The sequence below is a fragment of the Maylandia zebra genome, linkage group LG20 (genome assembly GCF_041146795.1).
Source record: "Maylandia zebra isolate NMK-2024a linkage group LG20, Mzebra_GT3a, whole genome shotgun sequence".
NCBI classification, from domain to species: Eukaryota; Metazoa; Chordata; class Actinopteri; order Cichliformes; family Cichlidae; genus Maylandia; species Maylandia zebra.
The window spans coordinates 36,697,133-36,769,221 of record NC_135186.1 but is presented as its reverse complement, the minus strand read 5'-3'; the positions used below and the strand labels follow the sequence as shown (position 1 = coordinate 36,769,221).

General features: G+C 41.8%; 1 protein-coding gene and 4 long non-coding RNA genes across 5 annotated transcripts; 1 reads left to right on the top strand and 4 right to left on the bottom strand.

Moving 5' to 3' along the window:
* Positions 1–4,892: 4,892 nt before the first annotated feature.
* LOC143414254 (uncharacterized) lies at positions 4,893–6,039 on the bottom strand. Its single transcript, XR_013094757.1, has 3 exons — positions 5,861–6,039; positions 5,114–5,309; positions 4,893–4,968 (listed from the first exon to the last, which is right to left on the bottom strand). It is a non-coding gene; the product is annotated as an uncharacterized LOC143414254 (long non-coding RNA).
* Positions 6,040–8,952: 2,913 nt separating this feature from the next.
* On the bottom strand, positions 8,953–15,070 carry LOC143414429 (uncharacterized). Its single transcript, XR_013095053.1, has 3 exons — positions 14,856–15,070; positions 10,000–10,091; positions 8,953–9,423 (listed from the first exon to the last, which is right to left on the bottom strand). It is a non-coding gene; the product is annotated as an uncharacterized LOC143414429 (long non-coding RNA).
* A 26,579-nt stretch (positions 15,071–41,649) lies between these two features.
* On the bottom strand, positions 41,650–45,797 carry LOC143414436 (secretory phospholipase A2 receptor-like). The gene is made up of 6 exons (XM_076878784.1): positions 45,755–45,797; positions 45,437–45,621; positions 44,689–44,884; positions 44,214–44,543; positions 43,584–43,675; positions 41,650–41,769 (listed from the first exon to the last, which is right to left on the bottom strand). The coding sequence occupies exons 1-6, from the start codon at positions 45,795–45,797 to the stop codon at positions 41,650–41,652; spliced, it is 966 nt and encodes a 321-aa protein (XP_076734899.1).
* Positions 45,798–47,020: 1,223 nt separating this feature from the next.
* On the bottom strand, positions 47,021–55,126 carry LOC143414321 (uncharacterized). Its single transcript, XR_013094850.1, has 4 exons — positions 54,630–55,126; positions 54,246–54,484; positions 49,370–49,461; positions 47,021–48,793 (listed from the first exon to the last, which is right to left on the bottom strand). It is a non-coding gene; the product is annotated as an uncharacterized LOC143414321 (long non-coding RNA).
* An 8,047-nt stretch (positions 55,127–63,173) lies between these two features.
* Positions 63,174–64,622, top strand: LOC143414378 (uncharacterized). Its single transcript, XR_013095001.1, has 2 exons — positions 63,174–63,474; positions 64,104–64,622. It is a non-coding gene; the product is annotated as an uncharacterized LOC143414378 (long non-coding RNA).
* The last annotated feature ends 7,467 nt before the right edge of the window (positions 64,623–72,089 follow it).

Genomic DNA, 72,089 nt, shown 5'->3' with positions numbered 1-72,089 from the left:
GTCCTATTAATAAACGGTTAACGAATGTGTATTTATGACGACGATTTGTGAGACTGGTAAACTTATGATACGTACGATGGTCTTTCGTTCTACACGGTGCATTTCAAGGTCCTGCACCCATCCGTCGGTAAACTGTACCTGGGCTTGTTGCAGTGACCTGAAGTTACTAAACTTCATGAGTGTATGCACTCACTCCAAGAACCGTATAATTATAAATATGCATATAAATATGCTACAATGAGATAGCTGACTTCATCTAACTAGCAAATGTTGTCCAGGCTACGTTGGTGATGCAGTTTTTTTTTAATGTGTATGATATTTTTGTCATGCGATTTTAAAGCCGGTCCTACAACCGCATCCAAGAATAACATGCAGCGTATCTCAGAACTGTCGGTGAAAATTATTCTTGGAGCTAAGTTTAATTGAGCTGCATTTTAAAGAGGTGCAATTTCACAATTTGTGTATATTTTCTAAGTTCACTATTTTGTCATGTGTTGAGAAAAACACAGCTTTTAAAATTACATGGTCTAATATTTACATTTAGCATAACTGCAACATTATTTTTTCATTTTTTTTTTAAAGACTCGAAAGGACTTGAAATTCAAAGTTTCAGACTTGTGACTTGACTCGGACTTTTACACCAGTGACTTGAGACTCGACTCTGACTTGCCTGACATTACTTGAGACTTGACTTGAGACTTGAGGATAAAGACTTGAGACTTACTTGAGACTTGCAAAACAATGACTTGGTCCCACCTCTGGCTATAACGTGCAATCCAGAAGTAAATAAGATACTTAGAGAAACTCAGCCAGATGTGAGAATCACAACACAGGAGCTATTACAAGCTCAAAAGCAGGACTCTGCCGTAGCTTATGTTCTCAACTTAAAGAGCACAGGTGCAAGCTTTGACAAAACATCAGCGACCAAATATCCTAAAGTAAAACAGCTACTACATGAGTGGAAAAAGCTGTTTATTTCAGATGATGGGTTGCTGATACGAAAGATTGTGACTTATACTCAGATTGTGATTCCAGAATCGAACAAAGAACTGGTGTACAAACACCTTCACTGCGAAATGGGTCACTTGGAGGTGGACCGTGTGATGAATTTGGCAAGGAGTAGGTTTTATTGGCTGAATATGTACAAAGATATTGAGTTTTTCATCACACGTGTGCAAATGTAATATTCAGAAAAAAAACCTACAGTTCAGCGTAGCGCCTCCATGTGTCACATGCCGGCTACTGCACCCCTTGAAATGGTTTCAATAGACTATGTCCATCTCGAAAAGAGCAGGGGAGGGTATGAGTATATTTTAGTGTTACAGGACAACTTCACCAAGTTTGCTCAAGTCTACTCTACACACAACAAATCTGGCAAAACAGCAGCAGATAAAATTTTTAATGACTTTTCCTTGAAATTTGGTTTTCCTGGTAAATTACATCATGATCAAGGCAGAGAATTTGAAAACCATTTATTCAAACAGCTGCAGAAGTACACAGGAGCTAATTCAAAGACTACACCCTACCACCCACAGGGAAACCCAGTGGAAAGGTTTAATCGCACCGTGCTGTGAATGCTGCGGACCCTGGATGAGGAAAAGAAAGAAAACTGGAGTGACTATGTAAACAAGGTTGTGCATGCCGATAATTGCACAACTAGTGACAGGATACTCGCCCTTTTATTTACTCTTTGGTAGACATCCACGTCTCCCTATTGATGTAATTTTTGGACTGAGTGAGACAAACAAATGCAAATCAGGATAATGATGAGCCGGCCCATCTCATAATATTCGTGCTGTCAGCTTTAATCTAGTTAAAATGACGCTAACGCCATAACCGCACCAATGTGCAAATCTCCGTTAGCAAGTTCGCCCCGTGCGTGGGGCTGACCTGCTTTTGTGAAGAATGCGCCATCTTTACAGCCTCAATCAGCTTCTAATTCTGCTTCTACTGCATCAAACACTCAGTGGCTGTCTGTAAAGTGTGTTACGATTTCAAAATTGGGGATGGAGACAAGAGAAAAAAACCACAATAACAACACTGGTCCGGCCGGGTTAAGTCAAACGATGATTTTAATAGTCACACGCGTGGGAGATGGACACTGTATGCAGACAGCCTCAGATCTCAAAATGGTGGAGCATTGATCAAACTCTTATAGCCTCTGGTGCCTCCACCTTATCATAAAAGCCTAAACATTCACATGCTTTCTCTCACACGGCGCCTAAGCTACGACCTTGGCTCCCCGTTTATCTGCTCCTGCTGAGATGGGGCAGAAAACTCCAGCATATTCTGTTCTCTTCTAATCAGACAAATAAGGCGATGACTTTCTGCAAACAGTATTTCTTATAACTCAGCAGTATAATGCATCATAAAACAATATCATTCATCCACAATAAATCAGCAGTCTAATGTAATGCAAATCAGTTTAACAGATGCAATAGTTATCAGCTTCTTCTAATTCAGGAGAATAATGCAAACTAAAACTACATAATAATTCACAATCTTTAATTAGGGGTATAACATGGCATAAAATAATATTATAGTCTAACAAGTGCAACAGCGAAAAACCGCATGTATTAAAATTACAGTGAACTGTCACCAAATACCCAGCAAACGTCTTGTGTTTTAAATGTTAACAGGTAAGAATAAAACTATGTAAAACTATGCAAAGACATCATAATTAGATTTTTGTTTTGTTTGGATGATGATATTCACACAAAGCATAGAATAATATGATAATATGGCACAATAGCACTTGAAAGGTCAAAGGCGAAAGCAACATTTCTTGAACTATTTTCACACGATGCTCTTCTTCTTCGTTTCCTCGTCCTTGTGGAAGACCGATCCATCTGACTGCTTCCTCCAGCTCAGTTTGACGTCTCCCTGTACTCCCTGCTCCTTCAGCTTCTGTTGGATCTGACACACACAAATACTTAACATTACTCAGACAATAATATACACTAAATTCTTCAGAATCTATTTTTAAGAGAAGATATTTAAATTTGCAGTAATATTTCACAAGAGAGTTGATGACTAATAATAATGTCTAATAAAACTACAAAAGCACATGAGATTGGTCCAAATATTGGAAATGAAATATATAAAAAGTTATTATAATGTGTGATAAAAATAAAACAATCCCAGGTGTAAATGTGGCGCAGCTACTCTTAAAGGAGGACTATTTGAACACCTTGTGCTTTTCAGACTCTGGTTACTATTTTTTGATCGCTCTTTGCAAGCGTCGTACTGACCACGTGTACTTTTATATCTTCAGTGGATCTTAAACTTGTGCACAGAGCAAGCACTCGTGGATTAAATCGAACCTCATTTTCATAACCAGGACTACAACAAGCTACAAACCAGAGGCCAAACGGGATCATGGTCCTAAGCTGAGGCATTTGGCTTGAACACTGTGGGCTGATGATTTTCACAGTACTCGAAGGATTGCTCCCCACAGCTTCATCTGCCAGGATGAAACAGACTGACACTCATGGCTCTTACATATAACTGAGAACTCAAAACCTGACTCAGCCTAAGGTACATGAGCTGAAGGAGGTGTCTGTGCAAACAAGCATGACAAAACATTTTGTGTAGACAACTTTAATACACAGATGAAATCATCTCTAATAGTCAGTGTTTTGAATATTGAAGAAAAATGTATTTATATGCTGTAATAAAGCACTTGTTTAGTGATCAAGTAGAAGTAATACTCTGCTTTAAGTTTGATTTGAGAAAAATTCTTGTTTCTATATTGTTGTGAAGCAGATACAGTCGACTGGCAGTTTCAGTGACACATCACGAGGACAGACCCAGAAGTAGTGAGAGTCTTAAGTTGTTCACACAGTCGTGCAACTGAATCCAGCCAGATTGTTAGGTCCACATTCAGTGTTGTGATAAAGCTGCAATTCAGTGAGAGCTTCAATTTTTAAATACATGCACACATACACAGATGTATGTGTGCATGTATAATCTCTCTCTCATGTATATTAATAAATAAACATGACTTGCCTGGTTCAGCGTGGCTTCCATCACATCAGGGTGGGTCAGATCCAGACCGGAGTTTATCAGGTTCACTTTCACCGCTTCCTTGTAAACAGGTGCTTTTAAAATAAGAACAAATTGTTACATCCTTCATCAGCTCTATCTTTCACTTGCATTTTCATATTCTGCTTTTAAATACATAATTTACTTGCAATTAAACACTTATGAGTGCCAAAATCTCAGATTAACCTTCCTGGTGTGTTGTTTGCTGTTTTAATTTTATATATAAGCGACAACCAGAAAACAGAAATGGCCCATTTGTTATGACCCATCCTGTCATACTAATATTCACAATAATTTTACAGTGTTCACTTCAAACCTCTGAACTGAACACAACGATTGATGCAGCTTCCATCACAACAGTGAATGTGGGTCTGGCAGAATAAACTGTGTGACCACTTGAGGTTTCTGGGTGACAAAATGTGAAGCCAGCAGCTAGGAGCTCACTGTACAGGACTGTTTTCTCACATACAGTTACTTTCACATATTGAGCAGCTGCCACCACAACAGCGGATGTACAGCAAGAACCTTTTACATTAGGGTGTAGTTTGTAAATTGTGACCAATAGCAGCCAATGATTCAGGTAGTAATGCTTACCAACATTGCAAACAAACTCCTTCTGTGAGCCACAGGCCCAGTCCTCCCATTTTGCATTTAGTAAAAAGTTTGCTGCCACGCAAGGCTCTGGTCCATTGGGTTCATTTGTTTTCCAATATGTAAATGAGGAGTTACTTCCATCCATCCACTTCCAGGACTCTGTGAAAAGGCCGATCCACACCCTTATCCCTGGAGGTACCAGGTTATCTATCTTCTGGTTCTCTGTCATGTTCCTCACACTGGCCAGGTCTGTGTAATGAAGTCTGCAGTAGCTCTGGGCGTTCGCCCATGACGCTATAATGTCAATGAAGACAAATGTCCTAGTCGACCCTGAAAACAGACCATACTCAAGTGCTGTGTACAACTGTAAATGCATTTGTAAGTCTAAACAATTAGGCCGTTGTTGAAACATCAATAAAAGCACAGAACAGGACCTGTTTTGTTCTAAGCTTCTAGTTAAGTTGAAAATCCTCACCTGTGTTATTAGAGCAGACGAATCTGAACACATTCGTACAAGGGTCATAAAACCACGGTCCATCAAGCATAAATACGCAGTATTCTATAACCCATTGGTTATCTGGTTGTTCAGGTGACCAGTTTCTGAACTCACTGGTTTCTGACGTTGACCACTGCCAGCCAACGATGTCATCATACAGCCCGATCCAGGCTCTCTGAAAGCACCAGCGGGTTTGTTTCATTAGACATAAAATATATGAGTTAGGCTGTCAGATTATCAGTAAGCACTGATATATACAGTATAAAACATTTCATATCTTGTGATATTTTGTAATTTAGTTCTTTAATTTTTTCCATTTTTATTTATAAAGATTAATACAAATTAAGAAAATCTCAATTAATTTGTAGATTTTTGCATCACAATTTTTCTGTCAAAAAGATTTTCCACTTGACAAAAATTATATTCAAATATTTGTAAGTTCACAAGATCCTAACGCTAACCTTATTCAATTCAATTCAAAATGGTTCATAATAATTCAGTTTTATTTTTATAAAAGCAAATCACAACAACTGTTGCCTCAATCTGCTTTATTATACTGTAAAGTCAACGATCAGATGACCCCATGTGAGCACTTGGCAACAGTGAGAAAAGAAAAGTGATCTTTCAAGAAAATATAGTTTAAATATAGTTCAGTACCATAAAATTTAAATAATGTACAAAAACTAAAGTCCTACTGTCACAAAAAAAGCCAGAAAAATAATTTACATTGCCGTTTGTCATGGTGGTCATTTTGCTTAAATCTACTGTGCTGGTCAGCATCTGCACATCCTGCATGTCGTCTATAGTAGCCAGGTCTATGTATTTGTCTCTGCAGTAACTCAGCGCTTCAGTCCAGTTCTTCTGTTCATAAACAAACTGGTAGTGATGTTTGGAGGCGACGGCACACAGGCCTGCAAACACAGTAAATAAATGAGTTTAGCTTCAATGCATTTCTGTGTAATCTATTCTGTTGGCAGAAAATTTGTGTCAAGAGTAAATATAACGCACTAATGCATCATCTTTTTCATTTCTGTGAAGAAAAACAATGAAAGTTGAAGTCCCTTAGAGTTACAGTAATAATCTTCATCACAAGGATCACACTTAAATATGATGATGGAAACGTAATAATTCAGACTTGCCTGATGCCGCTATGATGAACAGAGCTTTTTCCATTCTTGTATGTTCCCTGCTTTCTCCTTTGGTCCGACTGTTGTGACATGACTTCTCATCTTCATCCTCATGCAAAAGGATTATGCAAGTTACTTCCAAGGAGGCGATGGATGCATGTGTGTGTGCAGAAGTCAATTCAAAACAAGTCAAATCAGTTTTCCTTAAAGTCAATCATTTGCATGAGGGCGTCCTAGCTAATTAGGACATAAAGGGGGCGATCGTGGCTCAAGAGTTGGGAGTTCACCTTGTAATCGGAAGGTTGCCGGTTCGAGCCCCGGCTCGGACAGTCTTGGTCGTTGTGTCCTTGGGCAAGACACTTCACCCGTTGCCTACTGGTGGTGGTCAGAGGGCCCGGTGGCGCCAGTGTCCGGCAGCCTTGCCTCTGTCAGTGCGCCCCAGGGTGGCTGTGGCTACAATGTAGCTGCCATCACCAGTGTGTGAATGTGTGCGTGAATGGGTGGATGACTGGATATGTAAAGCGCTTTGGGGTCCTTAGGGACTAGTAAAGTGCTATACAAATACAGGCCATTTACCATTTTTTACCATTTTAAAGGAAACCTACTTACACCCCATCTAGAAAAACATGGATGGAACAGAAGTAATAAGATTCACAGATATTTTATATACACTTTTATACCACTTCATGAAAAAGGTAAAGCCTTCAAATCACACAAGCACGAATATCATGAGATGGGCCGGCTCAAAACTGTGTTAAGGGTTCAAATATCGAGGAGGGATACAGGAGGGATTCAAAATCACGTGTGGGGAGATGAACGGTCACACACTCAGCGTCGATCTCCACCCAATAATACACAAGCAGTTGTTTTTATAGCATCAGGGTATTATTGATGGCGCCCCCTCATGCGTCAAAGCAGACACAATACATGCATAACTTCCAAAACCACAAATGTTCTGGTAACGACTTTTGACACAGTTTGAGAAGAACATTTTCTTCACCTCCAAGCCAGGTGCTTCCAGCTCATCTCGCTCTTGCTTCTCCAAAACCTCAGATGCATGCTCTGCAACAAAACTGTCAATTCTGCAGGCACTTTGTTTCACCTCTCACCTCGCCTACTAAAGCTCCCAACCAGACAGAGGCCACTCTCATATGTGTAACCATCTAACTAAAACTATACATGTATATATTGAATAAATGCTTTAATTAAATTCCACTACTCAAAGCTTAATAAAAAGAATATAAAAGAATAAAAGATAATAATGAATAACCTGGTTATTCAAATAGCCTCATCCAGACAGCTCCTCAAAATAACCAGAAAAAATGCATACTTTACAGAGGAAACAAAGACATTTCAGAAGTACACTTCCTGACTTATTCTGAGTCATCTGTTACCAAGCAAACTCAAACGCAGCAGGTTGCTGAATACCCTCAGGCCTTTATTCAGGCCTGTTTCTAGATTATATGTGATATATGTATTGTAAGCATGTATGCAATCCTTCCATAGCTCTAGGCCACTTTGCTCAATAGATCGGCCGGACATCGCGCCGGATGAAGCTTCTGACCATCAATTAACTGACCGAGCTTCAACTCTTTAACCCTTTAAGACCTACCATAGAACCAAGTCCATCAGAGCTTATATTATATTTTTACCTGCTGTGGAGCCATTTTTGGGAGCATTTCAAGTTGCTATAAATCAATACAACCATTATAGCCTAAATTTTAATAATATGTCTGCATTAAGTGCATAGATAAATAAATAAATAAATAAATCGTTTTTTTTTAACATATATTTCTAGTTAGAGAAATTTAAGAGGCTTATCCCTCAAAACTGTAAATACAAAAAAGTTGCACAAAATAGTTTCCCACCACTTCATAGTTTTACTTTTGAAATACACCAATTATTATACACTGCAGGAAAAACGAAAATTAGAGTACCACTTCCCCTGCCGGTGACAGACGCCCTCAGACGTCGGTGCGTTGGTGGTTCTTTGTGTCCGGGGATGGGCGTCCAGGTACACACCGGCTCACTCCTTGGCGGCCGCTTATCGGGGCCTGGAGCCTGGGGCTCGCTCGGGCCACTTCGGGGGTGGGGTGCCCCCGGCCTCTCGGCCTGGGGCTCGGTCACTCAGGCACGGCTGGCTGCCGGCAGAGCTCACGGGCGCGTCACTGCAACCCCCCCTGGCTTCTGCTCTGCAGCTGCTGAGTGAGCCCTCATCTGGGACTCTCCTCAGCTCTTTCTGGGACAGTGGCGCGGCTGCCCCTCTGTTGGTCTTCCTTGGTCTCTTGTGTTCTGGGGGCCTCTGGATGTCTGGAGTTTTGATCTCCTGCATACCTGCTTCATGCCCTGGAGGACGGGGCTGTGGCCCCCCCACACCCTCTAGCAGATCATTACATGAAGGAACCTTTTAAAAAAACAAGCGCGTCCATGCTCACAGGTGTACGCACCTTCCCCCAGTCAAGTCTGTCCCGTATTCAGCAAGTGAAAATAAAATAAACAATAAAGGGTGAATCAAATGGACCATTACGGCAAGGCTGGGATGGTCAATTTGGTAAAGTAAATCCGTTGGGCATCTTTCTTCACCTTTAGACAATAATTCTGATGCGAAAGAGCCAAACGGGACAGGCAAAAAAAAAGGGGAAAAAAAGGGGGAAAAAAAAGATATTGAGTTCTTCATCACACGTGTGCAAATGTAATATTCAGAAAAGACCTACATTTCAGCGTAGGGCCCCCATGTGTCACATGCCAGCTACTGCACCCTTTGAAATGGTTTCAATAGACTAAAATACATCATGATCAAGGCAAGCAAAAAACCGCATGTATTAAAATTACAGTGAACTGTCACCAAATACCCAGCAAACGTCTTGTGTTTTAAATGTTAACAGGTAAGAATAAAACTATGTAAAACTATGCAAAGACATCATAATTAGATTTTTGTTTTGTTTGGATGATGATATTCACACAAAGCATAGAATAATATGATAATATGGCACAATAGCACTTGAAAGGTCAAAGGCGAAAGCAACATTTCTTGAATTATTTTCACACGATGCTCTTCTTCTTCGTTTCCTCGTCCTTGTGGAAGACCGATCCATCTGACTGCTTCCTCCAGCTCAGTTTGACGTCTCCCTGTACTCCCTGCTCCTTCAGCTTCTGTTGGATCTGACACACACAAATACTTAACATTACTCAGACAATAATATACACTAAATTCTTCAGAATCTATTTTTAAGAGAAGATATTTAAATTTATCTGACTCAGCCTAAGGTACATGAGCTGAAGGAGGTGTCTGTGCAAACAAGCATGACAAAACATTTTGTGTAGACAACTTTAATACACAGATGAAATCATCTCTAATAGTCAGTGTTTTGAATATTGAAGAAAAATGTATTTATATGCTGTAATAAAGCACTTGTTTAGTGATCAAGTAGAAGTAATACTCTGCTTTAAGTTTGATTTGAGAAAAATTCTTGTTTCTATATTGTTGTGAAGCAGATACAGTCGACTGGCAGTTTCAGTGACACATCACGAGGACAGACCCAGAAGTAGTGAGAGTCTTGAGATGTTCACACAGTCGTGCAACTGAATCCAGCCAGATTGTTAGGTCCACATTCAGTGTTGTGATAAAGCTGCAATTCAGTGAGAGCTTCAATTTTTAAATACATGCACACATACACAGATGTATGTGTGCATGTATAATCTCTCTCTCATGTATATTAATAAATAAACATGACTTGCCTGGTTCAGCGTGGCTTCCATCACATCAGGGTGGGTCAGATCCAGACCGGAGTTTATCAGGTTCACTTTCACCACTTCCTTGTAAACAGGTGCTTTTAAAATAAGAACAAATTGTTACATCCTTCATCAGCTGGTATACAATGTACTCACAATTCGAAGTTTTTAACTCCAGATCCGAGCTGGCCGAGTGAGATCTTGAGGGAGAACAAAGGGAAGCGGCGGCCTAGAGGGAAGCGAGCCGGCGTCAGGAACAGGCTGAGAGCTCGTGCACACCGCACACCTGTGCCTAGCATCCTGCTCGCCAATGTCCAGTCACTGGAGAACAAGCTTGACGACCTCAGGGCCAGCATAAAGTTCCAGAGAGACATTCGGGACTGCAATCTCCTCTGCTTCACCGAGACATGGCTGAACCCAGCGGTGCCGGACCACGCCATCCAGCCGGCCGAGTTCTTCTCGGTTCACCGCATGGACAGGACACGGGACTCGGGGAAGTCAAGGGGAGGCGGCGTGTTTTTAATGGTGAACAACAACTGGTGCAACAGTGCGAACGTTGTTCCTCTCACACGCTCCTGCACACCAAATCTGGAACTACTGTCCATCATGTGTCGTCCTTTTTATCTACCTCGGGAATTTACATCGGTCATTATAAGTGCCGTTTATATTCCACCACAAGCGGACACGGTCACCGCCTTATGCGAGCTGCATGAGGCACTCACACAGCACCAGACACAACACCGGGACGCTGCGCTTATTGTGACGGGGGACTGTAATAGCGCCAACCTCAAACGCGCAGCGCCGAACTTTTATCAACACATCACCTGCCCCACCAGAGGTGAAAGGACACTGGACCACTGCTACACTACGGTCAAGGACGGCTACAAGGCACAATCCCGCCCTCCGTTTGGCAAATCTGATCACGCCGCCATCTTCCTCATGCCAAAATACAAACAAAGGCTGAAACAGGAAGTTCCGGTTCAGAGGAAGGTCGCGCGCTGGACGGATCAATCAGTGGCCGCGTTACAGGACGCACTCGATGACGCAGACTGGGCCATGTTCAGAAACAGCTCCGATGATGACGTCAACGTGTTTACGGAAGCGGTTGTGGGATTCATCGGGAAACTAGCGGACGATACCGTGGAGACAAAGACTATCACAACGTTTCCCAACCAGAAGCCGTGGGTGGATAAAACCATCCGCGACGCTCTGAGATCCCGCACCGCTGCCTACAACACGGGACTCACGACGGGGGACATGGACCCGTACAAAGCCGCGTCATATAACGTGCGGAGGGCGGTAAAAGAGGCGAAGCAGCGCTACGGGAGGAAACTAGAGTCACAACTCCAACAGAGTGACTCTATTCAATTCAATTTCAATTCAATTTTTCTTTATTGTCCCACAAGGGGAAATTAGTTTAGCAGCAGGAGGATAAGAACAACAGAACAATACTATAAAACAATAATAACAATAATAATGATAGAAAATTCAAGGACAATTATTTGCCATTAAGGAGACAAGACGCAGTAGGGATAAAAGAGACCTGGAGTCTTTTAGTCCTCCTCGGAGGTACTCTAAAACGGCGGCCGGAAGGCAACAACTCAAACTCACTGTGAAGTGGATGGTTCACACAATTAATAATAGAATGAGCCTTTCTAAGCACGTTTCTATTGTAAATGGCCAAAAGTCCATCTTGCCAGCGCCCTGAAATTTTGCTAGCGGTTTTTACCAGAAGTCCCAACCGATTCTTATTCTTCACCGTCAGGTTACCAAACCAGGCAGCGATACAAAAAGACATCACAGATTCGATAAAACTTCTATAAAACAAAGACAACATCTCAGATGAGACATTAAAAGATCTCATTTTCCTTAAAAAGAACAGTCTTTGTAGGAGCCTGGGTCGGGGACTAAGGACAATAACGGACTATAAAGCACCAACAACCGGTATGACGAGCGCGGCCGTGACTCTGGCAGACGAGCTGAACACTTTCTATGCTCGCTTCGAGGCTGCAGCTAAGGACTCCAACGATGCTAATGCTAGCGGCGCTAACGGCTGCAGACAGGAAGATACTGCCAGCACCGGAAACGTGCTCGTCATCTCCGAGCATGAAGTAAAGAGAGCCTTCAAGAGAGTGAACACCAGGAAAGCAGCAGGACCAGACGGCATCCCAGGTCGTATCCTAAGAGACTGCGCATACCAGCTAGTTCCTGTGTTCACTGAGATATTCAACATCTCTTTATCTCAGTCGGTGATCCCCACATGCTTCAAAGAGTCCATCATTGTTCCTGTCCCGAAGAAACCCCACCCTGCTTCTCTCAATGACTATCGCCCTGTAGCCCTCACCTCAGTAGTGATGAAGTGCTTTGAACGCCTGGTCAGAGACTTCATCATTTCTTCACTACCAGACACACTGGACCCACTACAGTTCACTTACCGTCCAAATCGTTCCACAGACGATGCCATCTCTCATCTCCTCCACACATCACTCACTCACTTGGACACTAGAAGGGGGAATTATGTTAAAATGCTCTTCATAGACTACAGCTCTGCATTTAACACCATAATTCCCTCCACACTCACCACCAAGCTGGAGCATCTGGGACTCAGCTCATCTATGTGTCAGTGGATCTCCAACTTCCTAACTGGCAGACCACAGGCAGTAAGGATGGGCGGACATGTCTCAGCCTCCACCACTCTCAGCACTGGAGCCCCCCAGGGGTGTGTTCTGAGCCCCCTGCTGTACTCTCTGTACACATATGACTGCGTGGCCACTACCAGCTCCACCACCATCATCAAGTTTGCTGACGACACCGTCGTGGTGGGCCTGATCTCTGATAACAACGAGACGGCCTACCTGAAGGAGATTAGGAATCTGGAGAACTGGTGCCAGAGGAACAACCTCCTTCTAAACGTCAGTAAGACAAAGGAGCTGATAGTGGACTTCAGCACTAAGCAGGAGAGGAACTACCAGACCCCCGTCATCAACGAGTGCCCAGTGGAGAGAGTGGACAGCTTCAAATACCTCGGAGTTCACATCACGCAGGACCTGTCATGGTCCTGTCACATCAACACCGTGGTGAAAAAGGCCCGTCAGCGTCTCTACCACCTCAGACGCTTGAGAGACTTCCAACTGCCCTCCAAGGTGCTCAGGAACTTTTACTCGTGCACCATAGAGAGCATCCTGACGGGAAACATCTTAACCTGGTTCGGGAACAGCACCATGCAGGACAGACGAGCTCTACAGAGGGTTGTGCGGTCAGCTGAGCGCACCATCCGCTCCGAGCTCCCTGACCTGCACTCAATCTACAGCAGGCGGTGCCGGACCAAGGCCAGGAAGATGGTGAAGGACCTCAGCCATCCCAACAACAGACTGTTCTCTCTGTTGAGGTCAGGAAAGCGATTCCGCTCCCTGAAGACCAACACAGAGAGACTGAGGAGGAGCTTCTTCCCGCAGGCGATACGGTCTCTCAATCACACCACCACACAGTACTGACCCACACATATGGTTCTTACACACACACTGGACTTTCTGGACATTGTTTTCACTTCATCACTTAAATCACTGCTGCTGTTATTGTGTATATATTTATTTTTACTTCTTGTGTATTTTGTTCATACATTCTTATATAGTTCTATATTGTGTATTTTGTTGTACAGTTATTTTATTTTCAATTTAATTTATATATTTTATCTTATTCTTTCCCAGTGTGTTGTACAGTTATTTCATTGTTAACCTTAATTTATATTTTATTCCTTCCTAGTTAAATTTACCCTTTTTAATTTTTCATATTTATTTCCTATCTTATTCATAGCCTTTTCCTTTTTTGTTTTCTTTAGGTCACGAGCAGTTGTCCAAGCATTTCACTACATATCGTACTGTGTATGACTGTGTACGTGACTAATAAAAATTTGAATTTGAATTTGAATTTGAGCTCTATCTTTCACTTGCATTTTCATATTCAGATTTTAAATACATAATTTACTTGCAATAAAACACTTATGAGTGCCAAAATCTCAGATTAACCTTCCTGGTGTGTTGTTTGCTGTTTTAATTTTATATATAAGCGACAACCAGAAAACAGAAATGGCCCATTTGTTATGACCCATCCTGTCATACTAATATTCACAATAATATTACAGTGTTCACTTCAAACCTCTGCTGATGTGTAATATAAACAACAATATAAGGTGGAACACAGCGTGTCTCTTTAGAAAAATGACTACACAGTAAATAGTGCTGGGTGTCGTCACTGATTTCTATAATCGATTCGATTCAGATTCAGTTTTGATTCAGTCAGAAATATTATAATTCTGATCATTTACCAGTACATATCCATATTTTTAAATCTGTGTATAAAAACAAAGCTGACACTGTGAGACTTCATCAGAGGCATCACAGCAGTTGCTTTTGTGTCAGAGTAACTGAGGACAAAATACAGAAAACCAAAGTTACAGAGGTTTTGTTAGAGACACAATTTGACATAATTTTAAAACGTTTACATTTCTTTGCTATTAAACAGCAGAAACGAGGCTTTCTTGTTAAAGGTCATTTTGGAAAAAAACCTTAAAATGAAACAAAGGCCAACAGCACTGAACACAACGGTTGATGCAGCTTCCATCACAACACTGAATGTGGGTCTGGCAGAATAAACTGTGTGCCCACTTGAGGTTTCTGGGTGACAAAATGTGAAGCCAGCAGCTAGGAGCTCACTGTACAGGACTGTTTTCTCACATACAGTTACTTTCACATATTGAGCAGCTGCCACCACAACAGCGGATGTACAGCAAGAACCTTTTACATTAGGGTGTAGTTTGTAAATTGTGACCAATAGCAGCCAATGATTCAGGTAGTAATGCTTACCAACATTGCAAACAAACTCCTTCTGTGAGCCACAGGCCCAGTCCTCCCATTTTGCATTTTCTTCAAAGTTTGCTGCTTCCAGGACTCTCTGAAAAGGCCGATCCACACCCTTATCCCTGGAGGTACCAGGTCATCTATCTTCTGGTTCTCTGTCATGTTCCTCACACTGGCCAGGTCGGTGTAATGAAGTCTGCAGTAGCTCGTTATAATGTCAATGTAGACAAATGTCCTAGTCGACCCTGAAAACAGACCATACTCAAGTGCTGTGTACAACTGTAAATGCATTTGTAAGTCTAAACAATTAGGCCGTTGTTGAAACATCAATAAAAGCACAGAACAGGACCTGTTTTGTTCTAAGCTTCTAGTTAAGTTGAAAATCCTCACCTGTGTTATTAGAGCAGACGAATCTGAACACATTCGCACAAGGGTCATAAAACCACGGTCCATCAAGCATAAATACGCAGTATTCTATAACCCATTGGTTATCTGGTTGTCCAGGTGACCAGTTTCTGAACTCACTGGTTTCTGACGTTGACCACTGCCAGCCAACGATGTCATCATACAGCCCGATCCAGGCTCTCTGAAAGCACCAGTGGGTTTGTTTCATTAGACATAAAATATATGAGTTAGGCTGTCAGATTATCAGTAAGCACTGATATATACAGTATAAAACATTTCATATCTTGTGATATTTTGTAATTTAGTTCTTTAATTTTTTCCATTTTTATTTATAAAGATTAATACAAATTAAGAAAAAAATGGTTCATAATAATTCAGTTTTATTTTTATAAAAGCAAATCTTCTATAGTAGCCAGGTCTATGTATTTGTCTCTGCAGTAACTCAGCGCTTCAGTCCAGTTCTTCAGCTCATAAACAAACTGGTAGTGATGTTTAACATCTGAGGCGACGGCACACAGGCCTGCAAACACAGTAAATAAATGAGTTTAGCTTCAATGCATTTCTGTGTAATCTATTCTGTTGGCAGAAAATTTGTGTCAGGAGTAAATATAACGCACTAATGCATCATCTTTTTCATTTTTGTGAAGAAAAACAATGAAAGTTGAAGTCCCTTAGAGTTACAGTAATAATCTTCATCACAAGGATCACACTTAAATATGATGATGGAAACGTAATAATTCAGACTTGCCTGATGCCACTATGATGAACAGAGCTTTTTCCATTCTTGTATGTTCCCTGCTTTCTCCTTTGGTCCGACTGTTGTGACATGACTTCTCATCTTCATCTTCATGCAAAATGAATATGCAAGTTACTTCCAAGGAGGCGATGGATGCATGTGTGTGTGCAGAAGTCAATTCAAAACAAGTCAAATCAGTTTTCCTTACAGTCAATCGTTTGCATGAGGGCGTCCTAGCTAATTAGGACATAAAGGAAACCTACTTACACCCCATCTAGAAAAACATGGAAGGAACAGAAGTAATAAGATTCACAGATATTTTATATACACTTTTATACCACGTCATGAAAAAGGTAAAGCCCTGAAATCACACAAGCACGAATATCATGAGATGGGCCGGCTCAAAACTGTGTTAAGGGTTCAAATATCGAGGAGGGATACAGGAGGGATTCAAAATCACGTGTGGGGAGATGAACGGTCACACACTCAGCGTCGATCTCCACCCAATAATACACAAGCAGTTGTTTTTATAGCATCAGGGTATTATTGATGACGCCCCCTCATGCGTCAAAGCAGATACAATACATGCATAACTTCCAAAACCACAAATGTTCTGGTAACGACTTTTGACACAGTTTGAGAAGAACATTTTCTTCGCCTCCAAGCCAGGTGCTTCCAGCTCATATACCAATATAAACAAATAAAAGACAATAATGAATAACCTGGTTATTCAAATAGCCTCATCCAGACAGCTCCTCAAAATAACCACCAAAAAATGCACACTTTACAGAGGAAACAAAGACATTTCAGAAGTACACTTCCTGACTTATTCTAAGTCATCTGTTACCAAGAAAACTCAAACGCAGCAGGTTGCTGAATACCCTCAGGCCTTTATTCAGGCCTGTTTCTAGATTATATGTGATATATGTATTGTAAGCATGTATGCAATCCTTCCATAGCTCTAGGCCACTTTGCTCAATAGATCGGCCGGACATCGCGCCGGATGAAGCTTCTGACCATCAATTAACTGACCGAGCTTCAACTCTTTAACCCTTTAAGACCTACCATAGAACCAAGTCCATCAGAGCTTATATTATATTTTTACCTGCTGTGGAGCCATTTTTGGGAGCATTTGAAGTTGCTATACATCAATACAACCATTACAGCCTAAATTTTAATAATATGTCTGCATTAAGTGCATAGTCATTACATAAATTGCAAAAAAGTGCAATAAACTACAAAAGAATTTAAAATCGTTTTTTTTAACATATATTTCTAGTTAGAGAAATTTAAGAGGCTTATCCCTCAAAACTGTAAATACAAAAAAGTTGCACAAAATAGTTTCCCACCACTTCATAGTTTTATTTTTGAAATACACCAATTTTTATACACTGCAGGAAAAACGAAAATAAATATTATAGTGCAAATTTGCAAAAAAGCCGCATATGCATCAAAATAAACTATTTCCAGCTGTGCATTATGAGTCCTAAGCATCCCAGAAACGACACAGAAAGTCATAAAGTCAAAGATAACTTTTAAAAACACCAGTATAGGCTCATGAGGCCCTGATGGTAAAAAACTACATTTCTGCGAAAATGACATCACTTCCGGTTTTCGGGCAGGTAATGGCGGACATGCGATAGTTCATGCTGATGTCTATTCCAACATAGGAAGTGTTACAAACAGCTGATCGGCAAAGCGTGTTTCTGGAATATTATGTTTTTGTTGCTGCAAGTGCTTTTTATGCAGTTTTTGCAAAGCTGTATGTGGAAGGAAACTGTGACCGAGGACAAGCTGATGGCATGAGATGTAAGTACAGCTCCTCCGGTTTCATATGGAAAAAAAATTATTGTGCTAGCTTACGTGGTTGCAGTGCTACTGGGATTTAAAAATAGTTACGCAAAACGGAGCGTGCCCGCTCTGATTGGTTTTAAAGGGTTAAAAACACCAAAATGCAATGTGTATAAAATGATTACAGTTGCTCCTGCAATGAAAGATTATTATGTGATTATGCTAACACCTGAAATACAGACTTTAATGTAATATCAACAGCTCCAATAAATGCTTTAATGCAATGATTATTATGTGGTTCTAATGCAATAATAATGACTTAATGCAAGGTTAATTAATGCAATGATAATACAGATAACAAGTAACAGTGAAATAATTTGTTTTATCCCACAACTGGAAGGTCCATGTCTGTAGGTTCAGCTGTGTCTCCCTCCTGTGTTTTGTTTCCCTTTGTGTATATAAGTGTGTCTTCTGTCGGGATGAGAATATTATTTTACTGTTACTATTCATAACCATTATTATTACTGTTGCATCACTTATGATTTATCATTTCATTAGAGCATTTATTGAAACTGTTGATGTTACATTAAAGTCTGTATTTCAGGTGTGAGCATAATTACATAACAATCTTTCATTGCAGGTCCAACCGTAATCATGTTATGCACATATTGCATTTTTGTGCTAATTAAAGAGTTGAAGGTCGGTCAAGTTAATTAATGGTTTGCTCCTCAAAGTACAGCTATTGAAAGGATTGCACGCATGCTTACAGTACAATTTACCACATATTATACATGCTGTCCAAAGATGGAATAAAGGCCTGTGTGCCCTGTGGTATTGAAGTTTGCCTGGTAACAGATGACGCAGAGGGAGGTCATGCACTAAGGTTAAAACACAGACACACAGTCTGCCTGAATACACATACACAAATAAGTGAAGTGCAGTAAGTGATATAACAGGAAGCATCTGGCGGGTGGCGGAGGAACAGAGGAAGGAACTGTTCTTTTTTTAGAATATGTCCTTGGCAGAATTACTGGAACATGCATGTGTTTTTTATCTGCGTTGACGCATATTACTCGTCATCAACTATGTTATATATATGACACCCCATTTATTGTTCGGAGGAGATCGAGGCTGATGTTTTGCAGAGCTCATCTTCCCACATATATGTGTTTTAATAAAATCATTGTTTTGACGCACAATGGACCTTCCGTCGTATGTCTCTTTCCTCAAACATGAATCAGGACACTTCTCTCAGTGCTTGTTGTTGGTTCATCTGCTTTTCATGCCCTGTGTTTCATGTTTTCTTGTTTGTTTTGTTAGTTATCCCAGTTCAGGGGTCCGTTCTTCGTACCTCGCTTACTACATCCAAGATCAAATGACACATCCAAGATCAAATCATCGCGCTAACTTTGAGCTCGCTATTCCAGTTCTTCAAACACACCTGTTGTTGACGATTAGTACAGCTGGATGAAGTAATGTGAGATCACTGGGTGGCTTAACAGGGGCTACGCATCGAAAGTAGAAACATTGATCGGCAACCCTTTGATTGGTCGGCGAAAATGTCGAAGGAGCGCGCTCGGTATTTTTCTGCAGCAGAGGAAGAACTCTTGATTGAGGGATTTCAGGAGTTTCAGAGTTTAATTAAAACGCAAGGGAACACTGCAAAGGCTGCAGAAGCAAGGAGAGAGGGCTGGCAGGAAGTTGCTGACAAATTAAACTCGTAAGTAATTTAATAATAATAATAATAATGGATTGGATTTATATAGCGCTTTTAAAGGCACCCAAAGCGCTTTACAATACCACTATTCATTCACTCCCACATTCACACACTGGTGGAGGCAGCTACGGTTGTAGCCACAGCTGCCCTGGGGCAGACTGACAGAGGCGAGGCTGCCATATCGCACCATCGGCCCCTCTGGCCAACACCAGTAGGCGGTAGGGTAAATTTATTATATTACACTATATTATATTATATTATATTACATTATATCCTCTTTCACATTAGAGCCACGACAGGACCCACTAGAACATGGGAACAAGTAAAAGTGGAATATAAGAATATTCTACAGAATGGTAATATTTATCACTTATATTGCTTTTAGTCTCTTGAAAAGAGACCCTGAAATAATCTGTTTGTTTATAACAGCAACCAAGAAAAGGGCAGAGCAAAAAAAGACAGGTGGTGGTTGATAGGTTTGTAGCCTGAACTTATTCGCTGGAACGTTTAAGACAATACAATTACACAACAAAGAAACACGAAGTAGGCAAAGTTCTTCAGCCGTTCCTTCGCTTGACCCCAGTTGCTCTCGTCCATTCTCCCGTAACACTGCTCTTTTATTGAGGTTACATGAATATGCATAGGTTCATTAACATATGACGTCTACATACACACAAAGAGTACCTTGCCTGTGTGTGTGTGTGTGTGTGTGTGTGTGTGTGTGTGTGTGTGTGTGTGTGTGTGTGTGTGTGTGTGTGTGTGAGGTCAAGATGTGACCCTGTGAAGACTCTCCAAAGCTGGTGCCAGGAGTCTAGCGGGTCCATCTGAACAAAGGGCTCTTATACTTAAAGAGATGTACGTGTGTTTGCTATACCATATATCAATAAGAGAAGATACGACCTCTCCTAGGAGGTGTGTGATCTATGCCAGAACACTCTGTAGAGGAGTGAACGCACTCCCCTCTTCATGCTACACAGAGTTGTTACAGACCTCCTAGGATGAGACATTTTTTTTCAATATACAAATGATTATATACTTCTAAGCATATATGAGTAAATATTTCTAAGCATAAATGACAATCAACAATACAAAACCTAACATTCCCCCTTTTGACAATTATGCTAGAAAAGTTCCCAGTTATGAATACCTCATGTCTGACAGTTTCAATACAAACCTTTTTATACTCAGCATATGTCAAATCACCCTAGATTACTGAAAAAGTACACAGTTTAACAAATGTGTTTGCAGTTATCCCATTCCTCATTGATCTCATCCAATGGCAAACTGCATCCTACGAGCAAACAAATGAATTGTTAATGGTCAAAAGAGAAATTAACATTTTCAAAAACATCCCAGCTCTGCGGTGATCACTCATCATCTGTGCAGAGTGGTTTGAGTTCTGCAGGGCGTCATGAATGTCTCTTCCAGTTGTTTCCATCACTGTCCATAGGACCAGAGTTCAAATGTATGTAGAATAAACATTCAAACATACCAGTTGGTTTTGTTGTTTGTCAACATGGGTCTCAGCTATCTCCAAAGCTGCAGACCTCTCAGCACTCTAGTTTTATGGCCTCTACCAACCCCCATCACCTCACTTCAGGCCTTCGTCCTGCGAGGGGGATATTTATGAATCCTCCATTGTCCATGCTCTGCAGAAAAACCTCTCTGTGAAAAAGGTGCTGGATTCAGTTATCTTACTGCTGTTGTGATCCCAGCAGCCTTCAGAGTGTCATCGTATGCACAGTATAGTGGCACAGCATTAGGTGATGTTCATAGGAAACTGCTGTCATCACCACCATAGCTTCTGGTTCCTGTGCTTTTCACAGAATCATGATGCCATCCTCGAACTCCCTCTGCGCTGTCGATGGAGCTTGGCACGCTCCCCTCATCCTTCAGGTGTCCGTCTGTTGTCCACAATCTCCTCTGTTGGTCTCTGGAAATCCCCTTTGGCACAGCTCTCATTCCAATGCAGTTTCATGGTCCTTGCTGTGGCTCCAAAGTCTGGTCTCATGATGGGCCCCAACCAGCTCGACCTTTGACCTCAACCACTGCCTGGGCTGTCAGCTATGCCTGGAATGGTTCTTGCTTCTCACTGGGCCTCTTAAGATTTCTCAGGAGATCCCTTTCAGCAATACTCTGACTGCTGCACCTGTATTTCCTTGCTAGGAGGAAAAACTTCCATTTGGAGAGCATGTCAACAATCATCAAACCACATTTTTTAGTTCAGTGAACTTCACTTATAGGCCATCAAAGCCTCATCTGAACACGGATGTACGACTTGCATAGGTTTAATACCTGTAAATAAACGGTTAATCATAGAAAACATTATTTCATGTTAATCCTGGACCCCTCCTCTTGACTCATGGACACTCCCACGAGTCAACCCATCAAACCTGGATCCCTGTCCTAAAGAAAAAGGTTAGCTAGATCATGTCCCAGGCAACATCAGGGCATCTCCGCTGGAGTAGCTCCGTAACCCTGCAATAAAAGATGTTAGCGTGTTTTGCATATTAAGTTTGCTTAACACCTGGCTCTCCCAGGAGCCTGCATACACACCATCGTGGCCTGGAAAGCAAAATCTGGAAGTGAAATCAAACTTCACACTTGTAAATAATTGTATCATAAAAGTAATAAAGCATTCAACATCAGCAAGACAAGTGTCATGTGCAGGTTTTCCCAAATCAGTAAACTACAACTATTACCCTAATTTGCCTCAGACATGGATCATCCCATGTGCTCAGTTAACATTAATGTAATCGGTGACTGCCCTTAAGCAAAGTCACTCCACTCATATATTACTATGGGTTCAAAAGTGGCCAGCAAATGAGCCCATATTAAACTATCCCATAAACACTGCATCTCTTATTTGTTTTTCCTCATGTCACTTGTCCGCTTCTGCTGAATCCTCTACATGCATTCTTAGAAAAACAAACATTAGCAATACACATTGACTGTGGTCAGACGCAGGTCGACAGGTTCCAGAGGTGCCATAAAAAGACCATAAAGTTAGCCATCCATTGCTGTGGAAAGAAGTGACACTAGTTTTCAACACAGGAAATTTCTCACATGTTATTCACATCATCAAAGTAACCTTCACATTTTCCCAACAACACAGTGTAACAGCACCACCACTCATGACCTGGAAACACAGTTTCTTCACATATAAACCCAGAAATCCTGTAGTAGGAAAAAACATCAACCAGTTGTCCTGGTATAAATCACGTGATCAAACCACATGAAGAACTGTAATGCTGTAGAAAAGAAAATGCAAATGTTAGCGCTGCGCAGGTGTATACACACTTTCTCACAGTTTCCTCTGTGAGCAACACAAGGTAGTGAATAACACCCCTGGTAGATGCACAGACACAGAAAGTGGCACTTAAAAGGTTAAATCATCACGCAACCTCGAATGTTGCTGTCATCTTTCTGCTCCTGTAAAAGGAAATACACATAGATTCATCTGCACCTTTGTCAGGTGGGGGTTAACTCCGCACAGTCGTGTTACATCAGTAAAGTCTTGTCAGCTTTTGTCAGCTTTTACCAGTCAGTCAGTCAGTTTTTTTTTCTTTCACTCATTCATTCATACATTCATTCTTTCTTTCTTTGCTGATAGTGGAACCTATCGTCGCATTTAGTTTCCACTCTCAGCAAAATGACGTCATTTCAAAAAGAAAAAGAACTTTAGCTCGGAATACATCGCTGAATCCTTTTTGGACAGGAACTTACTTTCTAATTGTCCCAAATAAGTGGCTTTCTCCAGAGCCCATTTTAATGTGGAGAAACTCGTAACAATTTCCTCGACGACGTGTCGTACAGCACTTTCTGTTCTAATCGTGCAGATCTGCTCAAACGACAGAGATTATCGAACAAAACTTTCAGTGCACTGTGAAAGTATCAAAATAAAAAAGCCTTGTTAAGTCATGACACAAGCTCCTCATCTCAGGAGGGTAAATCATACCATTAGCATGGTTTATCATACCATCATACTAATTGGCAGGCTCAACTTCACAACAAAAGGAAAAATTTTCAGCTAGATTCACTCCAAACCAACCATCAGCTGCACAACACACAACATAACCCTAATGTCCTATTAGCTATGAGTTTAATCCCCAGGTCTGTGCTCTTCACTCATTTAGGCCACAGATTTTATTCAGTTTTCCTTTTTCCCTTCATCCTAAAACATGTGACATGGTGTCATGAACTTCACAAAGGAAGTTTGTTCTGACGTATCCAGAATTGTGTATCTAGATACAGGATTCACTCGCACATCAAAATAGGGCTTCGGAGTTGACGTCACGCCGCAATGCATTGTGGGAGCGCGGTGGCATTTTCGGGGTCTACGAATCAAATCAAACACACTGTGTTGGAACGACGATTACAAGATGCTTAAAAGCAGCTTAAAAGAGAATGGACTGTATAGAGACCGATTGCGTCCAGAGGCGAAGCGGCGGTACTTGCAGAAAATAGCGTGCATTGGAAATGTGGACCCGTATGAAATACGGCCGTGGAGTAGAAACCCTGAAGACCAACCGCTATTGACGTAGCCTGACATATTTTCGTACCTTATCTGTGGAGTCAGCGCGTACAAGTCGTCATTCAATCAAAGGTAAGTCAGCTCGAGTACAGCGAGTGAAATGCGTTTGATTTCCCTGCAAACATTCAGATTACTGCAGCATAAATTCATTCATGAGGGGAAATTACAGTGAGAACATGTGGAGACTGTTAGGTGGATAACATAGTGAGTTCAGTGCATTGATGAGACACTGTCCTGAAGGATTTAGTTATTCTCTATGGTTAAAGAAATTGCAATGATTTATTAATGTTTATTATAAATAATTCTAATTATACATCTTGCTTCCATATTTGTATCTTGTGTCACTGAAAATACATTTTATTTTAATTTTATACTTTGATTAATGACCTGCAGAATCTCCTTAACATATTAAGTGATTCATAATTGTCACTTTATGCTTTCTCCATCTCTAAAGTGATGACATCCTTGCATTACATACTTTAGGTTCATTTTCTGCAGGCAGGTTTCTGACAGAACAGACAGATTTAGACTATAACATGCAGCGTTCTATAGATGGACACATAAAGAAATGAAAAATGACATGTATGTGCTAACTTTCTTGACACTTTGTTACATTTATGATAAAGTAGATTAAACACATTTGTGTCGGCCTTGGCTCATAGTTCTTGTCTTTAAATGAACTTTGTCTGTGTGTGTTTCAGGTGCTGCACTCTAAGACTGAATGAACCAGCATTGCAGCCATGGGTCACTGTGAGCATCACAGGGAAGGTTGAAGCCGCCCGCTGCACCTGTATGGCCGGAGTCGCAGAGACCTGCACCCACGTCGCTGCTCTTCTGTCTAAAGTAGACGGAACAGTGTTGATCCGTGGCACAAGGACTGTTACAGATGAACCTGCATACTGGGTTTTGCCTGGTAATAATACCAAGATACACCCAGAGGTTGGCCATAAGATAGACGACTTCTCTTCAGCTGCCCAAAAAAAGGCTCTTGATCAAAACATACACAGACCATCTGTAGTGACGGGTAAAAGGAGCCGTCCTCAAAAAAGAAAAACCCCACCTGCTACTGTGGAGGAGTTGTCACTGCTATAATGCCATCATGTTTTATCTAGGGGTCTAGATGTATGCCTGTAGTGCACTGCTGTGTAAATAATTTGCATTTACTGAATATGTACTGACTGAGTCCCGCTGTTCAAAAGTTGAATAAAGAAACTAAATTATTTTGCCTTTTTTTTTTTTATTAAAACCACTTTATAGAACATCACATCAGTAACAGTGTAGAATCCATGTCATTTACAGTTTACAAATGACAAAATGTTTACACCAAATCATGAGTGTTTACATGATATCACCCACTACTAACATTACTTTATTTACTGTATCTTTTGAAAAAATAACAGCACAAGACTTAAGAACATTTAACAGGAGCAGGTTTCATTCTTCTCTGGTTTTATTATCACACTGTTCACCAAACGCAGCAAACCTTCACCATCTTATCCAGAAGGGTCACCTCTTCACCCTCACATGGAAGAAGTAATCTGATTGGCATGGTGGTTTGTTTGAAGCAGGTCCCTCGTGTAGCGCTGGAAACCAGTCATGATGTTTCATCCATTTCATCGGCTGGTTTGCTGCAATAATGCCAAATAATTAGCAACTCTATAAATAGACGGTAGTTCTGCAAAATCACTCAGTAGGATGTTTGTTCTAATTTGCTATGAGCTCAGAGCGCATCGAAAATGAAACTAATAGGCTATAAAGAGTGATATGAACATATTTAGAACTTACCGGAATGAAACTGTCTGGAGCACCAACAGATATTTGGAGATGGAAGAGAGCTGCACGTCAGCTCGTCTCACAGCTGCTATCCAGGCTAGACGCCTTCGTTTGGTAACATCGATACACGAGCTGCCTCATGTCGCTTCCAGGTTGGGAAAGCATAAAAAGACAATCCAACCTTATTCCCGTGCCGGTCGTAAGATCGAACATTGCAGCCGAGCACACAGCAAGTACGAACCATGGCTATGCTATCGCTCCTAGCTTAGACCCCCAAAATGGTGAATCGGGCCAAAATCCTTTCCACGCCCACCCCCGTGACATCACGCTCCGAAGCCCTATAGGAAACTCAGTGTTTTAGAGTCTCCACTCAACACACAACAAACTCCAACACATCTCATTCACTCGTGCTAAAATTCAGTCACCTTTCCTTAATCTAAGAACGATCAACTAATTTGCATATCAGCTATTAACCCACTAAGTTGACAGGACAACAGAAATGCACGTTCAAAATGTTATCACAAAAATAGAATTTCCCTCATACAGTAAATTACTTGTGCTGCATCAATCAAGCAGCAAGCATTTCCCAATTTACTATATCAACGACTAAATTTATTGTCTGATCACTGGTTGGTCAAACCAGAATCTTTTTTTTTTTTTCCACAAAAGTTAAACTGTTGTCCTGCAACCTAGAGAGTTAATTGTCAGCATTGGATAAATTCAGTATTTGATAACAAGTGTCTGTTAAATTCACACTATTTTAAACACTGATGAGAGATAACAAGCTAATTTTCATTGCATGTGTGTTTGTGTTATTAGGCAGGTTTAATCAATGTCTGTGGAGCTGCATCTCCAGCAGGGCATGTTCTTAAAGCTGCCTTTCCTACACACTTCTCTGCTATTATTTGACCATTTCTTAACTAATGTGCTATGAGTCCACTGGTCTTTGCATCACACGAGGTGACTTGGACAAGATGATAAACAGACTCACATGCTTAAGATGTTGTCTAATCTTCATGAGCTCTCTTGTGTTTGTAAGTGTTAGTAGGGTTAATGCATGTTCTGCTTGTGTGTGTGATTTTGTATATGTTTCTTTTTTTGCAGTGTTTCAGACTCCTTCACAATTTTCCAACTTAAGCAGTCAGTTTTCTTTTCCCCAGGTTTGCTAACCCAAATTTTGATTTCCCACATTAAATAACAGCATTCCTCTGTGTTTCCACTTACTCTCACTCTGTTGTCCTCTCCCACTTTGACAGTCCAACAGCCGGCAGTTCTCCTTCAACTTTGTCCTGTGTTTCACTGTCTCTTCTTGCCATTTTACTCCAAGGTGGCAAATGTCAAACTCCAACAGTCTCCTCAGTTCTCCTCAAACGTTCTTTTCACATGCACAGTGAATTTGCAGCTTGTTGTAAACACAGTGCCATTCATCCGATCAGGCAGGATGATGGGTTTGCTCTTCTTCTCCGATGCTGTTTGTCCACACTGCTGCTGCTTGCTGGGACTCTTTGCTCAGGACTTTGCTGCTGTCTCTTTATCTGCCATGTTATTGCTCTTTGGAGCTGCATTCCTTGTCTTCAGGGAGGAGTGAGAGCTTGCTTGTGAGGTTGAGAAACACATGGCGCTGTAAATAAGTCAGCCAGAAACTTGGCCTGCATGTTTCCAATGATGTTAAACTATAACTTTCTTCCGACCGCTGCATGTGGAAAATTGATTCAGGTCTGCTTTTCACCTGAAAGTGACAAACTAACAAACTAAGACATTTTCATTATTATCATCACTGCTTAATCAACACACATCTCTCTCTCTCTCTGTGTGTGTGTTTTTGTGAACAATCCTTTCTTAAAAGCAGAAAATGAAATTGTAGTTGTTTTTGGCTAATCAACACAAAACCTTTTTCCTTTGTTTTTTTTTCATCTACAATACAAATTCTTTCTTCTTCACTCTTTTTTTCTTTCTTTACAATAGCTGGTGACCTGCAGAATCAGCGCTCTCACAATCAGAGGCAATTACTTTTACACAGCGCACAAAAACACTGTGACGTCAGACACATTCACACTCACTTTGTCAGTTGCATAAATAAATCATATGGCTGATGATATGTGCCATGGTGATCCATAGGCAGGATCACAAGTTTATCTAATTATTTTTAACTCAACAAAACAAATAAACAAAAACATGATGCTGATGCTATGAACACTCCACACACATGAGTCAAGATGCAGGAAAACTGCTCACGGAAACGCTGCACACGCCAGTTATCACAGTTATCATAGCTCTGTTTCCCTCTCTTTGAGTAGTCCTCAGACAGCTCTCGATCTGATAATGTGTAGCTTGCTCATCAGCTCAGAAGAGACCGCAACGCAACCTCACACAGTGGTTGTGTGCTTTGCCCATAGTGGCAAAGACTTGCACTTTCATATTCAATTCAGCTTCTCCATCACGTACTTTTAGATGTTTCATACAGGGTTCAGCATATTAGTTGTTTTCACAGGTGTGCTCTATATCTCAACAATGGCTCATAATAAGACGACAGTCTTTCACACAGGTCAAGTGCCTCTATGCACATCATTAGTTTAAATATTTGCCTATATCACTTCACCTCATATGTCATTGTACTGAATTTGAGCAACCACAAGCTTAATGCAGATTACTTTTAGCAATTATCCACCTCAATTAAATCTATGGTCTGGCACACAGGCTGTTGTCGAACAGGGCAAGCTAAAGAATAAACATTTTGTGTCAGCAAGGGGTGGGGGAAAGCCATTCACCAGAGCATATCTTAAGTGCTGCTGATGTGGGCTGGCCTTCTCCACACGCTCTTCACAACAACAGCTGCTGACGTCACAGACCACGTGTTCTGCTCCGCACACACTCACACAACAACAACAACAACGACGACGGCAACAACGACAACAACACAAAATAGGCCTATCGTCCAGCACAGTCTGGACCCCGCGGAACTTCTCAACGTCCCACAAAGTGGCGGAGAACTCACCTCTCGCTGCACAAAGTAGCGAGGAACCTCTCGCTGCACAAAGTAGCGGAGAACTCACCTCTTGCTCCACAAAGTAGCGAACTTCTCAACGCCCCACAAAGTGGCGGAGACTGCACAACCACACGGTTATAGAGTCGGGCTCTTTAAACTTACTCGGCGTTGCTTAGCGTGTAATATCAGCCTCGGATCCCGCCGATCGTCATTCATCGAGGAGAAAAGACAGACAGCTAATCCACAGGAACTTCCTGGCTGACGTCAGTCTGTCAACGTGTCCCTCCTCCCCTCGGTGAATGTCGATTCCAGGGAGCCGGCTCTCGAAGGACCAATTAATGATAGGTTTGTAGCCTGAACCTATTCGCTGGAACGTTGAAGACAATACAATTACACAACAAAGCAAGACACGAAGTAGGCAAAGTTCTTCAGGTTTCTTGTGCACGGGAGAGACCGGACAAACGCCGTTCCTTCGCTTGACCCCAGTTGCTCTCGTCCGTTCTCCCGTAACACTGCTCTTTTATTGAGGTTACATGAATATGCATAGGTTCATTAACATACACTGAACAAAAATATAAACGCAACACTTTTGTTTTTGCTCCCATTCCCCATGGGGTGGACATAGAGACCTAAAATTCATTCCAGATACACAATATAACCATCCCTCCCAAACAGTGGTCACAAATCAGTCCAAATGTGTGGTAGTGGGCACATCTGCTATATTGAGATAATCCATCCCACCTCACAGGTGTGCCACATCAGGATGCTGATCTGACATCATGAGTAGTGCACAGGTGTACCTCAGACTGCCCACAACAAAAGGCCACCCTGGAATGTGCAGTTTTGTCTCACAGCAAAATGCCACAGATGCCACAAGCAATGAGGGAGCGTGCAATTGGCATGCTGACAGCAGGAATGTCAACCAGATCTGTCGCCCGTGCATTGAATGTTCATTTCTCAACCATAAGCCGTCTCCACAGGCGTTTCAGAGAATATGGCAGCACATCCAACCGGCCTCACAACCGCAGACCTCGTGTAACCACACCAGCCCAGGACCTCCACATCCAGCAGGTTCACCTCCAAGATCGTCTGAGACCAGCCACCCAGACAGCTGCTGGAACAATTGGTTTGCACAACCAAACAATTTCTGCACAAACTGTCAGAAACCGTCTCAGGGACGCTCAACTGCATGCCCGTCGTCCTCATCGGGGTCTTGACCTGACTCCAGCTCGTCGCCGTAACAGACTTGTGTGGGCAAATGCTCACATTCGATGGCGTCTGGCACGTTGGAGAGGTGTGCGCTTCACGGATGAATCATGGTTCACATTGTTCAGGGCAGATGGCAGCTGAGAATGTCCCAGTTCTTGCATGGCCAGCATACTCACCGGACATGTCACCCATTGAGCATGTTCGGGATGTGCTTGACCGGCGTATACGACAGCGTGTACCAGTTCCCACGAATATCCAACAACCTCGCACAGCCATTGAAGTGGAGTGGACCAACATTCCACAGGCCACAATTGACAATCTGATAGACTCCATGCGACGATGTGTTGCACTGCATGAGGCAAATGGTGGTCACACCAGATACTGACCGGTTCTGGGTCCCCAGACCCCCAATAGCGCAAAAAACTGCACATTCCAGGGTGGCCTTTTGTTGTGGGCAGTCTGAGGTACACCTGTGCACTACTCATGATGTCAGATCAGCATCCTGATGTGGCACACCTGTGAGGTGGGATGGATTATCTCAATATAGCAGATGTGCCCACTACCACACATTTGGACTGATTTGTGACCACTGTTTGGGAGGGATGGTTATATTGTGTATCTGGAATGAATTTTAGGTCTCTACGTCCATCCCATGGGGAATGGGAGCAAAAACAAAAGTGTTGCGTTTATATTTTTGTTCAGTGTAACAAACAAAACTCCCTAATGGTCCCTACGCTTTCCTACACAAAATGAAAACCAAACAAAAGACAATTCTCTTACCTAACTTTCTACATGAAAAACAGGAGAAAACTTAATCAACAAAAATGGCTTCTCACGCCTACTAGGCTGCTGATGGATATTAAACTCACTGATCAGATTCCTGTAGCCAAATCCTATAATGCGGTCCCACGTGCTCTCTATGATGAAGTAAAAAGTCACATTCAGGACTTGTTAAAAAAGACTTTATCCGCTGTTGGGGGGAAACTCTGTTAAAGACCCAGGAGAAATAAAGACACAATGAGACAAAGTTACTTTCTTTATCAAACGTGTACACGGGTGAGCTGCGAACAACTCACAACGTGAACAGAGGCTTGGCACTTTTTTATAGGAAAGACAGTGAGAACAGGATAAGAAAATACAAAACAGATAAAATAAACAACTCCATATGTGGCGCTAGTCTCGTCAGCAGAGAGCTGGGAGAAAGCTGTGAGAGATAAAACAATCTAAAACAATATGTCCCAAAACAGTGTCTTTGCTGAGAAAGTCTAAAAGGATCATTCTAAACGAATCTAACCATAGACAAAGGGCATCTTTGTACATTTAAAAGAAGGTAAAGAAACATAGAATAATTTTTCCTGTAACATTCCCTCCTGTTTTAACTTATTTTAAATGTATACAACAATTGTCTGTGAAGGTTATTTATTAAGTATCTTAAGCAATTTTTAATTTTCAAAATGTCAGCATAGCAGAAATGTAAATCATTTTGTCTAAAGAATAAAACAAATAAAATAATAAAAAGAACAAAGAAAATCATAGTAAATGAAATAACAAGAGGAATAATCAAGAGAAAACAATAAAACTAAACTACAAAAAATAAAGGATAAAAACCTTATATTTAAAACGAAAACTACAAAAAATAAAAGGATAAAAAGAAAAGAATATAAACTTTATGTTGTACCTGCATAACTACTAATGTGTTAATCAGTGCATGATCACTTGACAAGTCATTTTTAATCACCACGTCATTTATTAGTAGCTATTACAAGTTCTCCTCTAACAGAATTGCAACGGGATGCTGTTCTTCTTGAGGCACGGCAACATAAGCAGTCATTGTAGTTGTTATCATCTTTGAAATCATTACTCTTAGACATGGCGGTGTAGCTGCTCCAGATGTGTGGTCAGTGCATAAATGTCTCCTCGATCAGCTTGCAAACTCCTCCTTGTGATGCTGTTAGCAGGTCTAGAGTCAGTCTGTTCTGCAGCACCATCGTTCTGATGGCCTTCTGTTCTCCTGCTAAAGCCCGTCCCAGGGTCTTTGTCAAAGTTGATGTGTCGTAGCAGAGCATATCGGTTGATCTCCACATGATCCCGCACCTCGGCAGCTCCAATGCCGGGGATCAAGCTCTGTAACAATTTCACTCCTCCTCAGATGCGAAACTCTGGTTCCTTTACTGCTTGGTGCCGTCCGTGCACATCCTGTCTGGTGCTGAGTCTTTGTTTGTAGTGGCATCCGGTAGATAGGTGAGTAGGCAGCTCCCCCACTGCCCGCGATCCATTGTTCATCACACATACTGGCAGTTGTGATGCGTTCAGTTTGTTCAGTAGAATTACATCAGGCAGTGGGTCTGAGACTTGGGGCCAGGTCAGTAGGTAGGTCTGTCCGGAACAGTGCACATTCGTGAGTGATGATGACCTCCAGGTTGCTTTTGCTGGGATGCTGTAGTTGGCCTTGGACCAAAGAGTACCGTAGCCTGGATGTGTTGCCAGGCCCAACAGGCACCAACTGCGATCTTCAGGTATGCTGTACGGCCACAGGCCAGACGTCTGTGAGGATAGGGGCATATGGGTACATGCATAGCAGTCAGTTTTGCTATTCAAGTGAGCTGTAGTGTTCATAAACTGCCACCAGAAATTAGTGGCGTATCCATGGGGAAACTTGGTGTACTGTCCTTTGTCATACAGTGTCTGTCTTTTCTTCATATAGCGTGACTTGTTGTCCCTCACGGAAGCAAAGATGAGGAGCCCGGCCAGGGTCAGGGCCGCTGCAGTTATTAAGAGCCACCACCTCATGACGACAGGACACACCCTCCTGTCGTGAGTAGACCCCCCGGCCAGGAAAGCTGACCCCTCCACCGGGCGAGATCACAACAATTGGGCGAGCCTGTGTCAGCTGTGTTTAGATGGCTTCACTTACTCGCCTGCAGTGACTCTGATGGATCCAGGATGGTCGTTCTGCAATTTTGCAAGCGGTCGGTGTAGTGAGAAGAACTTGGTATGGTCCCTCCCACCTGGGTGTGCTCCAGTTTTTCCTTTGGAGCACCTTGATCAGAACCCAGTCACCGGGCTTTAATCTGCAAGACACTTGATAGACATCATTACATTCTTCGTTATTTACAATCATCTCTTTATTTTCCTACAACTTAGACATACATTTTGCTACTGAAATTTCATCTGCCTTTTTCACTGGGTAGATTTCTGGCCACTTTGAGAATACATCTATAACCACTAGGGCGTATTTTTACCCTTGGCATTCATTTAGCTCAATAAAGTCCATATGGATTGTGTGAAAAAGATAAGGTGGTGTGGGAAAACGGCCTCTTTTATATTATATTTTTGACACGTCATGCACGTTCTGACAAATTGTTTTGCTGAGGTTTCAAAATTTACAGTGTAGAATTTACAGTGTAGAAATGAGAGTTGACAATACTGGTCAGTCCCCCCGTTGACAAATGCGTACAGCCATGAGTCACTAATGCCGCCATTTTGTGGAGGAATTTTGGCAACACTGGCTTGCCATAACACATCATTAAGTCGTTTGTCAGAACTGCACCGTGTTTTAGCCATTTTGCCTGCTCGGCTGTGCTTGCTGCTTTTTGTTCATTTTTCAACACATCCAGTGGAATCTGATGTGTGTTTACTGCCATCAATGTGATGTTTGTCTTTTGTGCCGCCTGTTTTGCTGCTCTGTCAGCAAAGTTATTGCCTGTAGCAATGAAAGAGCCATCAGTTTTGTCTGCTGCACATTTACACAATGCGAGTTGTTGTGGTAGATTTATTACAGTCAGTAGACGTTGTGAAAGGCTGGCATGCTGAACTGGTTTTCCAGTTGATGTAATCATTCCACTGTTATGCCAGAGCTTTGCGAAATGATGCACAGCAGAGAAAACATACTGGCTGTCTGTATAAATGTTTATTTGTTTATCTTTGTTTATTTCACATGCACGAATAACAGCTATCAGCTCAGCGCTCTGTGCAGAATATGAAGAAGAAAGTGGTTTCGCTTCTATTATTCTACTATCTGTGGTTACTGCGTAACCTACACAATTTTGGCCTGTGCTGTAAGGTCAAATGCTGTTCTCCTAGCTTCCACACTTGCTGATCATAAGGTGGATCTGGGCCTGGAGGTTGTTTAAATGTCAGAATGTTGTGATACTCGGTCGGTTTCTGGAAAGTGGATGTGGCGGGTGTCATTTAGCATGCACTCAGGTGTAATACCAGAAAAGAATGGCATGACTGCTATCTTAAGTTCTGTCAGAGCGTCTCTACCTAGCAAATTTACTGGACACGACGGGTCATATATGCATTTAATAAAGCACCTGCGGCCACTTGCTGTATGTACTAGTTCTAAAGGGGCAGTTAATTGTTGTACAGTTGTGTGGCCTGAAGCTGACTTTACAACTAATTTGTCCTTTGAAAACTGTAAGTTCTTAAGTGGCTGCCTCAAAACTGTTTTGCGTTATTTCTCTGTGGCCTACTCCTACAATCTCGTGGGAAGTGACCTTCCTCTCCACGGTTCTAGCAGGCGTTGTCTCTATGTTATCTGCTGTTTCTGCGTGGCTGTCTGCAGCCTTGGTGTTTGTGACTTTGCTCGCCTCTCTGTTCCTGATAGCCACCTGCGAATTAGTGTTTTAGTCTGTTGTCAACACGTCAGCCTTATTTTTAAGTTACAGAATGCTTCTTCTTTTTTTGTCTTGGTTTGGGAGAATAGGTGCAACACTACATTTTCACTTAAGGCAGTTTTAAATAATTTCTAGTTTGTCAAACAATTCATGGATCTCACACATTTCAAACTTTCAAGTTAGGGTTGTTTCCCATTTATGCATATATATATTTAACTTTGCATTGCTCACAGCTCATAGCTCACAGCTCTAAACCTAGGCATTTTTCAATCATATGCCTAATCACTATGTGTCACTGTTATTCTCAAGTATTGTCACAAGTTTGTTTAAATTCGTTTCCAAAACCAACAAAATAATCAAACAAAAACAAAAACATAAACGTGTCAGGACACAAAAGAAAAAAGAAAAAAAAAATGCTTTTAATAGCATGCAGCTTATAACATGGTAGACTAATGTGCCTGTGTTGGGAGTGGTTTTGTGTGTGTCACATTTTTGGTGAGCCAATGGCTGGAATGGGGTTGGACTAATTAGAGGCAGGTGTACTTGATTGCACTGATACACTGGTCTACTTATAGCCCACACTACAAACACTGCTGTGTCGTTTTGTCTCTCTGTGCAGGTATGTAATGTGATGAAATCAGATATGTTTGGGATGGATGGGTTTTGCGCTATGAATTTTATATTAAGTGTGTCGTTTTGTCTCTCTGTGCAGTCCAGGGCCTATTATATGCCACAGCCTAAAGGCAGCAGAGTTGCAGAGGCTTGAGTGACCACTGACTATATGCTTGCAGGGTGGTGGGTCTCCAAGGACAACTTCTAACCCTGTTAAAGGCAACATGTGGAGTGCAACTTGGCTGTGTGGCATAGCTGGCTCTGGCCTTGGGACTGTGTGTTTTTATACAATTCATAAGTGGGACACTGGACTGTTTTATCTTTTATCTCTTGATATATTTTTCGTCAATAAATTATCTTTTAGAATTTTATTGACTGTCATCTTTTTGCCCACGACTGAGACGGTTGGTCAGACCTAGAGTCTTTCTTTGGGTGTGTTACAGCAGCTTCTGCTCTAAAAGAAACAAATGAATAAAAAGAAAAGAAAATGTGTAACATGCTCATCAGCTTAGCAGTGTCTACATATTTAATTCAGCTTCTCAATCCTGTAGTTGTAGCTGTTGTCTACAGGGTTTTGCTTATTGGTTGTTATTATAGGTGTGCTCTATATCTCAGCAATGTGTCATTCTAGAATGATAGGTTTCAAGCTGGTCAAGTGCCTCTATGCACTTCATTAGTTTAGTTATTCTCTGTATTGTCTTCATCTCACATGTCATTACACTGAGTTTCAGCAAACCTTAAGCTTGATGCAGACTACTGCTTAACAATTATCCACCTCACATCATAACCGATTAAGGTGCCTCTTCATATTAATATTGTCATTGTTAATATTATCCTCTTTGTCTTATATAACAGCAATAGCATATTATAATATTTTATCAGTGTGTACCATTATACTACTACTGAGCCAATTTGATAGTTAGGATCATCTTATTCAGCAAACAGATAATTTAGAATTCATCCAATCTGCGGTCACATTTGTTCTCTCTGTTGCATGGCGGACCAGGCAGGTCTATTATAATGTATTATTTATATTTTATTTTGTATCCATCAAGGGCTTCAGATGACCTGCAGAATCACCATTTTCCCAAGGTGGAGACAGTTACCTTTTCACACACTGTCATTGGCTGAACAGTGACACAGCCTTAATATACTTTATTTATGTTATTAAAATATTTTCGTGTGAATTATTTGCTTTATATTCATTTTATACATTGTGGGCATGGTCATCATGCCAACTGTGCTTCATTGATAATATCACTTTACAGGTTGTTATCCTTGCTATTATTAATTTCAAATACTCTAAAGATCATTTCTACTGTAATTTTCCCTTTGTTTATCTTTATTTCGTACTTTTTATATTTATATCTACTCAGTGGGGTCTGTTTTCAACCCTTTTAAACTACTTCAAACTACTGTGATCTCTAGTTTTCACTTAATAAGGGATTATTATGTTCTTCCTGATATGGGTGTTGCTGCAGATGCGGCTGCAGGAATGAGTGATGGTTTACTAAAAAGATTGTGGGGACTGCACAGTGTCTCGTCTTCTGGTTTTACTAAACTGGCAGTTGAGTTCTGTTCTTCTGACTGTTTATATTTTGTTTTCTTAAATCTCTCAGTTTACAGACACTGTTTTTGTCCGGCGTCTGGACTTTTCTTTTCTCACCACTGCTCGTCAGCAGGAGTGAGTTTTAATTTCACTTGCTTGATTACCCATCTTATTTATGTATTTACTTATTTTTGTTTAAGTAATATATACACGATACAGCTGCTATCACCTTCGCTGGTATTAGAGACGAGAGTGGTTGCTCACACGCCCTTCTACTTTCGGACTATTTCCAAAAGCGGTGTGAACTTTACGAGACGGAACTCGACCGTTCTCTCAACTCACCAGCACGTCAGTGAACAGCAGTAAAAGAAAACACAGTAGGAGCAGCTCAGTCTCTTATTGGACCGTGAAAAAAACAGCTGCTCCGTTAATTAAAACAATACACACACACACACACAGAGCGCGCGTGACCGGAAACCTTATGATAAGGGGAGCTCCCAGAGCTACTTACTCCCTAGACCCAGCTGGGGGAGCTACCCAGAGCTCCAAAGCTTCCAGTCGACGAGCTTCCAAAGCTTCCAGTCGACGAGCTACTTCCGCTATTTTAAATTCCCTGAATTCAAAATGCGCTTTTACGCAAGATTGTGTCAGTGTGTCTGTATCTACCTGGTCAGTGTCGCTGGGTCTGGTCCACCTCGATCGGGCCCCACCACCGTGGGTCGCTTTCTAAGACGTTGGCCAAGACCCGAATTTTAACGCTCTTGGTCTTTTATCACACACCTGGTGTGTGAGCTGTCGACAGGCGAACAACGTGGACTGGTCACGGAGATGGGACACGATGGAGGCGATCCGGCTCCGAAGGACCAAGAAATGTTGGGGGGAAACTCTGTTAAAGACCCAGGAGAAATAAAGACACAATGAGACAAAGTTACTTTCTTTATCAAACGTGTACACGGGTGAGCTGCGAACAACTCACAACGTGAACAGAGGCTTGGCACTTTTTTATAGGAAAGACAGTGAGAACAGGATAAGAAAATACAAAACAGATAAAATAAACAACTCCATATGTGGCGCTAGTCTCGTCAGCAGAGAGCTGTGAGAAAGCTGTGAGAGATAAAACAATCTAAAACAATATGTCCCAAAACAGTGTCTTTGCTGAGAAAGTCTAAAAGGATAATTCTAAACTAATCTAACCATAGACAAAGGGCATCTTTGTACATTTAAAAGAAGGTAAAGAAACACAGAATAATTTTTCCTGTAACATCCGCAAATCAACCTCACCATATGCCTCTCCAATAGTGTGTGTGAGGAGGCGGGATGGAGGCCTGAGACTGTGTGTCGATTATAGGGGCCTCAATAAAAAGACCATTCCAGACAGACACCCTATTCCACGAATACAGGAAATCCTTGATGGACTTGGCGGTAATACGTGGTTTAGTGTGCTTGACCAAGGCAAAGCGTACTATCAAGGTGAAATCAGCGAAGACTTGAAAATATATACCACCTTCACAACACCCTGGGGGCTGTATGAATGGAATAGAATTCCATTTGGACTCACCAATGCGCCTTCAGCTTTCCAATGTAGTATGGAGGAAAGTTTAGAAGGCTTGAGGGACAAAATATGCACTCCATATTTAGATGATGTTTTAGTGTACAGTCAAACATTTGAGCAGCATATTGAAGATTTGAGATCAGTTCTCAAACGTCAGCAGGCTTGGGGCGTAAAACTAAGACCTGATAAATGTGACTTGTTTAAAAATGAGGACGGTTACAAAATGGATGAAAAAGAGGTACAAGCAGGACGAGCTTTGAAGGACAACCCACCGACAAACATTAAAGAGCTGAGAAAGCTTTTAGGATACTACCGAAGCTATGCACAAGATTTTTCAAGACATGCAATGTGCCTATATGATTTACTCTCAGTTGACCACACCCAAACACCAGCGTGGTCAGCCAAGGCGGGGCATGCTGCACCCACCCAAAAAAATCATATGGAGTGACAGCCACCCAAAAAGCACTAGACTATTTGGTGGATGTTTTGACTAATCCACCCGTGATGGCTTATCCTAAGTTTGAGGAACCCTTCATTCTGCACATCGATGCATCAGAAGAAGGCCCTGGTGCAGTTTTGTACCAGAGGCAGGACAGTAAATTAAGAGTAATTGGATATGGATCAAGAACATTAACACAGGCTGAGAAGAACTACAGGTGGCACTCAGGGAAACTGGAATTTTTGGCACTAAAATGGGCGGCGACTGAGCGCTTTAGAGACTATTTGTTATATGTTTCCTCAGTGACAGTATACAGTGACAACAACCCTTTAACCCAGGGGTGGGCAATCTCAGTCCACGAGGGCCGGTGTCCCTGCAGGTTTTAGATGTGTCCTCGAACCAACACAGCTGCTTTAAATGGCTAAATTAGCTCAACATGTCCTGAAGTTCTCCAGAGGCCTGGTAACGAACTAATCATGTGATTCAGGTGTGTTGACCCAAGGTGAGATCTAAAACCCGCAGGGACACCGGCCCTCGTGGACTGAGATTGCCCACCCCTGCTTTAACCTATGTTTTAGGCACAGGTAAACTGAATGCGACAGGACACAGATGGGTTTCCGAGCTGGCTGATTTTAACATAACACTGAAATACAGACCTGGAAAAAGTAACGTGGATGCAGACTTTTTGTCCAGAACACCTTCTAGTATGAACTCATACATGTCAGAATGTACTGAGCTGTGTTCGCCTGAAGTGTTAAGCGCAGTACTGAATGCCATTGAAACACAGGAAGAACAACAACTGGATTGGATATCAGCTATAACGTGCAATCCAGAAGTAAATAAGATACTTAGAGAAACTCAGCCAGATGTGAGAATCACAACACAGGAGCTATTACAAGCTCAAAAGCAGGACTCTGCCGTAGCTTATGTTCTCAACTTAAAGAGCACAGGTGCAAGCTTTGACAAAACATCAGCGACCAAATATCCTAAAGTAAAACAGCTACTACATGAGTGGAAAAAGCTGTTTATTTCAGATGATGGGTTGCTGATACGAAAGATTGTGACTTATACTCAGATTGTGATTCCAGAATCGAACAAAGAACTGGTGTACAAACACCTTCACTGCGAAATGGGTCACTTGGAGGTGGACCGTGTGATGAATTTGGCAAGGAGTAGGTTTTATTGGCTGAATATGTACAAAGATATTGAGTTTTTCATCACACGTGTGCAAATGTAATATTCAGAAAAAAAACCTACAGTTCAGCGTAGCGCCTCCATGTGTCACATGCCGGCTACTGCACCCCTTGAAATGGTTTCAATAGACTATGTCCATCTCGAAAAGAGCAGGGGAGGGTATGAGTATATTTTAGTGATACAGGACAACTTCACCAAGTTTGCTCAAGTCTACTCTACACACAACAAATCTGGCAAAACAGCAGCAGATAAAATTTTTAATGACTTTTCCTTGAAATTTGGTTTTCCTGGTAAATTGCATCATGATCAAGGCAGAGAAAAAGTGATTTGATTTGATTTTTGAGAATATGAAAACCATTTATTCAAACAGCTGCAGAAGTACAGAGGAATAGCTAATTCAAAGACTACACCCTACCATCCACAGGGAAACCCAGTGGAAAGGTTTAATCGCACCGTGCTGTGAATGCTGCGGACCCTGGATGAGGAAAAGAAAGAAAACTGGAGTGACTATGTAAACAAGGTTGTGCATGCCGATAATTGCACAACTAGTGACAGGATACTCGCCCTTTTATTTACTCTTTGGTAGACATCCACGTCTCCCTATTGATGTAATTTTTGGACTGAGTGAGACAAACAAATGCAAATCAGGATAATGATGAGCCGGCCCATCTCATAATATTCGTGCTGTCAGCTTTAATCTAGTTAAAATGACGCTAACGCCATAACCGCACCAATGTGCAAATCTCCGTTAGCAAGTTCGCCCCGTGCGTGGGGCTGACCTGCTTTTGTGAAGAATGCGCCACCTTTACAGCCTCAATCAGCTTCTAATTCTGCTTCTACTGCATCAAACACTCAGTGGCTGTCTGTAAAGTGTGTTACGATTTCAAAATTGGGGATGGAGACAAGAGAAAAAAACCACAATAACAACACTGGTCCGGCCGGGTTAAGTCAAACGATGATTTTAATAGTCACACGCGTGGGAGATGGACACTGTATGCAGACAGCCTCAGATCTCAAAATGGTGGAGCATTGATCAAACTCTTATAGCCTCTGGTGCCCCCACCTTATCATAAAAGCCTAAACATTCACATGCTTTCTCTCACACGGCGCCTAAGCTACGACCTTGGCTCCCCGTTTATCTGCTCCTGCTGAGATGGGGCAGAAAACTCCAGCATATTCTGTTCTCTTCTAATCAGACAAATAAGGCGATGACTTTCTGCAAACAGTATTTCTTATAACTCAGCAGTATAATGCATCATAAAACAATATCATTCATCCACAATAAATCAGCAGTCTAATGTAATGCAAATCAGTTTAACAAATGCAATAGTTATCAGCTTCTTCTAATTCAAGAGAATAATGCAAACTAAACTACATAATAATTCACAATCTTTAATTAGGGGTATAACATGGCATAAAATAATATTATAGTCTAACAAGTGCAACAGCGAAAAACCGCATGTATTAAAATTACAGTGAACTGTCACCAAATACCCAGCAAACGTCTTGTGTTTTAAATGTTAACAGGTAAGAATAAAACTATGTAAAACTATGCAAAGACATCATAATTAGATTTTTGTTTTGTTTGGATGATGATATTCACACAAAGCATAGAATAATATGATAATATGGCACAATAGCACTTGAAAGGTCAAAGGCGAAAGCAACATTTCTTGAACTATTTTCACACGATGCTCTTCTTCTTCGTTTCCTCGTCCTTGTGGAAGACCGATCCATCTGACTGCTTCCTCCAGCTCAGTTTGACGTCTCCCTGTACTCCCTGCTCCTTCAGCTTCTGTTGGATCTGACACACACAAATACTTAACATTACTCAGACAATAATATACACTAAATTCTTCAGAATCTATTTTTAAGAGAAGATATTTAAATTTGCAGTAATATTTCACAAGAGAGTTGATGACTAATAATAATGTCTAATAAAACTACAAAAGCACATGAGATTGGTCCAAATATTGGAAATGAAATATATAAAAAGTTATTATAATGTGTGATAAAAATAAAACAATCCCAGGTGTAAATGTGGCGCAGCTACTCTTAAAGGAGGACTATTTGAACACCTTGTGCTTTTCGATGTCATGGTCCTGGGCCATGTGGGCCCAGTATTCTTAGTTCCTTGTATTTTTGTATTTCGTTCCTTATTTAGGCCATGTCTTCTGAGTTGCCCTGTTGTGTTGTTCCCTAAGTGTTTTCCCTTCATGGCTTTTACCCCCTGTGTGCCCCTCTGTGTATCTGTGAGCCCTCGTCTCTCCTTATGTTTTATTCCATGTTTCCCCTGCCCATTATGTCTAAGTTCTCCCCGTGCTCTCTCTCCCCCCTGTGTGCCCTCTATGTATTTATGAGCCCTCGTCTCCCTTTGTGGTTGTTTCATGTTTCCCCAGCCCGTTATGTCTGTGTTTTCCCCGTGCTCTCTCTCCTCCTGTCTGAACCTCTGTGCCTGTACATGTCATGTTCAGTTCACCCCGCCCTGTCTCGTTATGATTATCAGTGTCACCTGTGTTCCCCGTGTGTGCCCACTTTCCTCGTTTACCCTCTGTGTATTTCTGTCTGAGTCTCCCTCTGTTCGGCGTCGCGTTCTCCCTCATGCCGTGTGTGGTTCTCCCCGTGTCTTCCGGTATATGTTACTTTAGCTTTTCCCAGTTTAGTGTAGTTTTGCATTGCTTTTGTATCATCGTTATTGTTTATCACCTGTCAGCAATAAAGCTGCATTTTGAGTTTATCCCCCGTGTCTGTGAGTTTGCAATTTGGGTCCTCATCCTGCCTGCCACACGGCCGAATCATGACATTCAGACTCTGGTTACTATTTTTTGATCGCTCTTTGCAAGCGTCGTACTGACCACGTGTACTTTTATATCTGTGACTTCAGTGGATCTTAAACTTGTGCACAGAGCAAGCACTCGTGGATTAAATCGAACCTCATTTTCATAACCAGGACTACAACAAGCTACAAACCAGAGGCCAAACGGGATCATGGTCCTAAGCTGAGGCATTTGGCTTGAACACTGTGGGCTGATGATTTTCACAGTACTCGAAGGATTGCTCCCCACAGCTTCATCTGCCAGGATGAAACAGACTGACACTCATGGCTCTTACATATAACTGAGAACTCAAAACCTGACTCAGCCTAAGGTACATGAGCTGAAGGAGGTGTCTGTGCAAACAAGCATGACAAAACATTTTGTGTAGACAACTTTAATACACAGATGAAATCATCTCTAATAGTCAGTGTTTTGAATATTGAAGAAAAATGTATTCATATGCTGTAATAAAGCACTTGTTTAGTGATCAAGTAGAAGTAATACGCTGCTTTAAGTTTGATTTGAGAAAAATTCTTGTTACTATATTGTTGTGAAGCAGATACAGTCGACTGGCAGTTTCAGTGACACATCACGAGGACAGACCCAGAAGTAGTGAGAGTCTTAAGTTGTTCACACAGTCGTGCAACTGAATCCAGCCAGATTGTTAGGTCCACATTCAGTGTTGTGATAAAGCTGCAATTCAGTGAGAGCTTCAATTTTTAAATACATGCACACATACACAGATGTATGTGTGCATGTATAATCTCTCTCTCATGTATATTAATAAATAAACATGACTTGCCTGGTTCAGCGTGGCTTCCATCACATCAGGGTGGGTCAGATCCAGACCGGAGTTTATCAGGTTCACTTTCACCACTTCCTTGTAAACAGGTGCTTTTAAAATAAGAACAAATTGTTACATCCTTCATCAGCTCTATCTTTCACTTGCATTTTTATATTCTGCTTTTAAATACATAATTTACTTGCAATAAAACACTTATGAGTGCCAAAATCTCAGATTAACCTTCCTGGTGTGTTGTTTGCTGTTTTAATATTATATTTAAGCGACAACGAGAAAACAGAAATGGCCCATTTGTTATGACCCATCCTGTCATACTAATATTCACAATAATTTTACAGTGTTCACTTCAAACCTCTGAACTGAACACAACGATTGATGCAGCTTCCATCACAACACTGAATGTGGGTCTGGCAGAATAAACTGTGTGACCACTTGAGGTTTCTGGGTGACAAAATGTGAAGCCAGCAGCTAGGAGCTCACTGTACAGGACTGTTTTCTCACATACAGTTACTTTCACATATTGAGCAGCTGCCACCACAACAGCGGATGTACAGCAAGAACCTTTTACATTAGGGTGTAGTTTGTAAATTGTGACCAATAGCAGCCAATGATTCAGGTAGTAATGCTTACCAACATTGCAAACAAACTCCTTCTGTGAGCCACAGGCCCAGTCCTCCCATTTTGCATTTTCTTCAAAGTTTGCTGCCACGCAAGGCTCTGGTCCATTGGGTTCATTTGTTTGCCAATATGTAAATGAGGAGTTACTTCCATCCATCCACTTCCAGGACTCTGTGAAAAGGCCGATCCACACCCTTATCCCTGGAGGTACCAGGTCATCTATCTCCTGGTTCTCTGTCATGTTCCTCACACTGGCCAGGTCTGTGTAATGAAGTCTGCAGTAGCTCCGGGCGTTCGCCCATGACGCTATAATGTCAATGAAGACAAATGTCCTAGTCGACCCTGAAAACAGACCATACTCAAGTGCTGTGTACAACTGTAAATGCATTTGTAAGTCTAAACAATTAGGCCGTTGTTGAAACATCAATAAAAGCACAGAACAGGACCTGTTTTGTTCTAAGCTTCTAGTTAAGTTGAAAATCCTCACCTGTGTTATTAGAGCAGACGAATCTGAACACATTCGTACAAGGGTCATAAAACCACGGTCCATCAAGCATAAATACGCAGTATTCTATAACCCATTGGTTATCTGGTTGTTCAGGTGACCAGTTTCTGAACTCACTGGTTTCTGACGTTGACCACTGCCAGCCAACGATGTCATCATACAGCCCGATCCAGGCTCTCTGAAAGCACCAGTGGGTTTGTTTCATTAGACATAAAATATATGAGTTAGGCTGTCAGATTATCAGTAAGCACTGATATATACAGTATAAAACATTTCATATCTTGTGATATTTTGTAATTTAGTTCTTTAATTTTTTCCATTTTTATTTATAAAGATTAATACAAATTAAGAAAATCTCAATTAATTTGTAGATTTTTGCATCACAATTTTTCTGTCAAAAAGATTTTCCACTTGACAAAAATTATATTCAAATATTTGTAAGTTCACAAGATCCTAACGCTAACCTTATTCAGTTCAATTCAAAATGGTTCATAATAATTCAGTTTTATTTTTATAAAAGCAAATCACAACAACTGTTGCCTCAATCTGCTTTATTATATTGTAAAGTCAACGATCAGATGACCCCATGTGAGCACTTGGCAACAGTGAGAAAAGAAAAGTGATCTTTCAAGAAAATATAGTTTAAATATAGTTCAGTACCATAAAATTTAAATAATGTACAAAAACCTAAAGTCCTACTGTCACAAAAAAAGCCAGAAAAATAATTTACATTGCCGTTTGTCATGGTGGTCATTTTGCTTAAATCTACTGTGCTGATCAGCATCTGCACATCCTGCATGTCGTCTATAGTAGCCAGGTCTATGTATTTGTCTCTGCAGTAACTCAGCGCTTCAGTCCAGTTCTTCTGTTCATAAACAAACTGGTAGTGATGTTTGGAGGCGATGGCACACAGGCCTGCAAACACAGTAAATAAATGAGTTTAGCTTCAATGCATTTCTGTGTAATCTATTCTCTTGGCAGAAAATTTGTGTCAGGAGTAAATATAACGCACTAATGCATCATCTTTTTCATTTCTGTGAAGAAAAACAATGAAAGTTGAAGTCCCTTAGAGTTACAGTAATAATCTTCATCACAAGGATCACACTTAAATATGATGATGGAAACGTAATAATTCAGACTTGCCTGATGCCGCTATGATGAACAGAGCTTTTTCCATTCTTGTATGTTCCCTGCTTTCTCCTTTGGTCCGACTGTTGTGACATGACTTCTCATCTTCATCCTCATGCAAAAGGATTATGCAAGTTACTTCCAAGGACGCGATGGACGCATGTGTGTGTGCAGAAGTCAATTCAAAACAAGTCAAATCAGTTTTCCTTAAAGTCAATCATTTGCATGAGGGCGTCCTAGCTAATTAGGACATAAAGGGGGCGATCGTGGCTCAAGAGTTGGGAGTTCACCTTGTAATCGGAAGGTTGCCGGTTCGAGCCCCGGCTCGGACAGTCTTGGTCGTTGTGTCCTTGGGCAAGACACTTCACCCGTTGCCTACTGGTGGTGGTCAGAGGGCCTGGTGGCGCCAGTGTCCGGCAGCCTTGCCTCTGTCAGTGCGCCCCAGGGTGGCTGTGGCTACAATGTAGCTGCCATCACCAGTGTGTGGATGTGTGTGTGAATGGGTGGATGACTGGATATGTAAAGCGCTTTGGGGTCCTTAGGGACTAGTAAAGTGCTATACAAATACAGGCCATTTACCATTTTTTACCATTTTAAAGGAAACCTACTTACACCCCATCTAGAAAAACATGGATGGAACAGAAGTAATAAGATTCACAGATATTTTATATACACTTTTATACCACTTCATGAAAAAGGTAAAGCCCTCAAATCACACAAGCACGAATATCATGAGATGGGCCGGCTCAAAACTGTGTTAAGGGTTCAAATATCGAGGAGGGATACAGGAGGGATTCAAAATCACGTGTGGGGAGATGAACGGTCACACACTCAGCGTCGATCTCCGCCCAATAATACACAAGCAGTTGTTTTTATAGCATCAGGGTATTATTGATGGTGCCCCCTCATGCGTCAAAGCAGATACAATACATGCATAACTTCCAAAACCACAAATGTTCTGGTAACGACTTTTGACACAGTTTGAGAAGAACATTTTCTTCGCCTCCAAGCCAGGTGCTTCCAGCTCATATACCAATATAAACAAACAAAAGACAATAATGAATAACCTGGTTATTCAAATAGCCTCATCCAGACAGCTCCTCAAAATAACCACCAAAAAATGCACACTTTACAGAGGAAACAAAGACATTTCAGAAGTACACTTCCTGACTTATTCTGAGTCATCTGTTACCAAGCAAACTCAAACGCAGTAGGCTGCTGAATACCCTCAGGCCTTTATTCAGGCCTGTTTCTAGATTATATGTGATATATGTATTGTAAGCATGTATGCAATCCTTCCATAGCTCTAGGCCACTTTGCTCAATAGATCGGCCGGACATCGCGCCGGATGAAGCTTCTGACCATCAATTAACTGACCGAGCTTCAACTCTTTAACCCTTTAAGACCTACCATAGAACCAAGCCCGCCAGAGCTTATATTATATTTTTACCTGCTGTGGAGCCATGTTTGGGAGCATTTCAAGTTGCTATAAATCAATACAACCATTATAGCCTAAATTTTAATAATATGTCTGCATTAAGTGCATAGATAAATAAATAAATAAATAAATCGTTTTTTTTTAACATATATTTCTAGTTAGAGAAATTTAAGAGGCTTATCCCTCAAAACTGTAAATACAAAAAAGTTGCACAAAATAGTTTCCCACCACTTCATAGTTTTACTTTTGAAATACACCAATTATTATACACTGCAGGAAAAACGAAAATTAGAGTACCACTTCCCCTGCCGGTGGCAGACGCCCTCAGACGTCGGTGCGTTGGTGTTTCTTTGTGTCCGGGGGTGGGCGTCCAGGTACACACCGGCTCACTCCTTGGCGGCCGCTTATCGGGGCCTGGAGCCTGGGGCTCGCTCGGGCCACTTCGGGGGTGGGGTGCCCCCGGCCTCTCGGCCTGGGGCTCGGTCACTCAGGCACGGCTGGCTGCCGGCAGAGCTCACGGGCGCGTCACTGCAACCCCCCCTGGCTTCTGCTCTGCAGCTGCTGAGTGAGCCCTCATCTGGGACTCTCCTCAGCTCTTTCTGGGACAGTGGCGCGGCTGCCCCTCTGTTGGTCTTCCTTGGTCTCTTGTGTTCTGGGGGCCTCTGGATGTCTGGAGTTTTGATCTCCTGCATACCTGCTTCATGCCCTGGAGGACGGGGCTGTGGCCCCCCCACACCCTCTAGCAGATCATTACATGAAGGAACCTTTTAAAAAAACAAGCGCGTCCATGCTCACAGGTGTACGCACCTTCCCCCAGTCAAGTCTGTCCCGTATTCAGCAAGTGAAAATAAAATAAACAATAAAGGGTGAATCAAATGGACCATTACGGCAAGGCTGGGATGGTCAATTTGGTAAAGTAAATCCGTTGGGCATCTTTCTTCACCTTTAGACAATAATTCTGATGCGAAAGAGCCAAACGGGACAGGCAAAAAAAAAGGGAAAAAAAAGGGGGAAAAAAAGATATTGAGTTCTTCATCACACGTGTGCAAATGTAATATTCAGAAAAGACCTACATTTCAGCGTAGGGCCCCCATGTGTCACATGCCAGCTACTGCACCCTTTGAAATGGTTTCAATAGACTAAAATACATCATGATCAAGGCAAGCAAAAAACCGCATGTATTAAAATTACAGTGAACTGTCACCAAATACCCAGCAAACGTCTTGTGTTTTAAATGTTAACAGGTAAGAATAAAACTATGTAAAACTATGCAAAGACATCATAATTAGATTTTTGTTTTGTTTGGATGATGATATTCACACAAAGCATAGAATAATATGATAATATGGCACAATAGCACTTGAAAGGTCAAAGGCGAAAGCAACATTTCTTGAACTATTTTCACACGATGCTCTTCTTCTTCGTTTCCTCGTCCTTGTGGAAGACCGATCCATCTGACTGCTTCCTCCAGCTCAGTTTGACGTCTCCCTGTACTCCCTGCTCCTTCAGCTTCTGTTGGATCTGACACACACAAATACTTAACATTACTCAGACAATAATATACACTAAATTCTTCAGAATCTATTTTTAAGAGAAGATATTTAAATTTACCTGACTCAGCCTAAGGTACATGAGCTGAAGGAGGTGTCTGTGCAAACAAGCATGACAAAACATTTTGTGTAGACAACTTTAATACACAGATGAAATCATCTCTAATAGTCAGTGTTTTGAATATTGAAGAAAAATGTATTCATATGCTGTAATAAAGCACTTGTTTAGTGATCAAGTAGAAGTAATACTCTGCTTTAAGTTTGATTTGAGAAAAATTCTTGTTTCTATATTGTTGTGAAGCAGATACAGTCGACTGGCAGTTTCAGTGACACATCACGAGGACAGACCCAGAAGTAGTGAGAGTCTTGAGTTGTTCACACAGTCGTGCAACTGAATCCAGCCAGATTGTTAGGTCCACATTCAGTGTTGTGATAAAGCTGCAATTCAGTGAGAGCTTCAATTTTTAAATACATGCACACATACACAGATGTATGTGTGCATGTATAATCTCTCTCTCATGTATATTAATAAATAAACATGACTTGCCTGGTTCAGCGTGGCTTCCATCACATCAGGGTGGGTCAGATCCAGACCGGAGTTTATCAGGTTCACTTTCACCACTTCCTTGTAAACAGGTGCTTTTAAAATAAGAACAAATTGTTACATCCTTCATCAGCTGGTATACAATGTACTCACAATTCGAAGTTTTTAACTCCAGATCCGAGCTGGCCGAGTGAGATCTTGAGGGAGAACAAAGGGAAGCGGCGGCCTAGAGGGAAGCGAGCCGGCGTCAGGAACAGGCTGAGAGCTCGTGCACACCGCACACCTGTGCCTAGCATCCTGCTCGCCAATGTCCAGTCACTGGAGAACAAGCTTGACGACCTCAGGGCCAGCATAAAGTTCCAGAGAGACATTCGGGACTGCAATCTCCTCTGCTTCACCGAGACATGGCTGAACCCAGCGGTGCCGGACCACGCCATCCAGCCGGCCGAGTTCTTCTCGGTTCACCGCATGGACAGGACACGGGACTCGGGGAAGTCAAGGGGAGGCGGCGTGTTTTTAATGGTGAACAACAACTGGTGCAACAGTGCGAACGTTGTTCCTCTCACACGCTCCTGCACACCAAATCTGGAACTACTGTCCATCATGTGTCGTCCTTTTTATCTACCTCGGGAATTTACATCGGTCATTGTAAGTGCCGTTTATATTCCACCACAAGCGGACACGGTCACCGCCTTATGCGAGCTGCATGAGGCACTCACACAGCACCAGACACAACACCGGGACGCTGCGCTTATTGTGACGGGGGACTGTAATAGCGCCAACCTCAAACGCGCAGCGCCGAACTTTTATCAACACATCACCTGCCCCACCAGAGGTGAAAGGACACTGGACCACTGCTACACTACGGTCAAGGACGGCTACAAGGCACAATCCCGCCCTCCGTTTGGCAAATCTGATCACGCCGCCATCTTCCTCATGCCAAAATACAAACAAAGGCTGAAACAGGAAGTTCCGGTTCAGAGGAAGGTCGCGCGCTGGACGGATCAATCAGTGGCCGCGTTACAGGACGCACTCGATGACGCAGACTGGGCCATGTTCAGAAACAGCTCCGATGATGACGTCAACGTGTTTACGGAAGCGGTTGTGGGATTCATCGGGAAACTAGCGGACGATACCGTGGAGACAAAGACTATCACAACGTTTCCCAACCAGAAGCCGTGGGTGGATAAAACCATCCGCGACGCTCTGAGATCCCGCACCGCTGCCTACAACACGGGACTCACGACGGGGGACATGGACCCGTACAAAGCCGCGTCATATAACGTGCGGAGGGCGGTAAAAGAGGCGAAGCAGCGCTACGGGAGGAAACTAGAGTCACAACTCCAACAGAGTGACTCTATTCAATTCAATTTCAATTCAATTTTTCTTTATTGTCCCACAAGGGGAAATTAGTTTAGCAGCAGGAGGATAAGAACAACAGAACAATACTATAAAACAATAATAACAATAATAATGATAGAAAATTCAAGGACAATTATTTGCCATTAAGGAGACAAGACGCAGTAGGGATAAAAGAGACCTGGAGTCTTTTAGTCCTCCTCGGAGGTACTCTAAAACGGCGGCTGGAAGGCAACAACTCAAACTCACTGTGAAGTGGATGGTTCACACAATTAATAATAGAATGAGCCTTTCTAAGCACGTTTCTATTGTAAATGGCCAAAAGTCCATCTTGCCAGCGCCCTGAAATTTTGCTAGCGGTTTTTACCAGAAGTCCCAACCGATTCTTATTCTTCACCGTCAGGTTACCAAACCAGGCAGCGATACAAAAAGACATCACAGATTCGATAAAACTTCTATAAAACAAAGACAACATCTCAGATGAGACATTAAAAGATCTCATTTTCCTTAAAAAGAACAGTCTTTGTAGGAGCCTGTGGCGGGGACTAAGGACAATAACGGACTATAAAGCACCAACAACCGGTATGACGAGCGTGGCCGTGACTCTGGCAGACGAGCTGAACACTTTCTATGCTCGCTTCGAGGCTGCAGCTAAGGACTCCAACGATGCTAATGCTAGCGGCGCTAACGGCTGCAGACAGGAAGATACTGCCAGCACCGGAAACGTGCTCGTCATCTCCGAGCATGAAGTAAGGAGAGCCTTCAAGAGAGTGAACACCAGGAAAGCAGCAGGACCAGACGGCATCCCAGGTCGTATCCTAAGAGACTGCGCATACCAGCTAGTTCCTGTGTTCACTGAGATATTCAACATCTCTTTATCTCAGTCGGTGATCCCCACATGCTTCAAAGAGTCCATCATTGTTCCTGTCCCGAAGAAACCCCACCCTGCTTCTCTCAATGACTATCGCCCTGTAGCCCTCACCTCAGTAGTGATGAAGTGCTTTGAACGCCTGGTCAGAGACTTCATCATTTCTTCACTACCAGACACACTGGACCCACTACAGTTCGCTTACCGTCCAAATCGTTCCACAGACGATGCCATCTCTCATCTCCTCCACACATCACTCACTCACTTGGACACTAGAAGGGGGAATTATGTTAAAATGCTCTTCATAGACTACAGCTCTGCATTTAACACCATAATTCCCTCCACACTCACCACCAAGCTGGAGCATCTGGGACTCAGCTCATCTATGTGTCAGTGGATCTCCAACTTCCTAACTGGCAGACCACAGGCAGTAAGGATGGGCGGACATGTCTCAGCCTCCACCACTCTCAGCACTGGAGCCCCCCAGGGGTGTGTTCTGAGCCCCCTGCTGTACTCTCTGTACACATATGACTGCGTGGCCACTACCAGCTCCACCACCATCATCAAGTTTGCTGACGACACCGTCGTGGTGGGCCTGATCTCTGATAACAACGAGACGGCCTACCTGAAGGAGATTAGGAATCTGGAGAACTGGTGCCAGAGGAACAACCTCCTTCTAAACGTCAGTAAGACAAAGGAGCTGATAGTGGACTTCAGCACTAAGCAGGAGAGGAACTACCAGACCCCCGTCATCAACGAGTGCCCAGTGGAGAGAGTGGACAGCTTCAAATACCTCGGAGTTCACATCACGCAGGACCTGTCATGGTCCTGTCACATCAACACCGTGGTGAAAAAGGCCCGTCAGCGTCTCTACCACCTCAGACGCTTGAGAGACTTCCAACTGCCCTCCAAGGTGCTCAGGAACTTTTACTCGTGCACCATAGAGAGCATCCTGACGGGAAACATCTTAACCTGGTTCGGGAACAGCACCATGCAGGACAGACGAGCTCTACAGAGGGTTGTGCGGTCAGCTGAGCGCACCATCCGCTCCGAGCTCCCTGACCTGCACTCAATCTACAGCAGGCGGTGCTGGACCAAGGCCAGGAAGATGGTGAAGGACCTCAGCCATCCCAACAACAGACTGTTCTCTCTGTTGAGGTCAGGAAAGCGATTCCGCTCCCTGAAGACCAACACAGAGAGACTGAGGAGGAGCTTCTTCCCGCAGGCGATACGGTCTCTCAATCACACCACAACACAGTACTGACCCACACATATGGTTCTTACACACACACTGGACTTTCTGGACATTGTTTTCACTTCATCACTTAAATCACTGCTGCTGTTATTGTGTATATGCTGCTGTTATTGTGTATATATTTATTTTTACTTCTTGTGTATTTTGTTCATACATTCTTATATAGTTCTATATTGTGTATTTTGTTGTACAGTTATTTTATTTTCAATTTAATTTATATATTTTATCTTATTCTTTCCCAGTGTGTTGTACAGTTATTTCATTGTTAACCTTAATTTATATTTTATTCCTTCCTAGTTAAATTTACCCTTTTTAATTTTTCATATTTATTTCCTATCTTATTCATAGCCTTTTCCTTTTTTGTTTTCTTTAGGTCACGAGCAGTTGTCCAAGCATTTCACTACATATCGTACTGTGTATGACTGTGTACGTGACTAATAAAAATTTGAATTTGAATTTGAATTTGAGCTCTATCTTTCACTTGCATTTTCATATTCAGATTTTAAATACATAATTTACTTGCAATAAAACACTTATGAGTGCCAAAATCTCAGATTAACCTTCCTGGTGTGTTGTTTGCTATTTTAATTTTATATATAAGCGACAACCAGAAAACAGAAATGGCCCATTTGTTATGACCCATCCTGTCATACTAATATTCACAATAATATTACAGTGTTCACTTCAAACCTCTGCTGATGTGTAATATAAACAACAATATAAGGTGGAACACAGCGTGTCTCTTTAGAAAAATGACTACACAGTAAATAGTGCTGGGTGTCGTCACTGATTTCTATAATCGATTCGATTCAGATTCAGTTTTGATTCAGTCAGAAATATTATAATTCTGATCATTTACCAGTACATATCCATATTTTTAAATCTGTGTATAAAAACAAAGCTGACACTGTGAGACTTCATCAGAGGCATCACAGCAGCTGCTTTTGTGTCAGAGTAACTGAGGACAAAATACAGAAAACCAAAGTTACAGAGGTTTTGTTAGAGACACAATTTGACATAATTTTAAAACGTTTACATTTCTTTGCTATTAAACAGCAGAAACGAGGCTTTCTTGTTAAAGGTCATTTTGGAAAAAAACCTTAAAATAAAACAAAGGCCAACAGCACTGAACACAACGGTTGATGCAGCTTCCATCACAACACTGAATGTGGGTCTGGCAGAATAAACTGTGTGACCACTTGAGGTTTCTGGGTGACAAAATGTGAAGCCAGCAGCTAGGAGCTCACTGTACAGGACTGTTTTCTCACATACAGTTACTTTCACATATTGAGCAGCTGCCACCACAACAGCGGATGTACAGCAAGAACCTTTTACATTAGGGTGTAGTTTGTAAATTGTGACCAATAGCAGCCAATGATTCAGGTAGTAATGCTTACCAACATTGCAAACAAACTCCTTCTGTGAGCCACAGGCCCAGTCCTCCCATTTTGCATTTTCTTCAAAGTTTGCTGCTTCCAGGACTCTCTGAAAAGGCCGATCCACACCCTTATCCCTGGAGGTACCAGGTCATCTATCTTCTGGTTCTCTGTCATGTTCCTCACACTGGCCAGGTCTGTGTAATGAAGTCTGCAGTAGCTCGTTATAATGTCAATGAAGACAAATGTCCTAGTCGACCCTGAAAACAGACCATACTTAAGTGCTGTGTACAACTGTAAATGCATTTGTAAGTCTAAACAATTAGGCCGTTGTTGAAACATCAATAAAAGCACAGAACAGGACCTGTTTTGTTCTAAGCTTCTAGTTAAGTTGAAAATCCTCACCTGTGTTATTAGAGCAGACGAATCTGAACACATTCGTACAAGGGTCATAAAACCACGGTCCATCAAGCATAAATACGCAGTATTCTATAACCCATTGGTTATCTGGTTGTCCAGGTGACCAGTTTCTGAACTCACTGGTTTCTGACGTTGACCACTGCCAGCCAACGATGTCATCATACAGCCCGATCCAGGCTCTCTGAAAGCACCAGTGGGTTTGTTTCATTAGACATAAAATATATGAGTTAGGCTGTCAGATTATCAGTAAGCACTGATATATACAGTATAAAACATTTCATATCTTGTGATATTTTGTAATTTAGTTCTTTAATTTTTTCCATTTTTATTTATAAAGATTAATACAAATTAAGAAAAAAATGGTTCATAATAATTCAGTTTTATTTTTATAAAAGCAAATCTTCTATAGTAGCCAGGTCTATGTATTTGTCTCTGCAGTAACTCAGCGCTTCAGTCCAGTTCTTCTGCTCATAAACAAACTGGTAGTGATGTTTGGAGGCGATGGCACACAGGCCTGCAAACACAGTAAATAAATGAGTTTAGCTTCAATGCATTTCTGTGTAATCTATTCTGTTGGCAGAAAATTTGTGTCAAGAGTAAATATAACGCACTAATGCATCATCTTTTTCATTTTTGTGAAGAAAAACAATGAAAGTTGAAGTCCCTTAGAGTTACAGTAATAATCTTCATCACAAGGATCACACTTAAATATGATGATGGAAACGTAATAATTCAGACTTGCCTGATGCCGCTATGATGAACAGAGCTTTGTCCATTCTTGTATGTTCCCTGCTTTCTCCTTTGGTCCGACTGTTGTGACATGACTTCTCATCTTCATCTTCATGCAAAATGAATATGCAAGTTACTTCCAAGGAGGCGATGGATGCATGTGTGTGTGCAGAAGTCAATTCAAAACAAGTCAAATCAGTTTTCCTTACAGTCAATCGTTTGCATGAGGGCGTCCTAGCTAATTAGGACATAAAGGAAACCTACTTACACCCCATCTAGAAAAACATGGAAGGAACAGAAGTAATAAGATTCACAGATATTTTATATACACTTTTATACCACTTCATGAAAAAGGTAAAGCCCTCAAATCACACAAGCACGAATATCATGAGATGGGCCGGCTCAAAACTGTGTTAAGGGTTCAAATATCGAGGAGGGATACAGGAGGGATTCAAAATCACGTGTGGGGAGATGAACGGTCACACACTCAGCGTCGATCTCCGCCCAATAATACACAAGCAGTTGTTTTTATAGCATCAGGGTATTATTGATGGTGCCCCCTCATGCGTCAAAGCAGATACAATACATGCATAACTTCCAAAACCACAAATGTTCTGGTAACGACTTTTGACACAGTTTGAGAAGAACATTTTCTTCACCTCCAAGCCAGGTGCGTCCAGCTCATATACCAATATAAACAAACAAAAGACAATAATGAATAACCTGGTTATTCAAATAGCCTCATCCAGACAGCTCCTCAAAATAACCACCAAAAAATGCACACTTTACAGAGGAAACAAAGACATTTCAGAAGTACACTTCCTGACTTATTCTGAGTCATCTGTTACCAAGAAAACTCAAACGCAGCAGGTTGCTTGAATACCCTCAGGCCTTTATTCAGGCCTGTTTCTAGATTATATGTGATATATGTATTGTAAGCATGTATGCAATCCTTCCATAGCTCTAGGCCACTTTGCTCAATAGATCGGCTGGACATCGCGCCGGATGAAGCTTCTGACCATCAATTAACTGACCGAGCTTCAACTCTTTAACCCTTTAAGACCTACCATAGAACCAAGTCCATCAGAGCTTATATTATATTTTTACCTGCTGTGGAGCCATTTTTGGGAGCATTTGAAGTTGCTATACATCAATACAACCATTACAGCCTAAATTTTAATAATATGTCTGCATTAAGTGCATAGTCATTACATAAATTGCAAAAAAGTGCAATAAACTACAAAAGAATTTAAAATCGTTTTTTTTAACATATATTTCTAGTTAGAGAAATTTAAGAGGCTTATCCCTCAAAACTGTAAATACAAAAAAGTTGCACAAAATATTTTCCCACCACTTCATAGTTTTATTTTTGAAATACACCAATTATTATACACTGCAGGAAAAACGAAAATAAATATTATAGTGCAAATTTGCAAAAAAGCCGCATATGCATCAAAATAAACTATTTCCAGCTGTGCATTATGAGTCCTAAGCATCCCAGAAACGACACAGAAAGTCATAAAGTCAAAGATAACTTTTAAAAACACCAGTATAGGCTCATGAGGCCCTGATGGTAAAAAACTACATTTCTGCGAAAATGACATCACTTCCGGTTTTCGGGCAGGTAATGGCGGACATGCGATAGTTCATGCTGATGTCTATTCCAACATAGGAAGTGTTACAAACAGCTGATCGGCAAAGCGTGTTTCTGGAATATTATGTTTTTGTTGCTGCAAGTGCTTTTTATGCAGTTTTTGCAAAGCTGTATGTGGAAGGAAACTGTGACCGAGGACAAGCTGATGGCATGAGATGTAATTACAGCTCCTCCGGTTTCATATGGAAAAAAAATTATTGTGCTAGCTTACGTGGTTGCAGTGCTACTGGGATTTAAAAATAGTTATGCAAAACGGAGCGTGCCCGCTCTGATTGGTTTTAAAGGGTTAAAAGCACCAAAATGCAATGTGTATAAAATGATTACAGTTGCTCCTGCAATGAAAGATTATTATGTGATTATGCTAACACCTGAAATACAGACTTTAATGTAATATCAACAGCTCCAATAAATGCTTTAATGCAATGATTGTTATGTGGTTCTAATGCAATAATAATGACTTAATGCAAGGTTAATTAATGCAATGATAATACAGATAACAAGTAACAGTGAAATAATTTGTTTTATCCCACAACTGGAAGGTCCATGTCTGTAGGTTCAGCTGTGTCTCCCTCCTGTGTTTTGTTTCCCTTTGTGTATATAAGTGTGTCTTCTGTCGGGATGAGAATATTATTTTACTGTTACTATTCATAACCATTATTATTACTGTTGCATCACTTATGATTTATCATTTCATTAGAGCATTTATTGAAACTGTTGATGTTACATTAAAGTCTGTATTTCAGGTGTGAGCATAATTACATAACAATCTTTCATTGCAGGTCCAACCGTAATCATGTTATACACATATTGCATTTTTGTGCTAATTAAAGAGTTGAAGGTCGGTCAAGTTAATTAATGGTTTGCTCCTCAAAGTACAGCTATTGAAAGGATTGCACGCATGCTTACAGTACAATTTACCACATATTATACATGCTGTCCAAAGATGGAATAAAGGCCTGTGTGCCCTGTGGTATTGAAGTTTGCCTGGTAACAGATGACGCAGAGGGAGGTCATGCACTAAGGTTAAAACACAGACATACAGTCTGCCTGAATACACATACACAAATAAGTGAAGTGCAGTAAGTGATATAACAGGAAGCATCTGGCGGGTGGCGGAGGAACAGAGGAAGGAACTGTTCTTTTTTTAGAATATGTCCTTGGCAGAATTACTGGAACATGCATGTGTTTTTTATCTGCGTTGACGCATATTACTCGTCATCAACTATGTTATATATATGACACCCCATTTATTGTTCGGAGGAGATCGAGGCTGATGTTTTGCAGAGCTCATCTTCCCACATATATGTGTTTTAATAAAATCATTGTTTTGACGCACAATGGACCTTCAGACATATGTCTCTTTCCTCAAATACGAATCAGGACACTTCTCTCAGTGCTTGTTGTTGGTTCATCTGCTTTTCATGCCCTGTGTTTCATGTTTTCTTGTTTGTTTTGTTAGTTATCCCAGTTCAGGGGTCCGTTCTTCGTACCTCGCTTACTACATCCAAGATCAAATGACACATCCAAGATCAAATCATCGCGCTAACTTTGAGCTCGCTATTCCAGTTCTTCAAACACACCTGTTGTTGACGATTAGTACAGCTGGATGAAGTAATGTGAGATCACTGGGTGGCTTAACAGGGGCTACGCATCGAAAGTAGAAACATTGATCGGCAACCCTTTGATTGGTCGGCGAAAATGTCGAAGGAGCGCGCTCAGTATTTTTCTGCAGCAGAGGAAGAACTCTTGATTGAGGGATTTCAGGAGTTTCAGAGTTTAATTAAAACGCAAGGGAACACTGCAAAGGCTGCAGAAGCAAGGAGAGAGGGCTGGCAGGAAGTTGCTGACAAATTAAACTCGTAAGTAATTTAATAATAGAAATAATAATGGATTGGATTTATATAGCGCTTTTAAAGGCACCCAAAGCGCTTTACAATACCACTATTCATTCACTCCCACATTCACACACTGGTGGAGGCAGCTACGGTTGTAGCCACAGCTGCCCTGGGGCAGACTGACAGAGGCGAGGCTGCCATATCGCACCATCGGCCCCTCTGGCCAACACCAGTAGGCGGTAGGGTAAATTTATTATATTACACTATATTATATTATATTATATTACATTATATCCTCTTTCACATTAGAGCCACGACAGGACCCACTAGAACATGGGAACAAGTAAAAGTGGAATATAAGAATATTCTACAGAATGGTAATATTTATCACTTATATTGCTTTTAGTCTCTTGAAAAGAGACCCTGAAATAATCTGTTTGTTTATAACAGCAACCAAGAAAAGGGCAGAGCAAAAAAAGACAGGTGGTGGTTGATAGGTTTGTAGCCTGAACTTATTCGCTGGAACGTTTAAGACAATACAATTACACAACAAAGAAACACGAAGTAGGCAAAGTTCTTCAGCCGTTCCTTCGCTTGACCCCAGTTGCTCTCGTCCATTCTCCCGTAACACTGCTCTTTTATTGAGGTTACATGAATATGCATAGGTTCATTAACATATGACGTCTACATACACACAAAGAGTACCTTGCCTGTGTGTGTGTGTGTGTGTGTGTGTGTGTGTGTGTGTGTGTGTGTGTGTGTGTATGTGAGGTCAAGATGTGACCCTGTGAAGACTCTCCAAAGCTGGTGCCAGGAGTCTAGCGGGTCCATCTGAACAAAGGGCTCTTATACTTAAAGAGATGTACGTGTGTTTGCTATACCATATATCAATAAGAGAAGATACGACCTCTCCTAGGAGGTGTGTGATCTATACCAGAACATTCTGTAGAGGAGTGAACGCACTCCCCTCTTCATGCTACACAGAGTTGTTACAGACCTCCTAGGATGAGACATTCTTTCAATCTACAAATGATTATATACTTCTAAGCATATATGAGTAAATATTTCTAAGCATAAATGACAATCAACAATACAAAACCTAACATTCCCCCTTTTGACAATTATGCTAGAAAAGTTCCCAGTTATGAATACCTCATGTCTGACAGTTTCAATACAAACCTTTTTATACTCAGCATATGTCAAATCACCCTAGATTACTGAAAAAGTACACAGTTTAACAAATGTGTTTGCAGTTATCCCATTCCTCATTGATCTCATCCAATGGCAAACTGCATCCTACGAGCAAACAAATGAATTGTTAATGGTCAAAAGAGAAATTAACATTTTCAAAAACATCCCAGCTCTGCGGTGATCACTCATCATCTGTGCAGAGTGGTTTGAGTTCTGCAGGGCGTCATGAATGTCTCTTCCAGTTGTTTCCATCACTGTCCATAGGACCAGAGTTCAAATGTATGTAGAATAAACATTCAAACATACCAGTTGGTTTTGTTGTTTGTCAACATGGGTCTCAGCTATCTCCAAAGCTGCAGACCTCTCAGCACTCTAGTTTTATGGCCTCTACCAACCCCCATCACCTCACTTCAGGCCTTCGTCCTGCGAGGGGGATATTTATGAATCCTCCATTGTCCATGCTCTGCAGAAAAACCTCTCTGTGAAAAGGGTGCTGGATTCAGTTATCTTACTGCTGTTGTGATCCCAGCAGCCTTCAGAGTGTCATCGTATGCACAGTATAGTGGCACAGCATTAGGTGATGTTCATAGGAAACTGCTGTCATCACCACCATAGCTTCTGGTTCCTGTGCTTTTCACAGAATCATGATGCCATCCTCGAACTCCCTCTGCGCTGTCGATGGAGCTTGGCACGCTCCCCTCATCCTTCAGGTGTCCGTCTGTTGTCCACAATCTCCTCTGTTGGTCTCTGGAAATCCCCTTTGGCACAGCTCTCATTCCAATGCAGTTTCATGGTCCTTGCTGTGGCTCCAAAGTCTGGTCTCATGATGGGCCCCAACCAGCTCGACCTTTGACCTCAACCACTGCCTGGGCTGTCAGCTATGCCTGGAATGGTTCTTGCTTCTCACTGGGCCTCTTAAGATTTCTCAGGAGATCCCTTTCAGCAATACTCTGACTGCTGCACCTGTATTTCCTTGCTAGGAGGAAAAACTTCCATTTGGAGAGCATGTCAACAATCATCAAACCACATTTTTTAGTTCAGTGAACTTCACTTATAGGCCATCAAAGCCTCATCTGAACACGGATGTACGACTTGCATAGGTTTAATACCTGTAAATAAACGGTTAATCATAGAAAACATTATTTCATGTTAATCCTGGACCCCTCCTCTTGACTCATGGACACTCCCACGAGTCAACCCATCAAACCTGGATCCCTGTCCTAAAGAAAAAGGTTAGCTAGATCATGTCCCAGGCAACATCAGGGCATCTCCGCTGGAGTAGCTCCGTAACCCTGCAATAAAAGATGTTAGCGTGTTTTGCATATTAAGTTTGCTTAACACCTGGCTCTCCCAGGAGCCTGCATACACACCATCGTGGCCTGGAAAGCAAAATCTGGAAGTGAAATCAAACTTCACACTTGTAAATAATTGTATCATAAAAGTAATAAAGCATTCAACATCAGCAAGACAAGTGTCATGTGCAGGTTTTCCCAAATCAGTAAACTACAACTATTACCCTAATTTGCCTCAGACATGGATCATCCCATGTGCTCAGTTAACATTAATGTAATCGGTGACTGCCCTTAAGCAAAGTCACTCCACTCATATATTACTATGGGCTCAAAAGTGGCCAGCAAATGAGCCCATATTAAACTATCCCATAAACACTGCATCTCTTATTTGTTTTTCCTCATGTCACTTGTCCGCTTCTGCTGAATCCTCTACATGCATTCTTAGAAAAACAAACATTAGCAATACACATTGACTGTGGTCAGACGCAGGTCGACAGGTTCCAGAGGTGCCATAAAAAGACCATAAAGTTAGCCATCCATTGCTGTGGAAAGAAGTGACACTAGTTTTCAACACAGGAAATTTCTCACATGTTATTCACATCATCAAAGTAACCTTCACATTTTCCCAACAACACAGTGTAACAGCACCACCACTCATGACCTGGAAACACAGTTTCTTCACATATAAACCCAGAAATCCTGTAGTAGGAAAAAACATCAACCAGTTGTCCTGGTATAAATCACGTGATCAAACCACATGAAGAACTGTAATGCTGTAGAAAAGAAAATGCAAATGTTAGCGCTGCGCAGGTGTATACACACTTTCTCACAGTTTCCTCTGTGAGCAACACAAGGTAGTGAATAACACCCCTGGTAGATGCACAGACACAGAAAGTGGCACTTAAAAGGTTAAATCATCACGCAACCTCGAATGTTGCTGTCATCTTTCTGCTCCTGTAAAAGGAAATACACATAGATTCATCTGCACCTTTGTCAGGTGGGGGTTAACTCCGCACAGTCGTGTTACATCAGTAAAGTCTTGTCAGCTTTTGTCAGCTTTTACCAGTCAGTCAGTCAGTTTTTTTCTTTCTTTCACTCATTCATTCATACATTCATTCTTTCTTTCTTTGCTGATAGTGGAACCTATCGTCGCATTTAGTTTCCACTCTCAGCAAAATGACGTCATTTCAAAAAGAAAAAGAACTTTAGCTCGGAATACATCGCTGAATCCTTTTTGGACAGGAACTTACTTTCTAATTGTCCCAAATAAGTGGCTTTCTCCAGAGCCCATTTTAATGTGGAGAAACTCGTAACAATTTCCTCGACGACGTGTCGTACAGCACTTTCTGTTCTAATCGTGCAGATCTGCTCAAACGACAGAGATTATCGAACAAAACTTTCAGTGCACTGTGAAAGTATCAAAATAAAAAAGCCTTGTTAAGTCATGACACAAGCTCCTCATCTCAGGAGGGTAAATCATACCATTAGCATGGTTTATCATACCATCATACTAATTGGCAGGCTCAACTTCACAACAAAAGGAAAAATTTTCAGCTAGATTCACTCCAAACCAACCATCAGCTGCACAACACACAACATAACCCTAATGTCCTATTAGCTATGAGTTTAATCCCCAGGTCTGTGCTCTTCACTCATTTAGGCCACAGATTTTATTCAGTTTTCCTTTTTCCCTTCATCCTAAAACATGTGACATGGTGTCATGAACTTCACAAAGGAAGTTTGTTCTGACGTATCCAGAATTGTGTATCTAGGTACAGGATTCACTCGCACATCAAAATAGGGCTTCGGAGTTGACGTCACGCCGCAATGCATTGTGGGAGCGCGGCGGCATTTTCGGGGTCTACGAATCAAATCAAACACACTGTGTTGGAACGACGATTACAAGATGCTTAAAAGCAGCTTAAAAGAGAATGGACTGTATAGAGACCGATTGCGTCCAGAGGCGAAGCGGCGGTACTTGCAGAAAATAGCGTGCATTGGAAATGTGGACCCGTATGAAATACGGCCGTGGAGTAGAAACCCTGAAGACCAACCGCTATTGACGTAGCCTGATATATTTCATACCTTATCTGTGGAGTCAGCGCGTACAAGTCGTCATTCAATCAAAGGTAAGTCAGCTCGAGTACAGCGAGTGAAATGCGTTTGATTTCCCTGCAAACATTCAGATTACTGCAGCATAAATTCATTCATGAGGGGAAATTACAGTGAGAACATGTGGAGACTGTTAGGTGGATAACATAGTGAGTTCAGTGCATTGATGAGACACTGTCCTGAAGGATTTAGTTATTCTCTATGGTTAAAGAAATTGCAATGATTTATTAATGTTTATTATAAATAATTCTAATTATACATCTTGCTTCCATATTTGTATCTTGTGTCACTGAAAATACATTTTATTTTAATTTTATACTTTGATTAATGACCTGCAGAATCTCCTTAACATATTAAGTGATTCATAATTGTCACTTTATGCTTTCTCCATCTCTAAAGTGATGACATCCTTGCATTACATACTTTAGGTTCATTTTCTGCAGGCAGGTTTCTGACAGAACAGACAGATTTAGACTATAACATGCAGCGTTCTATAGATGGACACATAAAGAAATGAAAAATGACATGTATGTGCTAACTTTCTTGACACTTTGTTACATTTATGATAAAGTAGATTAAACACATTTGTGTCGGCCTTGGCTCATAGTTCTTGTCTTTAAATGAACTTTGTCTGTGTGTGTTTCAGGTGCTGCACTCTAAGACTGAATGAACCAGCATTGCAGCCATGGGTCACTGTGAGCATCACAGGGAAGGTTGAAGCCGCCCGCTGCACCTGTATGGCCGGAGTCGCAGAGACCTGCACCCACGTCGCTGCTCTTCTGTCTAAAGTAGACGGAACAGTGTTGATCCGTGGCACAAGGACTGTTACAGATGAACCTGCATACTGGGTTTTGCCTGGTAATAATACCAAGATACACCCAGAGGTTGGCCATAAGATAGACGACTTCTCTTCAGCTGCCCAAAAAAAGGCTCTTGATCAAAACATACACAGACCATCTGTAGTGACGGGTAAAAGGAGCCGTCCTCAAAAAAGAAAAATCCCACCTGCTACTGTGGAGGAGTTGTCACTGCTATAATGCCATCATGTTTTATCTAGGGGTCTAGATGTATGCCTGTAGTGCACTGCTGTGTAAATAATTTGCATTTACTGAATATGTACTGACTGAGTCCCACTGTTCAAAAGTTGAATAAAGAAACTAAATTATTTTGCCTTTTTTTTTTATATTAAAACCACTTTATAGAACATCACATCAGTAACAGTGTAGAATCCATGTCATTTACAGTTTACAAATGACAAAATGTTTACACCAAATCATGAGTGTTTACATGATATCACCCACTACTAACATTACTTTATTTACTGTATCTTTTGAAAAAATAACAGCACAAGACTTAAGAACATTTAACAGGAGCAGGTTTCATTCTTCTCTGGTTTTATTATCACACTGTTCACCAAACGCAGCAAACCTTCACCATCTTATCCAGAAGGGTCACCTCTTCACCCTCACATGGAAGAAGTAATCTGATTGGCATGGTGGTTTGTTTGAAGCAGGTCCCTCGTGTAGCGCTGGAAACCAGTCATGATGTTTCATCCATTTCATCGGCTGGTTTGCTGCAATAATGCCAAATAATTAGCAACTCTATAAATAGACGGTAGTTCTGCAAAATCACTCAGTAGGATGTTTGTTCTAATTTGCTATGAGCTCAGAGCGCATCGAAAATGAAACTAATAGGCTATAAAGAGTGATATGAACATATTTAGAACTTACCGGAATGAAACTGTCTGGAGCACCAACAGATATTTGGAGATGGAAGAGAACTGCACGTCAGCTCGTCTCACAGCTGCTATCCAGGCTAGACGCCTTCGTTTGGTAACATCGATACACGAGCTGCCTCATGTCGCTTCCAGGTTGGGAAAGCATAAAAAGACAATCCAACCTTATTCCCGTGCCGGTCGTAAGATCGAACATTGCAGCCGAGCACACAGCAAGTACGAACCATGGCTATGCTATCGCTCCTAGCTTAGACCCCCAAAATGGTGAATCGGGCCAAAATCCTTTCCACGCCCACCCCCGTGACATCACGCTCCGAAGCCCTATAGGAAACTCAGTGTTTTAGAGTCTCCACTCAACACACAACAAACTCCAACACATCTCATTCACTCGTGCTAAAATTCAGTCACCTTTCCTTAATCTAAGAACGATCAACTAATTTGCATATCAGCTATTAACCCACTAAGTTGACAGGACAACAGAAATGCACGTTCAAAATGTTATCACAAAAATAGAATTTCCCTCATACAGTAAATTACTTGTGCTGCATCAATCAAGCAGCAAGCATTTCCCAATTTACTATATCACCGACTAAATTTATTGTCTGATCACTGGTTGGTCAAACCAGAATCTTTTTTTTTTTTCCACAAAAGTTAAACTGTTGTCCTGCAACCTAGAGAGTTAATTGTCAGCATTGGATAAATTCAGTATTTGATAACAAGTGTCTGTTAAATTCACACTATTTTAAACACTGATGAGAGATAACAAGCTAATTTTCATTGCATGTGTGTTTGTGTTATTAGGCAGGTTTAATCAATGTCTGTGGAGCTGCATCTCCAGCAGGGCATGTTCTTAAAGCTGCCTTTCCTACACACTTCTCTGCTATTATTTGACCATTTCTTAACTAATGTGCTATGAGTCCACTGGTCTTTGCATCACACGAGGTGACTTGGACAAGATGATAAACAGACTCACATGCTTAAGATGTTGTCTAATCTTCATGAGCTCTCTTGTGTTTGTAAGTGTTAGTAGGGTTAATGCATGTTCTGCTTGTGTGTGTGATTTTGTATATGTTTCTTTTTTTGCAGTGTTTCAGACCCCTTCACAATTTTCCAACTTAAGCAGTCAGTTTTCTTTTCCCCAGGTTTGCTAACCCAAATTTTGATTTCCCACATTAAATAACAGCATTCCTCTGTGTTTCCACTTACTCTCACTCTGTTGTCCTCTCCCACTTTGACAGTCCAACAGCCGGCAGTTCTCCTTCAACTTTGTCCTGTGTTTCACTGTCTCTTCTTGCCATTTTACTCCAAGGTGGCAAATGTCAAACTCCAACAGTCTCCTCAGTTCTCCTCAAACGTTCTTTTCACATGCACAGTGAAGTTGCAGCTTGTTGTAAACACAGTGCCATTCATCCGATCAGGCAGGATGATGGGTTTGCTCTTCTTCTCCGATGCTGTTTGTCCACACTGCTGCTGCTTGCTGGGACTCTTTGCTCAGGACTTTGCTGCTGTCTCTTTATCTGCCATGTTATTGCTCTTTGGAGCTGCATTCCTTGTCTTCAGGGAGGAGTGAGAGCTTGCTTGTGAGGTTGAGAAACACATGGCGCTGTAAATAAGTCAGCCAGAAACTTGGCCTGCATGTTTCCAATGATGTTAAACTATAACTTTCTTCCGACCGCTGCATGTGGAAAATTGATTCAGGTCTGCTTTTCACCTGAAAGTGACAAACTAACAAACTAAGACATTTTCATTATTATCATCACTGCTTAATCAACACACATCTCTCTCTCTCTCTGTGTGTGTGTTTTTGTGAACAATCCTTTCTTAAAAGCAGAAAATGAAATTGTAGTTGTTTTTGGCTAATCAACACAAAACCTTTTTCCTTTGTTTTTTTTTCATCTACAATACAAATTCTTTCTTCTTCACTCTTTTTTTCTTTCTTTACAATAGCTGGTGACCTGCAGAATCAGCGCTCTCACAATCAGAGGCAATTACTTTTACACAGCGCACAAAAACACTGTGACGTCAGACACATTCACACTCACTTTGTCAGTTGCATAAATAAATCATATGGCTGATGATATGTGCCATGGTGATCCATAGGCAGGATCACAAGTTTATCTAATTATTTTTAACTCAACAAAACAAATAAACAAAAACATGATGCTGATGCTATGAACACTCCACACACATGAGTCAAGATGCAGGAAAACTGCTCACGGAAACGCTGCACACTCCAGTTATCACAGTTATCATAGCTCTGTTTCCCTCTCTTTGAGTAGTCCTCAGACAGCTCTCGATCTGATAATGTGTAGCTTGCTCATCAGCTCAGAAGAGACCGCAACGCAACCTCACACAGTGGTTGTGTGCTTTGCCCATAGTGGCAAAGACTTGCACTTTCATATTCAATTCAGCTTCTCCATCACGTACTTTTAGATGTTTCATACAGGGTTCAGCATATTAGTTGTTTTCACAGGTGTGCTCTATATCTCAACAATGGCTCATAATAAGACGACAGTCTTTCACACAGGTCAAGTGCCTCTATGCACATCATTAGTTTAAATATTTGCCTATATCACTTCACCTCATATGTCATTGTACTGAATTTGAGCAACCACAAGCTTAATGCAGATTACTTTTAGCAATTATCCACCTCAATTAAATCTATGGTCTGGCACACAGGCTGTTGTCGAACAGGGCAAGCTAAAGAATAAACATTTTGTGTCAGCAAGGGGTGGGGGAAAGCCATTCACCAGAGCATATCTTAAGTGCTGCTGATGTGGGCTGGCCTTCTCCACACGCTCTTCACAACAACAGCTGCTGACGTCACAGACCACGTGTTCTGCTCCGCACACACTCACACAACAACAACAACAACGACGACGGCAACAACGACAACAACACAAAATAGGCCTATCGTCCAGCACAGTCTGGACCCCGCGGAACTTCTCAACGTCCCACAAAGTGGCGGAGAACTCACCTCTCGCTGCACAAAGTAGCGAGGAACCTCTCGCTGCACAAAGTAGCGGAGAACTCACCTCTTGCTCCACAAAGTAGCGAACTTCTCAACGCCCCACAAAGTGGCGGAGACTGCACAACCACACGGTTATAGAGTCGGGCTCTTTAAACTTACTCGGCGTTGCTTAGCGTGTAATATCAGCCTCGGATCCCGCCGATCGTCATTCATCGAGGAGAAAAGACAGACAGCTAATCCACAGGAACTTCCTGGCTGACGTCAGTCTGTCAACGTGTCCCTCCTCCCCTCGGTGAATGTCGATTCCAGGGAGCCGGCTCTCGAAGGACCAATTAATGATAGGTTTGTAGCCTGAACCTATTCGCTGGAACGTTGAAGACAATACAATTACACAACAAAGCAAGACACGAAGTAGGCAAAGTTCTTCAGGTTTCTTGTGCACGGGAGAGACCGGACAAACGCCGTTCCTTCGCTTGACCCCAGTTGCTCTCGTCCGTTCTCCCGTAACACTGCTCTTTTATTGAGGTTACATGAATATGCATAGGTTCATTAACATACACTGAACAAAAATATAAACGCAACACTTTTGTTTTTGCTCCCATTCCCCATGGGGTGGACATAGAGACCTAAAATTCATTCCAGATACACAATATAACCATCCCTCCCAAACAGTGGTCACAAATCAGTCCAAATGTGTGGTAGTGGGCACATCTGCTATATTGAGATAATCCATCCCACCTCACAGGTGTGCCACATCAGGATGCTGATCTGACATCATGAGTAGTGCACAGGTGTACCTCAGACTGCCCACAACAAAAGGCCACCCTGGAATGTGCAGTTTTGTCTCACAGCAAAATGCCACAGATGCCACAAGCAATGAGGGAGCGTGCAATTGGCATGCTGACAGCAGGAATGTCAACCAGATCTGTCGCCCGTGCATTGAATGTTCATTTCTCAACCATAAGCCGTCTCCACAGGCGTTTCAGAGAATATGGCAGCACATCCAACCGGCCTCACAACCGCAGACCTCGTGTAACCACACCAGCCCAGGACCTCCACATCCAGCAGGTTCACCTCCAAGATCGTCTGAGACCAGCCACCCAGACAGCTGCTGGAACAATTGGTTTGCACAACCAAACAATTTCTGCACAAACTGTCAGAAACCGTCTCAGGGACGCTCAACTGCATGCCCGTCGTCCTCATCGGGGTCTTGACCTGACTCCAGCTCGTCGCCGTAACAGACTTGTGTGGGCAAATGCTCACATTCGATGGCGTCTGGCACGTTGGAGAGGTGTGCGCTTCACGGATGAATCATGGTTCACATTGTTCAGGGCAGATGGCAGCTGAGAATGTCCCAGTTCTTGCATGGCCAGCATACTCACCGGACATGTCACCCATTGAGCATGTTCGGGATGTGCTTGACCGGCGTATATGACAGCGTGTACCAGTTCCCACGAATATCCAACAACCTCGCACAGCCATTGAAGTGGAGTGGACCAACATTCCACAGGCCACAATTGACAATCTGATAGACTCCATGCGACGATGTGTTGCACTGCATGAGGCAAATGGTGGTCACACCAGATACTGACCGGTTCTGGGTCCCCAGACCCCCAATAGCGCAAAAAACTGCACATTCCAGGGTGGCCTTTTGTTGTGGGCAGTCTGAGGTACACCTGTGCACTACTCATGATGTCAGATCAGCATCCTGATGTGGCACACCTGTGAGGTGGGATGGATTATCTCAATATAGCAGATGTGCCCACTACCACACATTTGGACTGATTTGTGACCACTGTTTGGGAGGGATGGTTATATTGTGTATCTGGAATGAATTTTAGGTCTCTACGTCCATCCCATGGGGAATGGGAGCAAAAACAAAAGTGTTGCGTTTATATTTTTGTTCAGTGTAACAAACAAAACTCCCTAATGGTCCCTACGCTTTCCTACACAAAATGAAAACCAAACAAAAGACAATTCTCTTACCTAACTTTCTACATGAAAAACAGGAGAAAACTTAATCAACAAAAATGGCTTCTCACGCCTACTAGGCTGCTGATGGATATTAAACTCACTGATCAGATTCCTGTAGCCAAATCCTATAATGCGGTCCCACGTGCTCTCTATGATGAAGTAAAAAGTCACATTCAGGACTTGTTAAAAAAGACTTTATCCGCTGTTGGGGGGAAACTCTGTTAAAGACCCAGGAGAAATAAAGACACAATGAGACAAAGTTACTTTCTTTATCAAACGTGTACACGGGTGAGCTGCGAACAACTCACAATGTGAACAGAGGCTTGGCACTTTTTTATAGGAAAGACAGTGAGAACAGGATAAGAAAATACAAAACAGATAAAATAAACAACTCCATATGTGGCGCTAGTCTCGTCAGCAGAGAGCTGGGAGAAAGCTGTGAGAGATAAAACAATCTAAAACAATATGTCCCAAAACAGTGTCTTTGCTGAGAAAGTCTAAAAGGATCATTCTAAACTAATCTAACCATAGACAAAGGGCATCTTTGTACATTTAAAAGAAGGTAAAGAAACATAGAATAATTTTTCCTGTAACATTCCCTCCTGTTTTAACTTATTTTAAATGTATACAACAATTGTCTGTGAAGGTTATTTATTAAGTATCTTAAGCAATTTTTAATTTTCAAAATGTCAGCATAGCAGAAATGTAAATCATTTTGTCTAAAGAATAAAACAAATAAAATAATAAAAAGAACAAAGAAAATCATAGTAAATGAAATAACAAGAGGAATAATCAAGAGAAAACAATAAAACTAAACTACAAAAAATAAAGGATAAAAACCTTATATTTAAAACGAAAACTACAAAAAATAAAAGGATAAAAAGAAAAGAATATAAACTTTATGTTGTACCTGCATAACTACTAATGTGTTAATCAGTGCATGATCACTTGACAAGTCATTTTTAATCACCACGTCATTTATTAGTAGCTATTACAAGTTCTCCTCTAACAGAATTGCAACGGGATGCTGTTCTTCTTGAGGCACGGCAACATAAGCAGTCATTGTAGTTGTTATCATCTTTGAAATCATTACTCTTAGACATGGCGGTGTAGCTGCTCCAGATGTGTGGTCAGTGCATAAATGTCTCCTCGATCAGCTTGCAAACTCCTCCTTGTGATGCTGTTAGCAGGTCTAGAGTCAGTCTGTTCTGCAGCACCATCGTTCTGATGGCCTTCTGTTCTCCTGCTAAAGCCCGTCCCAGGGTCTTTGTCAAAGTTGATGTGTCGTAGCAGAGCATATCGGTTGATCTCCACATGATCCCGCACCTCGGCAGCTCCAATGCCGGGGATCAAGCTCTGTAACAATTTCACTCCTCCTCAGATGCGAAACTCTGGTTCCTTTACTGCTTGGTGCCGTCCGTGCACATCCTGTCTGGTGCTGAGTCTTTGTTTGTAGTGGCATCCGGTAGATAGGTGAGTAGGCAGCTCCCCCACTGCCCGCGATCCATTGTTCATCACACATACTGGCAGTTGTGATGCGTTCAGTTTGTTCAGTAGAATTACATCAGGCAGTGGGTCTGAGACTTGGGGCCAGGTCAGTAGGTAGGTCTGTCCGGAACAGTGCACATTCGTGAGTGATGATGACCTCCAGGTTGCTTTTGCTGGGATGCTGTAGTTGGCCTTGGACCAAAGAGTACCGTAGCCTGGATGTGTTGCCAGGCCCAACAGGCACCAACTGCGATCTTCAGGTATGCTGTACGGCCACAGGCCAGACGTCTGTGAGGATAGGGGCATATGGGTACATGCATAGCAGTCAGTTTTGCTATTCAAGTGAGCTGTAGTGTTCATAAACTGCCACCAGAAATTAGTGGCGTATCCATGGGGAAACTTGGTGTACTGTCCTTTGTCATACAGTGTCTGTCTTTTCTTCATATAGCGTGACTTGTTGTCCC

Bases quoted from the DNA above. Each gene is read 5' to 3' on its own strand.
- LOC143414436 (XM_076878784.1), bottom strand. From the start codon at position 45,797: ATGAAGATTATTACTGTAACTCTAAGGGACTTCAACTTTCATT. The intron at 45,622-45,754 runs GTTTTTCTTCAC...CTGTGTTTGCAG, and splicing joins AAGGGACTTCAACTTTCATT to GCCTGTGTGCCATCGCCTCC. The intron at 41,770-43,583 runs GCAAGTCATGTT...TGTGTGTGTCAG, and splicing joins TGGAAGCCACGCTGAACCAG to ATCCAACAGAAGCTGAAGGA.